General features: G+C 41.8%; 1 long non-coding RNA gene across 1 annotated transcript; it reads left to right on the top strand.

Moving 5' to 3' along the window:
• Positions 1-6,405: 6,405 nt before the first annotated feature.
• LOC134599255 (uncharacterized) lies at positions 6,406-60,693 on the top strand. The gene is made up of 3 exons (XR_010090342.1): positions 6,406-6,524; positions 36,906-36,965; positions 60,599-60,693. It is a non-coding gene; the product is annotated as an uncharacterized LOC134599255 (long non-coding RNA).
• The last annotated feature ends 255 nt before the right edge of the window (positions 60,694-60,948 follow it).

Consider the following 60,948-nt stretch of genomic DNA (forward strand, 5'->3'; position numbering starts at 1 on the left):
TTAGCTTGTGTGGAGAGGACCCCTAGGGGGCAGGATTTTCTGAGTAGAATTGCCCCTCTGTTGTGTTTACCTGAGTTGGAGTTGACCAGTTAGCATCCCTGAAAGTATCAGCTCAGGAGAGGGAACAGGCGTGTGTACGAGAAATTAGTTTCATGGAGAAAGATCAAGTCAGCTTAAGAGGGGTTGTTGAGACCCTTATAGTTAATAGAGATACATGTTATAGTAGTTTGCATGACTGGGAATAATAAAATGCTGAAAAGACTGAGAGATGGAGAGAAAACCAAACAGGGAGGTCATGAATCCAAGTGATCCTGCTAATATGACCAGAGGAGAATACAAAGTGTCTCCTTTACAGGGACTGGTCTAGGTAAACCTAGGTTTTAGTAAAGTATTAGTTAACGGCCTGGACTTTTTATACTCGCCAGGTGTAAGGGGACTAGGGGCTTGAGAAAGTCCCATCAGAGCTACTTTGGCACCCACCGCTCCAAAGAGTAGGAAGATGGGCCAGGGAAACTGCAATGCGCACCCTGCCCCAGGCACCATTTACATTTTATTCAAACATTAAGAACTGATGGTTGGGTAAAATCAGTACCTATGGCGAACACATAATAGTGAAACACAAACTTTAACTGTAGGGGTAGAGGGCTACCGTCGTATATAAAGCCTAAAAAACCCTGGATTCCCAAATGTGGTGTTGATCTCTACTGCGTATTGCTCAGGGCCAGGCTGTCCTCTCTTCCTTTGTAGGGCACCCCCTAGTCTGTAGCATCTCTAAACTGAAAGATGGAAACAATGGTTTGTGGTAAAATTAGCCAATTCTATTTATGTGATTTTTGATGTGGGGCGATTCGGTAAATAAGGTCTAGAGGGACCAAAGGCGTGGGGCTTCAGATGTGAATGGTATATCATTGGGCATGGAGCGCTGATTGTGCATTCCACCCAGGTTACTGGGTGGTTTTTACCATTAGTGTTGTTAGCATGGGAATCGATAATATTTGGTGGAACTATGTCCCGGCCAGTGACACACACCTCCCAGCTTCCTGGTACATTGTAAGCTCGTGAAAACATGCATTTCATACATTATCCAAGTACTCTCTTGCAGCCCCCCACCTCCACTTCAACAGGTGGAACTGCTATATGCTTTATATATCAGAAAGAGAATGCAGGATAGTATTAAAATTCGTCATAAAAACGTTATCGTATTTAAAAATACATTATAAATTTAGATAATATAAAATACTATTAAGTGCTAGTAAGTGACAATAGCAAAGGAAAACCACTAGTCAAAATCTCCCATTATTTAACTCAGTACTCTCATAAAAAATAAGACACCATATTAAAATGGCTCTGTCACCGGCTGGGGTCTCTGCATAATTTTTAAAGACCCCCAACAGTGTCTGCGATGTTAAGTGTCTTTCGGCCGCAGGGTACATGGGAAGGTGAGGTATACTTACCTGAACATGTCACTTGCAGCTGCCACCATGGACTTCCTGACGGACCTCTTCAGCTCCTGGTGCTTAACGTGCCAGGAGCCCACATCACACTCTTGCGCAGTCAATGTGAGTGTTTCATAAAGATTTTATGTTTACGATATACTCACTTTACTCAGAGGACGGGAAATGGCACCTGATGAATGTTTCACTCGTATTTGGGCTCATCAAGAGTCATTACCTCAATTACGAGTGAAGAGCCACGTATACAGAACAAGGATTTACAAAAAAAGGAGCACACAGGAAAATCATTTACATAACCCAAGCTTATAGACGTATGACTGATAGATGGCAAGAGTCCAGAGCCATGCAAACATTTAGAACAGGATTTATATAACAAAGTCATACAGAACAGGATATACAAAACAAGCAGATATAAGTCAACACAATATTAAGAATTTGATTGAACCATTCTCACCAGCTAAGAGTACATGCTCGTAATACTCGAGTACAGAAAGCTAAATGGAAAAGTAATATTTGGTGTCTGTGAGACAGAGTGGTAGACTATAAGGAAGATATTTGCTCAGTAATGTTGCCTTTTCAGATTGTAATTGTGCCTCTTGTGGGCTATGTAGCATGATCAATCGACATCTACCTCTACTTCCCTGTGGAGGTAAAATGTTTAAGCATCTCTTACTTCATAAATTGTATTGACTTCAACTGTTTTTTCCTAAAGGAACCAATTCAACCTCCTTTTATTATGCTTCTTGAATGTTGCCTGATTGATCCAGTGAATATCAATTCAGAGATATGTTTTGCTTCAGCTCTTTTTTTTTTTACATTTTTTTTTTGTGTATGTGTTCTATTGTGTTGATGTACATTATGCATTTCGCTTTTAATATGTTGCTGTCAATTTGTTTCTATAGATACTCCAGCCTTTGACTCCTTGGCTCATGAGCCGTTGCTATGGCTAGCATTGTTTATTTGTTTTAATATTTATTTCAAGGTTGTTAACTAGCCATTCTCTTTAATGTTTTATAAATGTTACTGCATCCTTTATATAAACCAGCTTCATTTGATGTATTTTATTTTCTGGGTTAGTAGCTGCTGGATATTCCAATTGTGAGTTTTTTCTTTATCTTATGTTATTTGCTAGATGTAATAGGATCAAAGTATATAACCAGTATGGGTTCATTTAGCTTTTTGCTTGGGGTCTTGATGTTATTATGCTTATAGCTGTGGCACCTTGTTTCTGTGTTAAAATGTAAAGGTACACTCCAAGTATCGGGACAATATATGCTCATTGTGTAAGTCATGGTAGGATCGTGATTTCTTGTGCCTGGGGGGCAAGTACAAACACTTTATCCCATGCACACTTTGGTGACTTCGCATGTCATCACCCTGTGTTGTCTTCTCGGCAGGACAGGCATTGCATCTCTCTCCCTTTTTTTTATTGTTTTCCCTGACATTTCCTCACCCCAATATACCTTTATTTGCCAACCAAGTAGCTAGATCAGCTTTTCACAACATATTTTTAACAAGCAAGCTGAAGTGCTTTAGGGATTTGGAGTGTTCCGAATAGAATGGTACATACTACGATTGCCGCATTCACGGTCTGCACTTGATATTATTGGAAATCTCACAGTTAGGATGTCTGGTTATATCCTGAAAAGCCTGCCATGTAGCCATTGTGGCAGCCAATCATAGCGGTCTTAGGATATGATTGAAAGCAGTTGGCCAGGTGCACTGTGCATGCTGGGATCAGCTGTCAATGGCTTACCGCTGGCTGCCTTAGCAGTGTGGCACTTATCCTGACAGCCAGGCACAGTAAGCACTGCCAGCTCAGGCAAAGTTATCACTCAGCCTGGGGGCTAATCTACTAAACTTTTAATTGTAAGGCTCAGTGTTTAAAGACAGTCGGACCACCATAATAACTTAATCTAAAGTGACACTATAGGCACCTAAACCACTTCTCCTCATTGGTCTGGGTGCAGTGTCCTTGTCCCTCTTAGTCCTGAAATGTAAAACATTGCAGTTTTAGAGAAACTGCAATGTTTCTATAGTTTTATTAAGACAGCCTCTGACAGTTTACAGGACTCCAGGTCGCGTAAGTGACACTGGAAATCGAGCGCCAGTGAAATCCCCATAGGAAAGCATTGAAGCATTGCTTTCCTATGGGGAGGGTCTAATGCACTCACAGTGCTCGCTACGCATGCCCATTAGGACCTCCCGTCAGATCACTTCGGAGGTAGCGGATAGCCAACTTAGCACTGAGGGACATCGGCACTGGAATCGGGCAAGAAAATAAAGTTTTTGTTTTTTTAACCCTTTATGTACTTTAAGGTGGGGCCGCAAGGGAGGGGTGGCACCAGAGGGCTCTATAGTGTTAGGAATACAACTTTATATTCTTAACACTATAGAATCCCTTTAAGACAAATTGCAAACCCCCATAGGAAAGCATTGATTCTGGGGAATACACATGCGAAACTTGCTATGTGTGCACTTTAGGTTCCCCCTCGTGTTGATGTCGAAGAAGAGGGGAATAGGGTAAGTGTTTACAGGGTTTTTAACCTTTTTTTTGTGGCGGGGGGAGCCATGGGGGCAGATTGACACTATAGTTTTAGGAATATAGCTTTGTTTACCTAGCACTATAGTGTTCCTTTAAGAGGACAGGGACACTGCATCCAGACCACTTAATGAAGTAGTGTGAGAGACTACAGTGTTCCCTTAACGTCAGAGACATTACTAACTGACAGCTTAGCTGACATAGAGAATTTTTTCAGTTTTTGTATTTTGACCTTAAATTTAAAATTCTCTTTGAATCCTCACATTAGTGAACAACCGTGTCAAAATATGATGTAATATAATACATGATGGGATTAAACATCTGACAGCTCATCTCTTTCACCTGGTTTCTATGGGACTGAAAGAGAGTGCGCCGCGATCATGTGTTTAACTGTGCTTGTGGTGCACTTAGAGTTAAATTCGGTGAATTGTAAGCCTATACATGAGCGCTAAAGAGGATCTTGGTTTATGGGCAGCCTTGATTGGGGATGACGTGCCCCCAATGCGTCATGGACACAGTCACTCCCCACCCATAGCCAAACCCACCTGTTATGAGGCCTGCCAAAGTTGACAAGTCTCAAATGGGTGAGTTGAAGGTTACTATTTTGCCCCAAAATGTGACATGGATAAAGTAAATCTGGTGAAAAAAAATGGAAATTTGAAAGTTAGAACTGACATTCTGTTCAGGAATATTGATGTACTCAGAGGCAGTAGCCATATGCAAACGTGGCATTTTTAGAATAGCGGGACTGAGTACTGAAAACACATTCAGCAACATAAAAAAAATGGGGATAAAATGATTAATCGAAATGAATCAAAATATTAATTATTAGTTTAATAGTCTGGGAGTCTAATTTCTATAAAGATATACTATAGAGTAGCAATTTTGGATTCTGTAACTGCCATTACAGTTATAGTCTCAGCAGTACAAGTTTTGCAAGAGCTAAGCTTTAAATGAATACTTTAAACACCATAACCACTACAGCTCACTGTAGTAGTAATAGTGCACAGTGTGCCCTGGCGTACCCCTATTGTTGGGAGTTAAAGCTTCTCTGAACAGTTTGACTTCTTACTTCATGTCTTCCAGACGACACTCCCTTCCTCCATTACTAACTAGAGAGTCGTTACGTCCCAGCTCCTTTGCTGAGACTGTCAGTAGTGTTATAAGTGTCTGGTGGACCTCAAGTAAGAAGTCAAAATGTTCAAAAACAGTTTGGCTCCTTGGAATCGGGATGGGACAATAGCCCCTACCGTGAACTCTAGTAATGTTAGAGCTTCCTTATAGCGGAACTGTCAGCCTCCTCCGCTAAAATTAGTATGTCATAAAGATATAATCTTTATGAAATGCTCGTTATGATTGTGTTGGAATTTCACTGAAATTCCAACCCAGTCAAGAGACATACTGAGACAATGTAGGGACTTTTTATCTCTATATTTTTCCTCTGTCTGACACTTCTAGGCACTGGGCGGAGCGACGGTCTAGAAGTGTTATTCCCCCCCAGCCATTACCAATGAGGGCTGTAGAGAATTTGCTTTGTCAATGGAGGATCTTGCGGTCTCCTCCATAGACCTCAATGCTGTACTCTTGCGCATGAGCAAGGGTACAGCTGTCACGTTGGCTGAAGATGGCCATGCCTGTGAGAGACAGGTTCAGGTAAGTAAAACTCACCATAAACCTGTACCCCCTGGCTACCCGACCCCCCAGTGGTGATGTCACAGTCGGGGATCTCTGGGGATTCTGCAAAGTCCCCAGACGGTGACAGCGCGCTTTAAAATCACGTGGAACATTTCTCCTATGACTTACAAAAATGATTTAAAATCCTCGACATATGAGAGGTTTTAGCAATCAGGATTAGTAAATTAATTTAATTTGAGTTATTTTTAATGCAACATGTTATGCAGAAATAAAAAAAATTTAAACTTTCTTAGTGAGAAGTTTTTTTTTTGTACATGCAAAAGTATCAGAACAAAGCCCTTCAACAGCCAAACAAAAACAAACAAATACAAAAAACAAACAAACCTACAGCTATGTATGGGTGCAGTGGAAAAATAAACAGCAAAATAAAATTATTTAAAAAGCCCTCAGTCACCTTATGGAATCTGGTAAAATGTTCTGTCACTAAGAGGTTAATAACCTGGCTATATAACTTGTATAAAAGTCTAAATAAAGTCCAAAATATGGCTTCATAGAAACTACATGCAAGTGTTAAAAATCAGGCTTTCACATGGCTGAGATCAAAGGGGGATCTCACTGGGCTCTGCTTTGCTGTAAGTAGTTTGCATTGTAACACAATCTTTCTGAGTGGCCTTCTGCCAGCAGTGAGGTGGTTAAAAGCTTGTCTTAGAGCAGGGTGGGACTACACTGCCACTGCAGCCACGTCAGCTTTCACCCTTCTGTGTGCTAATAAAGTTATACCGCATTGAATATCTCCAGCACGGTCGCTCTGGCTCTCGGGAGTTGTAGTCTTCCTTCCCTCTGTATAGTGGTTCTTCTAATGGGCTGCTTGCTGGGACCCAGCTGAGCTGAAGGTAAGATCCAGCATTGGAGTGAGGTTCTGGCTGGCAGTGTGCAGCTGCTGGAGCTGTGTGTGTTTCACCCAGTGTGTTCCTGTGCCTGTGTGTAGATGGCTGTGCTCTGGAGCCCTGTGCTGAGCTCTAAGTTCAGGGGAATTGTGCTTCTGTCGGGCTGTGCATTTAGGATTTCCTGGCTGGCTGGGCATGGAGCTCACACACTTTTTGCTGTGTGTGCAGTCACTGATCCTCTCCTTATATTGAGGGTCAGCACATTCAGACAGACATGCTGCAGATCTACTCTGTGAGCTGGCTGAATGGCTGGCTGCAGCTCGCAGAGTTTAGGGAAACTTATTTGGGAGCCACCCCACTCACTGCTACTACTCCAGCCCCCCCTCGCTCATTGCTACTACTCCAGCCCCCCCTCGCTCATTGCTACTACTCCAGCCCCCCCTCGCTCATTGCTACTACTCCAGCCCCCCCTCGCTCATTGCTACTACTCCAGCCCCCCCCTCGCTCACTGCTACTACTCCAGCCCCCCCCTCGCTCATTGCTACTACTCCAGCCCCCCCCTCGCTCATTGCTACTACTCCAGCCCCCCCCTCGCTCACTGCTACTACTCCAGCCCCCCCCCCCCCCTCGCTCACTGCTACTACTCCAGCCCCCCCTCGCTCATTGCTACTACTCCAGCCCCCCCTCGCTCATTGCTACTACTCCAGCCCCCCTCGCTCATTGCTACTACTCCAGCCCCCCTCGCTCATTGCTACTACTCCAGCCCCCCCTCGCTCACTGCTACTACTCCAGCCCCCCCCCCTCGCTCATTGCTACTACTCCAGCCCCCCCCCCACTCACTGCTTCTACTCCAGCCCCTCACTCACTGCTTCTACTCCAGCCCCTCACTCACTGCTTCTACTCCAGCCCCTTCACTCACTGCTTCTACTCCAGCCCCTTCACTCACTGCTTCTACTCCAGCCCCTTCACTCACTGCTTCTACTCCAGCCCCTTCACTCACTGCTTCTACTCCAGCCCCTTCACTCACTGCTTCTACTCCAGCCCCTTCACTCACTGCTTCTACTCCAGCCCCTTCACTCACTGCTTCTACTCCAGCCCCTCCAGCCCTTCACTCACTGCTTCTACTCCAGCCCTTCACTCACTGCTTCTACTCCAGCCCTTCACTCACTGCTTCTACTCCAGCCCCTCCACCCCTTCACTCACTGCTTCTACTCCAGCCCTTCACTCACTGCTTCTACTCCAGTGCCTCCCCACTTGCCCCCCTACTCACTGCTTCTACTCCAGTGCCCCAACACACAGCATCTGCCCTGCTTTCACTTACTGTTTATGCTGTTTCCCCACTCACTGTTTTTGCCTTGTGCCCCCACTCACTGCTTCTACTCCTGTACCCTTACTGCTTCTCTCATGAATTTCATCACTCACTGCTTCTACTGTGTCCCCACTCATTGATTCTGCTGTACCCCTACTTACTGCTTCTGTCCTGACTTCCTCAACTCACTGGTTCTATTCAGTAACCTCACTCACTGCTTCTATTCATTAACCTCACTCACTGCTTCTATTCAGTAACCTCACTCACTGCTTCTATTCAGTAACCTCACTCACTGCTTCTGTTCAGTACCCCACACTCACTGCTTCTGTTCAGTACCCCACACTCACTGCTTCTGTTCAGTACCCCACACTCACTGCTTCTACTCCTGTGCTCACCCCCCACCCACTCACTGCTTCTACTCCTGTGCTCACCCCCCACCCACTCACTGCTTCTACTCCTGTGCTCACCCCCACCCACTCACTGCTTCTACGCCTGTGCTCACCCCCACCCACTCACTGCTTCTACGCCTGTGCTCACCCCCACCCACTCACTGCTTCTACGCCTGTGCTCACCCCCACCCACTCACTGCTTCTACGCCTGTGCTCACCCCCACCCACTCACTGCTTCTACGCCTGTGCTCACCCCCACCCACTCACTGCTTCTACGCCTGTGCTCACCCCCACCCACTCACTGCTTCTACGCCTGTGCTCACCCCCACCCACTCACTGCTTCTACGCCTGTGCTCACCCCCACCCACTCACTGCTTCTACGCCTGTGCTCACCCCCACCCACTCACTGCTTCTACGCCTGTGCTCACCCCCACCCACTCACTGCTTCTACGCCTGTGCTCACCCCCCCACCCACTCACTGCTTCTACTCCTGTGCTCCCCCCCACCCACTCACTGCTTCTACTCCTGTGCTCCCCCCACCCACTCACTGCTTCTACTCCTGTGCTCCCCCCCACCCACTCACTGCTTCTACTCCTGTGCTCCCCCCCACCCACTCACTGCTTCTACTCCTGTGCTCCCCCCACCCACTCACTGCTTCTACTCCTGTGCTCCCCCACCCACTCACTGCTTCTACTCCTGTGCTCCCCCCACCCACTCACTGCTTCTACTCCTGTGCTCCCCCCACCCACTCACTGCTTCTACTCCTGTGCTCCCCCCACCCACTCACTGCTTCTACTCCTGTGCTCCCCCCACCCACTCACTGCTTCTATTCCTGTGCTCCCCCCACCCACTCACTGCTTCTACTCCTGTGCTCCCCCTCCCACTCACTGCTTCTACTCCTGTGCTCCCCCCTCCCACTCACTGCTTCTACTCCTGTGTTCCCCCCTCCCACTCACTGCTTCTACTCCTGTGTTCCCCACCCACTCACTCACTGCTTCTACTCCTGTGCTCCCCCCACCCACTCACTGCTTCTACTCCTGTGCCCTGCGCCGCTCACTGCGCGTGCCCTGTGCCCCCCTCTGCGCCGCTCACTGCGCGTGCCCTGCGCCGCCCTCTGCACTTACTACTTCTGCCCTGAGTTCCCCCTCTGTCCTGTTCTGTTTCTACTCTGTTCTCACTCACTTCTTATACTTTCTGCGCCCACTCTCGTTAATACACATCCTAGTAGATGCTACATTGTATCCCGAGACGTACCTATTGTGACTGTCTGTTTTTATGTTGGTGCCAAACTCTGCTTTAAATTATTAACCCTACAATCTTTAGAGGATGTGTCTGTGGGCTCCCTAACAGGTGAGAGTCTAGAATTGAACAGATTGAATTGAAAGAAATTATGATTGTCCATTCCTTATATTACAAATCATACCAGCAGCCTCCTTTACATCGATCGCTGAACGGACCGGACACACATGCATTATGCTTTTGGGCTGGGGATTTATAGGGATTTTTAAAAAAATTTATTTGCATACAGTTCTAATTATTTGTCACATGCTTTGGATGCTACAGGAATGACCTTAATCTTTTACATTTTTATAATTCAATAACAATCTAGGTTAGGGTTTAGATTAATTGCTGCTAATGGTATTTAATAAGAATATACTATTTTTTAAGAGTGATTTTTACAGGTACAATTAGCCGTGGTAAACAATTTGAAAAGTGTTGTGAAACCCTAGTCCGGGTGTAGACAACCTTGGACACTCCAGATGTTATGGACTACATCTACCTTGATAATTTGCCAACGTTATGGGTGTAAGTGCAATATGGGAGATGTAGCTCACAACATCTGGATTGCCAAAAATTGCCTATCTCTGACCTTTTCCATAAGATAATGGCTTGTTTTCCATGTGTCAGTTTTAATGCTAATTAATACACGATATAGCCAAAGGTGATGCGCTATATGGCAAAATGTAGACACCTGACCACCACACCATGTTGGAGAAGAACCATTCCAATGCCATCAGCATCGACAGTATTTTGGATTATATCTGTGGACATTTGCGACCATTTAGTCAAGATCATTTGTAAGGTCAGGCACTGTTTGGGTAGAAGGTCTGGCTTGCAATCTGTATTCCAATTCGTCCCAAAGTTGTTTGGTCAAGGGCAAGACACTGTGCAGGCATCTTGAGTTCCTCCTGGCCAAACTTGTCAGACCATGTATTTATGGATGTTGCTTAGTGCACAGGGGCACAGTCATGCTGGAAGAGGAATGCATCTTCCAAAATTGTTGCCATAAAGTTGGAGCCACACAGTTGTCTAAAATGTCTTTGTATCCTGTAGAATTGAAGGAACACATTGCATTGCTTTAGTAGATCTAACTCCAAATAAATCATGCACGTCTTTATTTTCCATATTTATTTTCTTTGGATCTGTATGGAAGGAAAAAATCAGTTTGCAAAAGTTGTAGACCTGCTGTGACACAGCTCTGTGACATGGAGGAAAGGCAGACACACTTTAGTCCAGAGCTCCTACAAGTTCCGCTAATAAAGTGGAACAAAACTTCCCAGTTGAGTCATGTCCAAGGATATGTTTCTGCCACACTGTTATTAAAATATGTGTATTTCTATCAATCATGACTCAATATCCAATATCTGGTAACAGGACTTGGCGACTCAATTACACTTTTCATGGACCATACATTTGTTGCACAGGTCAAGGGTGAGCTGGAGGCATATTTCGCCACGAATGACACAGGAGAAATAGGAGTAGACACGCTATGGCAAGCACACAAAGCGGTCCTCCGGGGCCAACTCATCAAACAGGCCAGCCGCAACAAACGGCAACGTATGAAAGCTTATACAGACACGATCACCGAACTTGCAGAGCTTACTCGCACAAACAAATTATCACCATCACACTCCACCACGAAACAAATTCTCCACATACAAGCAAACCTCAGAGATATGGAATTAGCTAAAACAACTTACCTATTGAAAAGAATGAAACATAAATTCTTTAAAGAAGGTAATAGAGCAGGCAAGATTCTGGCGGCCCAATTGAAGTCGCGAACAATGAAGTCTAAAATAGCATTTGTACACGACAAAGAGGGATGAAAACTCACTAATCCGCAAGACGTAGTGGAGGAATTCGGTAGATATTATAGCGACTTATACAATTTAGCCCACAATAACGACTCACTCTCCCAGACAAGCAGACATAGATGCTTTCCTTCACAATATACGCCTACCCACCCTCATGTTGACACAACCGTTTCAAACCCAAGAAATTCTAGACACGATCAACCAGTTGCCAAAACAAAAATCACCTGGACCTGACGGATTCACTAATCTATATTGCCAAACATTTTAAAGCATTTTAGCACCACACATGGCCAACCTATTTAATCGCTGCTTTAAAACAGGCAATATGCCCGCAGATATGCTGAGGGCACACATATCAACACTGCCGAAACCAGGGAAACCCCCAACCCACTGTGCAAATTTTAGACCTATTTCTCTCTTGAATTGCGATACAAAAATCTATGCCAAACTGATAGCGAACAGGTTAGCACCGATACTACTGAGAATGATAAACAACGATCAATCAGGATTTATAAAAGGTAGACAGGGATCAGACAATACTAGGAAACTTTTGAACATACTCTCCCACATAGAAGAGAGAGGCACAGAAAGCCTTCTGTTGGCCCTAGATGCCGAAAAGGCATTTGATAGGCTCCACTGGGCGTATATGTCTTCAGTGTTAACTAAATACAAATTCCCACCGGGGTTAATCCAGGGGATCATGTCACTATACAATAATCCATCTGCCCAGGTTTCCCAATCAGGCTTTCTCTCAACATCCTTTACCCTCACCACTGGAACTCGTCAGGGGTGCCCCCTATCCCCCTTCCTATACATACTCGCATTGGAACCACTAGCCGAAAAAATTAGACAAGACCCAATCATCACGGGCATCCAAATCAATACCGTATGACCATGTTTGCAGATGACATCCTACTATCCCTGGGCAATCCGGAGTCATCTTTACCACGACTTATGACTCTATTACACGAATTCGGACTCATTTCATATTATAAACTAAACACCACTAAAACACAGGCTTTACCACTACATCTACCCACAGCACGCATACAACAATTAGGCGTCACATTTCAATTTGATTGGAGACAGAAACACATCACATACTTGGGAGTGAAATTGGCTCTACACACGCCGACAATAGTGTCCCTCAACTATGGTCCTCTCAACACACTTGCATCTCCAGCTTTCAGAAATGGAAACAGGTTAAACTATCTTGGTTGGGCAGGCTCCACACGATTAAAATGGTGTTGCTACCTAAAATGTTGTACATATTTCGAATGCTGCCTCTGCAGGTCCCGCCATGCTTCTTTAAATCACTACAAACTACCTTGAACAGGTTTATATGGAACGGTAAAAAACCTCGACTGCCTCTTTCCTTACTCCAGATTACTCAGATGGCAGGGGGTTTAGGCCTCCCGAAAATAAGCACATATTGCGAAGTAGCCATTCTTGAATCTGCAATACGCCTTCATGCTCCTCAGCGTACATTCCAATGGGTCGATATGGAAAGAGAGAGAGTTTCTACATCATCCCTGAAGAATATTATGTGGTCACCGAAGATATTTAGGAAAAAAGGGTTGTCATTGTACCCTACCACGTCACTAACAGTAAAGATTTTGGATAAATTCCTTGCCGCTAAAATTGAAAAAGGGAAATATAGTGCACATGCCCCTTTGGAGGCGATAGAATAAATTTCACCGTGGCTCTCACTAAAACCCTGGACGTCACACGGCATCATTTGCATTAGGGACGTATGTTCCCAGACTAAGATCCTGGCTTTCCCGGAATTGCAGGAGAAATATAAGCTACCAAACTCTCTTATCTTTCCATACCTTCAATTGAAAAGCATCATACAAGACAAAGTAACTCTGCAAAATCAGACACCAAAGCCACAAGAGACCAATGCAACGTCCCTTATCGAGAGATGTCACTCGGCCCCCACTAAACCTAAGTCTTTATCCCTATGTTATAAAACCCTCCTAGGCACTCTACCACCCAGATCCTTCAATTATGCGATCCAATGGGAAAAAGAGGGCCTGTCTGGACTTTCAAACGACGAATGGCTGTGAGCACTCAATGCACTTCAAGGCCTCACATCCTGTTTTTCCCATGTTGAAGCTCACAAAAAGGTAATCTACAGATGGTACCTCACCCCACAACGGCTGCAGCAGATTTACCCCGAAGCAAACCCTGACTGTTGGAGATGCAGATCACATGTAGGAACGATGATGCACTTGTGGTGGGACTGCAAAGGAATCAGACCCTTGTGGGAACGAGTTCAAGCTATTATAAGAGCAATATTACCTAACACACAACCTCTCACACCACGAGAGGGCCTTCTGTTGCTATTCCCAACTATATGGAACATAGAAGCGAGGAAAGCTATTTCAATTATCATTTTAGCAGCAAGAAACCTTCTAGCTAGACACTGGAAAACGATCTATTGCCCCTCATACAAAGAACTGTCTGACAAGATCTTCCAGTTCTATAGATACGAAACGCTCTCCACGACTCCCATGTGTCAACAAAAAAAATAGAACAGCTGTGGGGACCTTGGCTTACACACCGAGGTAAAGCGAAGAAATTGTCAACGACTCGCGTAGATAGGATGGGGTGCGTACACTTAGGCCACATGGAGAGGGCAAGGGTTAATAAGAACAGGTAATATAACGGATGTCCCGGCTATACAAAAAATCATATAGCATACCTATAACACAGCGGCAGACTATTTTCCCTCCTCCAGCTATTTTTTTACAGTAGGCTCTAATTTGCAGTTCAGTAAGTAGCATTCTTCTAGCACAGGGATAGGCAACCTTCGGCACTCCAGATGTTGTGAACAACATCCCCCATAATGCTCTTGCACCCAAAATGCTGGCAAAGCTTAATGATAGGTGTAGTCCAAAACATCTGGAGTGCCAAAGGTTGCCTATGCCTGTTCTAGCATCTACCAAAGATCTACATCGCTTTACACCACCCTGTCCAACACATAGTGGTGCACTTGTTGATGTAAGGCTTGTGTACAGGCGTTCAGCCATGGAAACACTTTTCCTGAAGCTCTTGGAGCACAAGTCCTATCTGATGATGCTGCTTCCAGAGGTAGTTTGGAATTCTGTAGTGAGTGATGAAACATATGGTACGGTATGGTACCAACGTTCTGTATGTATGCGTGATCTACCACTTCCTGGCTGGGATGTTGTTGCTCCCAGATGCTTCCATATCCCGATAATAGCACTTATAGTTAACTGGTAAAGGAATTTTTTTACGAAGTGACTTGTGGCAAAGGTAGCATTGTAGGACAATGCATAAAGTCTCCAAACTCTTTACTCTGACCTATCCTATTGCCAATGTTTGTCCATGAAGATTCCATGTCTCTGTGCTGTGTTTTATGCACTTTTGAGCATGGTTGAGGCTGAAACACTTGAACTCAGTAATTGGTTCAAGTGCCCAGTACTCTTGGACAATGAACGCGTGATGACCTATGAAAACATATATGTCAATATCCAGTAATCTGAAAAGTGTAATCAAAATGTAGTAACCCAACATTGTGGATTAAAGGGTTACACTAGAAAAAAAAAAAACAGTGTTTTAAAAAACAAACAAACACTGGTTTTTGGTTAGAGTAACAGTTATTGGCATCGCCCTTTTACGTAAATGATAAAAATAAATAAATGAAAGAGAGGAAATTTTATAAGCAGTCCCACACCAAGTGCTCCCTGCTACAAGATCCATCTCTGGGGACTTTACTGGAGATCCCAGATGATCGGTGAACCGGTCATGGTTTTTTGGATTAACACTCTAAATCAAAATGTACACCTTTTCTGACAAACGACAATTCATTACTTTTTTTCCTTAACACATATTATTATTTTTTTTTTTTTTTAACAGATTAGTTTTCGCTAAATGTTAGAGGTGAAACTGATCAATACTTTTTATATGCTGTCTCTTCCTATATCTGCGACCTAGTTTTTGTTACGTTGTGGAATTATCTCTTCTAAATACAGTTTTTAAAAAAATAATTTTCTTTTTTTTCTTTCTTTCTATAATAGGAAATATAAATGTGTTTGTTTGTTTTTTATTTCAGGGTTTAGAGTAGAACGATTTATCAGTTTAAATACATGTAAAAACCATATACTTATTCCACTGATTACGTCATTGGAAAACGGAATGTTGGTAGGTAGCATTTGAAAACTGCAATTGGTATCTTCTATCAGATGTAAAATATTTTGTGATTCTTTTGATCTTTTATTTAAAGCAGCATATAATGTCCCTATCTATTAACTAATATTAAGGAGATGTTCTGCATATCGTGTTCCTATCTATTAACCAGCCCTTTGCCAGTGGACGGCATAAGATGTGCCATGATACTGGATAATATATATCATCATTTTATGGACACGGATATTTACACGGTCTCCGTATATTTTGGCAGGATTCTTCGTTTCAACACTCCTGCACATAATCCTTTCAAGTTACCTTTTAGGCTGCCAGTCTCATTGTTTGCAGATATCCTGCTGGGAGTCTTGTACAGTATATTATACCAATTGGTCACATTTTTAGAGTGGTTTAAAAAAAAAAAAAAAAATCAAAAAAAAATCAATGTTCTTTCCTATTTATTGCTATTTTATTATTCAACATTTTTATTTTTTATTAAAGATAATTTTTACTCTCATTTAGATCTCACTTGCCCTTGCAATTATTAACATTTTCCATTCCTGGATTGAAAAGGGAACAGTAGAATGCATTTTCAACTTGCATTTTTATTTTATTTTATTTTATTTTTTTAATCAGTAGGTTTTATTTGCTTGCTGTATGAAGGATTTGTTCTATGTAATGCAATAGGTATAATCATGCTGTACCCTGACCGCTTAGTTATTATTATTTAAAGTAATACAGTTTGGGCAGCTTGCCAACATGCTTAGTACATTTATCTCTATGGTCTGATAAAGGCTATATTTTATCAGATAAATGGTCATTTCTATTTATTTCCTTAGTATTAAATGTACTGTGCATCGGGGTCTTTGTCATTTTTGCATTTGACTGAGAGAGGAAGGCTGATGGAACTAATTGATATTTTGTATCAACCCAGCCATACAGGAATACACATTTATGTGAATTTCAAGCCACAAACTTGCTACCTTTCAAATCAATGGTAACATAGTAAGCTAACTGTAATACTTTGATGTTAGAGATACAAAAACTGTGGAACTGTCTGTAGTGTGTGTGTGTATATTATTTATATATATATTGTCGTGGTTTCTGACCAACATCTTCAATATGTTGCATTGTTGAAAGGGTCTTTGGAGAAGTATTTTTGTATCTAAGAAAAAAATGTTGTTGTTTTTCCCAAAAACATCTGTTTCTTTCTGTAAGTATTTCTGTGTAATATTTTCACTTACCCCTTAGCTTCCCGAAACAGATGAAAAAATTATCTGTGCTGGTTAGTATAGCAGGCAGCCCCTCCTACCATATAGCAATGTGCTATGTTTGGTCACATTGCTTCCAATTTAAAGTCCAGTGCCCTGCTTGAAAGGACACTATAGGCACCCAGACCACTTCACCTCACTGAAGAGGTCTGGGTGCAATGCCCCTTTCCTCCATTAGTCCTGCAATGTAAGGCATTGCAGTTTTAAATAAGCTGCAATGTTTACTTTGCTGTACTAAGACTGTTTACCAGGCAGCTGCTAGAGGTGATTACTAGAGGTTCATAGTCAAGCAGTGCATGAGGACATCCATCGTCCGGGAAAACCCAGTAAGAAAGCATTGAGGCAATGTTTTTCTATAGGCGGTGCCTAAATCTGCACATTAGCTTTACATTGCTGGGAGGACGCTTTACATTGCTGGGAGGGGAAGGGGCCGAGGAAGACGTTCGTGTTGGTGATACATCGTTGTGTCCCTAACACTACAGTGGTTCTTGTAAAGTTAAAGTGTTGCCAAATATGCCGGCAGAGAGTACTGTTTGTGAGAAAGATCTATAATTGTTAGGTAATTTAAGTTTGGTGTCAGAGAGTAAAGCCTGTGTGCAGTGCTGGATTAGGGGTTTCTTGGGCCTGACTACAAACTTTGAATGTAAGATTGTCGCATCTTGTTCATATGAGCCTGACTGCAGTCTTTTCATCTGTATGTAAAACATCCACACTGTATTTATAAATTGGGCATTTTAAAGGATCACTATAGTGTCAGGGAAAACAAACTCGTTTTCCTGACACTATATCATCCTTGGCGCTGAATGGGGTTAAAACCCCTTCAGCCACTTACCTTAATCCAGTCCCAGGCTCCCTCGGCGCTAGTGACCTCTCCTCCCCCGCTGACGTCAGCTCCTGAGGGGAGCCGAATGCGCATGCGCAGCAAGAGGCGCGCGGGCATTCAAACAGTACATAGGAAAGCATTTCTCTATGATTTCCAATGGACGTTCTGTGCGCTGGATGTGATTTTCGCAATATTGGTATCTGCCTATAAAGATACCGATAATACAGACCAGGACCGCTGGACCCATGACAAGCTGGCTGTCCTGGGGGGCCCGCAGCAGGCTCTTACTTACCTTCCCAGCAGCTCACTTCAGCTCCCCTGTGTAAATCTCCGAGACCCGTGGTCATCGGAGCGTTGCCACGGGTTACCATGGCAACATTCCGCGCAGCACACAGGCCGCGAGATTTAGACAGGGGAGCTGAAGGGAGCTGCTGGGAAGGTAAGTAAGAACTTGCTGGGGGCATGCCACAGGACCACCAGGGAATGCCATATCCCCCCTCCCTGGCCAAGTAAGAAGCAGGTAGGGGGGGACTAAAAAAATAAATAAAAACAATATTTAAATTAAAATAAAAAAAAATCTTTATTTTGATGTGCAGTGAGATTTCACAACAAAATGGTTAAAACAAAGGTTAACCTGCACAGAGGTATAAATGGTCAGCATGAGTGAAATACAGAATATATCCTCTACACACAATCAAACACAGATAATATCATATTCGGGATAAACTTTAGAGTTTGTAACTGCACTTTTTTGCGCCCCCCCCCCATTTTACACACATTACATACCTATACAAACACACACAAAATCTGCATTATATAAACACACTACACAACCACACTGTATTCACTATACAAACACTCTAAACAAACATACACACACTACAAAAACACATACATTGCATTCATTATATACACACTACACAAATACACACACACATATATATAATGAATGCAGAGTGTGTGTGTGTGTGTGTGTGTATATATATATATATATATATATATATACACTATGCATTCATTATACACACACTACACAAACACTATGCATTCATTATACACACACTACACAAACACTATGCATTCATTATACACACACTACACAAACACTATGCATTCATTATACACACACTACACAAACACTATGCATTCATTATACACACACTACACAAACACTATGCATTCATTATACACACACTACACAAACACTATGCATTCATTATACACACACTACACAAACACTATGCATTCATTATACACACACTACACAAACACTATGCATTCATTATACACACACTACACAAACACTATGCATTCATTATACACACACTACACAAACACTATGCATTCATTATACACACACTACACAAACACTATGCATTCATTATACACACACTACACAAACACTATGCATTCATTATACACACACTACACAAACACTATGCATTCATTATACACACACTACACAAACACTCTGCATTCACTATATACACACTCTGCATTCACTATATACACACTCTGCATTCACTATATACACACTCTGCATTCACTATATACACACTCTGCATTCACTATATACACACTCTGCATTCACTATATACACACACTGCATTCACTATACACACTACACAAACACACACACTCTGCATTCATTATATAGGCACTACACAAACACACACTACATCATTATATACACACTGCATTCACTTTACACACACCACATTTACTACACACACACTCTCTGCATTCATTATATACACACTACACAACCACTCACTGCATCCACTATACACACTACACACACACACACCGCATCCACTACAAAAAGATTTGCAAAAAAAATAATAATAAACATGTTCAGTTAACAGTAGATTTGTGTAGAAATAGTTTTAATATTTTTTTTTTAAATGGTAAATGTACAGAATATTGCTAAGCTATTGGCCTGAAAGTTCACAGATTATCGGAATCGGCTCTAAAAAAATAAATATCGGTCGATCCCTAATGTCAGATATAGATTTTGTAAATACAACCCAAAGCTAGCTTTGGCATTTCATGTCTTTTAGATGGTGTTTTAAATGTAACACAGCCAGGCCACATGAATTACGTAGGCTGGATCTCTAACACTGTTATCAAATAGAGCCCATTTAGGACCCCTAAATCGCGAGTGTAACCAGTATACATGTGTACGCCTGAAATTGAAAAACATGAGAAGCTTTCTCCTTAATCAATTAAGATATCCAGTTATACACTTCTACAATCAGGGAAGAGATCTCACTCCCTCCCCTACGAATACTTCCCCCAACTGCACTCTCTCTGCTGTTCTATGCTCATTCGCACCCGCTGCAGTGGAAGATGTCAGTACTGCTCCTGTCCTCCTGCCTCATCACATTACCTCGATCCTATTTCCTCATATCTCATCTGCACTCTGTCCCCTTCTTTTGCTCTCCCACTTACTCAAATGTTCAATCCCTCTCTTCCCTCTGGCACGTTTCCCTCACCCTTCAAACATGCAACCGTAAACCCAATGCTGAAAAAGCCCAACCTTGACCCCAACTCCCCATCCAACTACCTCCCTATCTCGCTACTACCATTTGCCTCCAGGATCCTTGAGAGAGATGTGTATGCAAGATTGACAGACTTCCTCAAATCCAACTCTCTGCTTGACCCACTTCAGTCTGGATCCGCACTCTTCACTCTGTCGAAACGGCTGTGACCAAAGTATTCAACAATTTAATCGCTGCTAAATCTCGCGGTCATTATTCTATCCTAATTCTCCTGGCTGCTTTTGAAATTGTTGGTCATCAACAGCTTCTTCTTATCATCCGTAATCTCAATGTACGGGATTATGCTCTCTCCTGGTGCTTTCTATCTCTGCCAGTGCGCTGTTTTTCTCTGGCTCTGCTTCTTCTACCAACCCCTCTATGTTGGTGTTCCCCAAGGTTCTGTCCTTGGTCCCATACTGTTCTTGACCATACTGCCTGCATTAGTAAACTCATCATCTCCTTTGGCTTCCATTATCATTTCTATGCAGATGACACGCAAATCCACCTGTCTTCTCCTGATCACTCTTCGTCCCTCTTGACTCGTGTCTCTGACTGCCTTTCTGAGATTTTTGGCTGCTCACTTCCTTAAACTCAACCTATCCAAAACAGAATTTCTGGTCTTTCCTCCACTTCCTCACTTCTTCAGGAAAGCGTATCAATGAAACTGTTAACAGCTTTACATCCCCGCACCCTGATTCCTCTCCTGCAACTGTCAAACATAACCTACTTAGCCCTCAGTAAATACTTTTCTAGAAATCTACTTATCTACCCTACATTTATCCTTTTGTATCTTACAATATTTGGGGGTCTTTTTTGCACTGCTCAAAAAAAAAAACGAATGGAAATTTAGGGTGCTCAAGTCTGGCTTAACCACACAGATATCGTAGAATTTTAGATTGGCACCATAACCACTACAGCCAGTTGCAGTTTTTATAATTACTTCCCTATCTCCGTCCCATTGCTAAAAAATAAAAGTGGATGGGATACATTGGCCCTCCTGTCTGCAGACACTCTTTGGCAAAAATAGCTTTTTCTAAAGTTGGGGAAGGTAACCGTTTTTATACATCTAGAGCGGATGGGGGAACTTACCAGTAAGTGATATCTCTAAAGGAGGTCTGGACTGCATTCTGCATTCTAAACTGTGATGGCAGGCCTGTACAGTCACCACTTTGAGCTGTAGATTAAATTGTGCTTGACAGTGACATTTGGCATCCCAAACAATCATGACACAATAATTCCATCATCAGGCATGCGTTACAAACTATTAGGTATTTTGGGTCTAGTTAATATCCCATCCCTTCATTGTAAGATACTTGTCCTTATTTACCAACTATAATACACACCCACAAATACACAATTTACAACAGATCAAACGTTTCATGCGTTCCCTTTTACTGTGTGTTATCCTTGATTTTGGGATGTTTTGTTTTAACCTTTGCTTTTTCTGTAAAGCGCTGCCGAATTTGCTGGTGCTATCATAATAATAATAGAAATTTAGCGCATCATCTAGGAAGCCGCTCGAATATATAAATTTAAATGTCTTTATGAACACAATTCTCTGAGTTGTTTGAAGCCTGCAGTTGCGTAAGTGAAATAATTTTAGCGTTTGGTCATTTTAATGGGAGTTTAACCGTCTTAATAAACTGTTTTGCAGAGCCCTGACTTCGCAGCTCCCTTTAGCACTTAAAGCTAAATGGAATTCTCGTTGTGCTGGAAGCCTGCAGTATCTCCTCCTAACAGCTGTCCGTAGCTTGCTGGAGCAGTAAATTACTTTGCACTAGCATTTCAATTTAACCTTGATTTTTCTGTCTTGCTTTTGTTTATTGTTTTTGGTCTTTCAATCTGGAGTTTATAAACTGATATCCACAGTCTATTACTGAAATAAATGCCTTTGAAACCCAAATCTTTATATTTTGTGTAAGTTGGGTTTTGTAGTCGTTGCATGTCTAGTCCCCATAAGGCAGGGGTTCCCGATTACATTTTTCCTTTCAGATTAGAGGCAGTGCTTATACCACAGGGATATCCAATCTGGAGGGAAAAAACAGGCAGGCAAATCTCCAAACATTTTAATCCCTCCCCTAATTACCTCCTTTCCCATAAGTAGCAGCTCCTCCTGATCATCCCCAGTTCTTTGCCTGCCTTCGGCAGGGGAGGTTAGACAGGAGGTTCTCCAGGAAGTAGGTGAGAAGGGCTGAGGCTCTGGAGGCTCTGCTTCCTTGATGTCCGGTAAGTAGCGTTCAACACGCCGGCCGGCGTGGTCACTCAAAATTTATGTTGCCGTCTTTTGCCGTGCCAGGTGCCGGTATGACGAAGGACGCAGGCGTGCGTCGGCTGGGAGGTCCTGTCGGTGGAACGCACACACAGGTTGCGTTGCGTTCCACCAGGGAGTCGCAGAGCGCTATGCACATGCGCAATGCGAACCTGGATTCAGGCGCCAAATTCGAACTGGACGTTTTCGTTTGGTTACAGGACTTATATGAGCATGTACCAGCAGCAACCTCTGTTTGCCAGGAGCTCTCAGAACGGTTGTGAAGTGTGTTTCTCACCTGCCCTCCAACACACTCTCAGGCCATTTAAGGTAAGACTGTTAAGTTTTCATTTTAAATGGTTCTTAGCCTGAATCCGTAAGGAGAACATTTTGATTATTTTCCCCTTTCTTGTTTTCTTGTTTTCCCAGTATGTCTAATCCGGAAAGTATGGATAAAGTTGCTGAGAAGGGGAAATGTGCATCTAAAACCAAGCATTTAATGTGCTCTGTGTGTAGCCAACCTATGCCTGATGGTTGTAAAAAGAAACTTTGCTCAGTGTGTTCAAAAGAAGCTTCAGAGGAAGCAAAGAGAACAGAAATGTCCACTTTTCTCAGCTGGTTGCAGCAAAGTATGCAGCAAACATTTGTGGATATGCAGTCAGCTGCATTACATTCAGTCCAGGCTTCTGTTGCCCAGGATTCTCAGATGGTAAAGCATGCTAAGAAAAGACTGAGATCTTGGGAAACTTCTGATACTAGTTCGGGAACTAGTGGTTCTGAGTATGAAGATAATTCAGGCAGTGATTCCTCAGATGAGGAATTTGCCTTCCCAGATGAAGCCATTGGGAAATTGATTAAAGAAGTGCAGTGCATCTTTGATTTTGGGGAAACAGGGAAAAAGTCCAAAGTGTTTCCTTTTCACCCACAGACTAAGGAATTGATTTTGAAAGAATGGAAGTTCCCTAGTCACAAGCCGTTTATGTCTAAGCATTTTAAAACTCTTTTTTCCATAGAATCAGAGCAAGACTGTAAGCTGGATACGGTCCCTTTAGTGGACGTCCCTATAGCTCAAATAGGTAAAAAGACTACTTTACCAATTGGAGATTCAAGCGGGCTCAAGGATGTCATGGATAAACGCATGGACTCCTCTTTAAAGAAGTTGTTCATCTCTTCTGCAGCCCAAGCTAAAGCCTTGATTACGGGGTCATCCGTTGCCAAGGCCCAAAAACTTTGGTTGGAAGAACTAGAAAAGGTATATACGGGAGAAGCTAAGGAAGACCCGTTAAAGCTATTAAAAAATATCAAGATGGCGTCTGATTTTTTTTAGTGGATGCCTCTACAGAAAGCCTGAAATTGTCGGCCAAGAATATAGGTATCTCAACAGTCGCCAGGAGAGCGCTTTGGCTTAGAAATTGGTCTGCAGATGCGGCATCTAAAAATTCTCTGTGTGAACTATCTTTTGAACCAGGAAGACTTTTCGGTTCTAAGCTGGATGAGCTGTTGAAACAGATGAAGGAAGGAAGGAAAGCTTTACCAGTATCATATAGGAAGCAGTCTAGAAACCGTCACGCAGAGACACGTCCTTCATTCAGAAGTTCCTTTCGTAGAAACTATTTCAGGGGTCAACAGCAAAGAGCCTTTGATTATAGGAAGAAGGAAAGGTTTACTGCCAAGAGAAATAAAAAATTATGACGCCAGGCCGGTGGGTGGAAGGTTGAGTCACTTCCTAGAGCATTGGAAAGAGACGACATCAGATCGCTGGGTCCTTACAGTGATAGAGCACGGATACGCTCTAGAATTATCACAAGCCCCTATAAACATGTTTCTATGTTCCAGGGTTCAGTCTCTAGATATGGAACTCTCTCTGATGCGAGAAGTGTCGACTCTGTTACTAAAAAGAGTGGTGGAAGAAGTTCCTATAAAGGAAAGACATCAAGGCACCTATTCAAGACTTTTCTTGGTGCCAAAACCGGATGGTTCGTTCAGACCTATTCTAGATCTAAAAGCCGTAAACAAGCGGATTATCAAAAAGAAATTCCTCATGGAATCAGTAAAATCAGCGGCTCTGCTTATTCACCCAAAGAGTTGGTTTGCGTCCCTGGATTTGAAAGATGCCTATCTTCATGTACCCATAGCGGAATCCAGCAAAAGTTTTCTACGGTTTGCGGTGTGCTGCCAATCGGTAACCAAACATTACCAATTCAGAGCACTGCCTTTCGGCCTCTCATCAGCGCCCAGAGTATTCACAAAGCTTCTAGTAGTCGTTTCAGCTTTTCTAAGAGGTATGGGCATCGCTGTCATTCCATATTTGGACGACTGGCTGTTGATTGCAGAGTCCCAGGTTCAACTACAGTTAGATCTGGGGACAGCCATCAAATCGCTGGAAAAGCATGGCTGGCTAATAAATTTCAACAAATCGGAACTAGTGCCAGTTCAAAGGATCCAGTTCTTGGGTCTAATTTTGGATTCTATCGCAATGAAGTTATTTCTGCCAGAAGAAAAGAAACTAAAGATCAAGCGGTTAATCCGGAATCTCAGAGTAAAAAGTGTGTTTTCAATCAGAGAAGCCATGTGCTTGCTGGGTCTATTTACAGCCTCAATTCCGGCAGTCGGTTGGGCAAAAGCCAGAATGAGACCTCTACAAAGAAACATTCTGCTAGTCTGGAATCGACAGGAACTCGGCCTAGATGGGCTGATGAGGTTCAACAATCTAACTTTGAAAAGTCTGCAGTGGTGGACATCTTCTCGATTCCTCCACGAGGGTCTGTCATTCCGGATGAAGTCCTTCACTATCATAACAACAGACGCCTCTGCGCTGGGCTGGGGGGCCCATCTGGGAGACATAAAGAAGCAGGGGTCCTGGCAAGAGAAGGATATGAGAAGTTCCTCGAACTTCAGGGAATTAAAGGCCGTATGGATGGCACTCTTGGCGTTTCAGTTTCTCATCAAAAATCGACATATTCAAATTCGGTCAGACAATCGTACGACAGTGGCATATTTGAACAAACAGGGAGGTACGAGATCAACAAGATTAGAAAGCCTGTGTTCAAGGATCATGCTGTGGGCAGAAGTGCACCTTATGTCCATCTCTGCAGTTCACATTTTAGGAAAATTCAATGTGGTGGCAGATGCCCTGAGCAGGCATCATTTGAAACAAGCAGATTGGTCCCTGTCATGCAGAACTTTCAATTTCATCACAGACCGCTTCGGTGTTCCAGAGATAGACCTGATGGCATCCAGAATGAACAGGAAGACAAGACGATTTGCGTCCCTAAATCCAGCAGACAGGCCGGATTTCATAGATGCCCTGTCAGTTCCATGGAAGTTCAACCTGGCTTATATCTTTCCGCCAGTAGTGCTTATTCCCAGAATACTTCAAAAAGTAAGGCTGGAAAATGTAAGAATTATCCTAATCCTTCCATGGTGGCCGAGAAGAAGTTGGTTCTCGGTTCTCCTGAACTTTCCGGGGGCCACCTTTTGGAAGTTGCCGCTTTCAGGAGAAATTCTAGAGGACGCCATGGTGCCTCTTCCGACCCTTCGGAAGTTCCAGTTGACGGCTTGGTTTCTGAATTCCAGATTTTAGAGAGCAAAGGTCTGGATCCTGAAGTGATAAAGATCCTGTTGGCAACTAACAAGGAATCGACGTCTAAGATCTACACTAGAATTTGGAAGATATTTTGTCAGTGGTGTTGTAGGTTTAAAGTCAACCCGGTTTCCGCGTCCATTCAGAAGATCCTAAGTTTCCTTCAGATGGGATTTGCAAAAGGCCTTAAACCTGCATCGTTGAAATTACAAGTTTCTGCTATCAGTTTCTTCTCCCTCAGATGCCTGGCCTCAAATGTTCTGATTTCTAGGTTCTTCAGAGCTCTGACTCGTTTGGTGCCCTATGTTAGGGAAACCTGTCCTCCCTGGGATCTAAACTTAGTCCTTTCCGCGCTTTGTGAGCCGCCCTTTGAACCATTGGAGGAAGCTTCCCTAAAGCTCATTTCATTGAAAACTGTTTTTTTGGTGGCTATTACATCTGCTAAAAGAGTATGTGAGATCCAAGCTCTTCGGGCAAATTTTCCTTTTTTAGTTTTTCATCAGGACAAGGTGGTTCTAAAGCTCGATCCTTCATTCAGCCCGAAAGTTTTTTCTGTTTCAAATGTTAACCAGGAAGTGGTCTTACCAACTTTTTGTCAGAATCCATCTAATGCCTTGGAAAGCAAATTTCACTGCCTAGACGTAAAGAGATGTCTTTTGCAATATCTAAAAGCGACAGAATCCTTCAGGAAGGATAACAGTCTTTTTGTATTATTCAAGGGCACAAGGAAAGGCATGAAAGTTTCGAAGAGTTCTCTGGCTAGATGGCTGAAGGATTGTATTCAGTTGGCGTATTCCAAGAATGGCATGGATCATGCAGGCCCTTTAAAGGCCCATTCTACTAGAGCTGTTTCAACGTCCTGGGCTCTGCGAGCAGCTGCTTCTCCTTCGCAGATTTGTTCAGCGGCTACGTGGTCCTCTCTCCATACTTTCTCAAGACACTACAAGTTGGACATACTGGCCTCGGAGGATGCAGCTTTTGGGCGCAAGGTGCTTCAAGCAGTAGTGAAATGAACCCGCCCTCTGGATCTGCTTTATTATATCCCTGTGGTATAAGCACTGCCTCTAATCTGAAAGGAAAAACATAAATTTTACTTACTGAAAATTTCTTTTTCCTGAAGATTAGAGGCAGTGCTACAATTCCCGCCCCTTTTTTTCTAATAAACTAAGTAATTTTGCAGCTATTTGGCTTATGTATTGTCTGGGGATGATCAGGAGGAGCTGCTACTTATGGGAAAGGAGGTAATTAGGGGAGGGATTAAAATGTTTGGAGATTTGCCTGCCTGTTTTTTCCCTCCAGATTGGATATCCCTGTGGTATAAGCACTGCCTCTAATCTTCAGGAAAAAGAAATTTTCGGTAAGTAAAATTTATGTTTTCCCGTGAAACTCTTTGGCATAGTGTACCAACATTGTTGAACCCTAAATAATGTCTTTGCGTCGTAGCACACACCTTTTTAAAGAGCAGAGTGTAATGTTTTAGTGTTTTGGCAAATTATTTTTTACATCTGCTTTAATTAGAAGCAGAATAATTTTATTTTGAATAGCATGATTTCTAATGAAGTTTCAAAAACAAACAAAACCCAACCCACGTAAATTGGGGCAAAAGTGTGATATACAAATATTTTCAGCAGCACACTTTTTTTTTTTTTTTTTTTTTTTTAACCAGCACAATCTGACTCTAAGAATAATAAAAACTATCCTCCGATACCACATTGGGTGCTAATATAAAGAAGAGCACAAAAAAACAAATAATTTTCCTAACATGTGAAGCCAGATTGGGCACAATACTGACTGAAGAATAGCTGAGCCTCAAAGAATAAAGATGTTTCCTGCGAGCGACCGTGCTCTATCAATGCTCGCAACTGAGTGAGTCTGAAATGGCCGATGGTGGGAATAAGGTCTCTGCTGTGTCCGACTTCCAGCGCGATGCGGCGGCCATGTTGGATGTGGCAAAATTATGGCAAAAACAAAGTGTTTTTTTTTTTTTTTTTTTTTTTTTTCGTGGAACCCCTGGGTTTGGCAGAACACAAACTGGGAAACTCTGCCACAGGGTATTGCCTGTAAATTTATTTACCACTCCTCTGTAATTGGCATGTAGGTGTGCAATACTGAACTGTGTATGTAATCTTCTTACAGATAGATTGTAACACGTTTTAGTCTTATCTTGTTAACTTAAAGGAACACTTTGGGCAACATAAATATTTAATCTCAAAGAAAATAAAAGTAATCATGGTGCCCGGAGGTCCTGGATGCCTTCTTAAGGTGCCAAGCCGTCTGAAGTTTCTAAGTTGTAGAAACCATGTAGAGTAAAGTTTAAAGCTGTTACAATGCATAAGGAATGAGTCATGATAGGAGTATTAGATTGGGGTCCCATGCATTATTTAATGAAAAATTGTTTAGAATATTTTGAGCAGACTATTGGGCTTCACCGATAACAAAGCAATGTCCAAAGTCCTGACTAAGTTTGCGCAATATGCGAGCCATTCAACTTCATTGTCACTAAGTCTCAGGCAGGTAAGGCATCTGAGTGAGACTCTGAGGGACCCAGGAGTGTTGAGAGCTAGTTAATAGAGCAGATAGGCCAGGGTGTCAGGGACTAATGAAAGTATTTACAAAAATTGGGCAGGCCTAGATGGGCCAAATGGTTCTTATCTGCCGTTACATTCTATGTCTCTATGGTATAGTAATCCCTGACACAAGGTTTGTTGTCTTAAACTTGTATATATTTACTAACCTGCACATTGTACTTGCCTGTCCTCTCAAGAATAATGCATTCTGCATCATACAAAGGACTGGCTTCATCACAGCGAAGATCAAATGTGTGGCAGCAAATAAAATATCACTGTTCACCCCCTAACAGTTTTGTCTAATGTATAAGCAGGGGTAGGCAACTTTTGGCACTCCAGATGTTGTGGACTACATATCCCCCATAATGCTGCTTTTGCACCCATAATGCTGGCAAAGCATCATTGGGACTGTAGTCCAAAACATCTGCAGTGCCGAAGGTTGCCTATGCATGGTACAGAGGAAATTGATAAGATATTACAGAGGAACTGTTATTTCTGATATTTTTTGCACTGACCAATAAAGTTGGTTGTAGACTGGCTTCATATACATGTTAATCAGTTGGTATTCTATGATATGTGCAAGTACATGCATAAAGACCATGAATGGGATCATGGGAAGCATGTAAAGCAAGCATGACATTATTGGAAGATGTTGCTCTACACAGGTTTCTCCAAACTCTGGAGCTCCAGATGTTTTTGAACTACAACTCCCATGACTATCTCTTTCATTCAAAGAAGAATCATGGAAGTTTTAGTTCAGCAACATCTGGAGGCCAGAGTTTTTGGAGAACCCTGCGTTCAACACATAGTCTGGCACTACAGGAATATCTTTCCATTACGCAGATGTCCTGCAGGGGAAAGTGTGTTTTTATACTTATGTCTGCGCAAACCTCTCCCCATTTAACACTTTAATAACGTTTACTGAGGTTAGTGAAAACTGAATTGTCAACTCAAAGAAAACTTTTGTTTTATAGAACAGGAGTTGCTTTATACAACAATATCTTTTAGAGCAAAGTCACTTTGTTTTCTTTCCTTCTGAGATTTTTGCAGTTTGCGGTCCCCTCCAACACCCCTCTGTTTATGTAGTTTTGGCATTGCTAATTTCTGATCATGTATTCTACGAAAGAAGTCTAGTAAGGATAACGTGTATTTCTATTTTTCGCAATGCTTCCAAAGCACGCTACGAATACAGTCTTTATTTATTAACAAGTCCATTGCTTGTAGCTTTTCTATTAGAGCCTGCCTGGGGATTTGCATGCTCTAGTGATGTTGTAAGCTCTAGATGTGCGAACGTCCTTGATCTGCGAAGCCATTAACAATTTTATTCATGAGTCTATAGGGATTAATTTAGTTTTGTGCTAAAGTAGGGATTACAGAAATCTGTCAGATGGCACACAATCTAAGCAGAACTAGATTCTCCTTGTGTACATCATTTATTTTATACTATGTCTTGGTACAGTAATTCCAGAGCATTTGATATTAATTGTATGTACGGCTGAATACTGGAGAATGCTAAATATGAGATAATGTTTGTTCATGCCCATATTCAGATACATAAGCTATCCCCTTAAAGCGGCACTGTCATGCCGAACTTACCTTTCCTCAATCTCTTCCTCTTCTCCCCCTCTCTCAGGATCTGTTATTCTTTTCTTCCTGTCTTCTTTAGTTTTCTTTAAAATCATAAGACAAAGTAGGGACTCTTTGTCTTATGGAGGATTTCTCCGCTTGACCAGCTCAGACCAGCGGAGGAGCAAAGTGTGCTTCATTTCCGCTGCTCAGAGAAATGTTCCCAGAATTCTCACCTTTCCTCAGTATTCCCGCGATGTTTCCTGTCATTTTAGACGAAACTGCCGAATTGCGTTCTAACTGAATGAGAACAGTATGTTCGTTTGTTTTAGAACGCAATTCGGCACTTTGTTCGGATTGCAATTTCATTCTAATGAATGAAACTCCGATCCTATTCATTGCTGTGGCTGCATCTTGCAGCCGCTTAGTAGATAACTCCCTAATTCCCACGGTATCAGGGCACTATCTACTAAAAGGCTGAAAGACCTAAACTGGTCTTTCAGCCAAATTGACTAACACCAAGTAAAAATGACTTGGTATTAGTAATTAATATGCCCCTACTCACTATATCGCGAGTAGGGGCATGTATAGTAAGCAGTGAGCAGCCTGTAAAAAAAAACAAAAAAACAAACCTATTGGCCCCCACCCCTAAACAACGGGTGGGGGCCCTAAAGTAAAATAAGGGAGGGAGACCTATTGTCCCCCCCGGCCCCCACCCCTGAGTGGTGGGTGGGGGCCATAAAGATGAGGGTGGGGGGACCTACTGTCCTCCCCCCCCCGGCCCCCACCCCTGCGCGGTGGGTGGGGGCCATAAATTACAATGGGGGGGGGGACCTACTGTCCTCCCCCCGCCCCCACCCCTGAGTGGCGGGTGGGGGCACTAAGTCAATTCCCCCCCCACACCCCCCATCTATGTGACTAGGGGTCCCCAAGCCCCTAGTCACCCACCCCCACCCAAATAAAAATGCCTCTACCTACCCCCCTCACCCTAAAAAATAGTGAGGGGGGGGAATAAAATTCCTAACCTGTAAAGTAAAATTAAACTTACCATTCAACGTCTTCTTTTTTTCTAAAATCTTCCTTTTTCAGCCCCAAAAAAGGCCAAATAAAAAAAACATCATACCCGTCGAACTAAAAATAAAATAAAAAAACCCGATGGGAAAGAGAAAACCAGAGCGCAAAAAAAATAATCCATCTTCACCCATGGAGGGCTCCGCGCAGACTGAGCTCCGCAGGGCGGGGCAAGGCTTATAAAGCCTTGCCCCGCCCTGCAATTAGCCTAAGAACACTCTGATTGGTGGGTTTAAGCCAATCAGAGTGTTCTTTGTCATTTTACAAGCGTGGGAAAGTTCTTTGGAATTTTCCCACGCTTGTAAAATGACACAGAGCACTGTGATTGGATGGATTTCAAGCCATCCAATCACAGTGCTCTGTGTCATTTTACAAGCGTGGGAAAATTTCAAAGAACTTTCCCACGCTTGTAAAATGACACAGAGCACCCTTTATTTGGGTGGGGGGTGGGTGACTAGGGGCTTGGGGACCCCTAGTCACCTTGATGGGGGGGTGGGGGGGGAATTGACTTAGTGCCCCCACCCACCGCTACAGTAGGTCCCCCCCCCTTATTACCATTATGGCCCCCACCCACCGCCCAGGGGTGGGGGCCGGGGAGGGGGAGGACAGTAGGTGTCCCCCCCCTTATTACCATTATGGCCCCCACCCGCCGCCCAGGGGTGGGGGCCGGGGGGGGAGGACAGTAGGTCCCCCCCTTATTACCATTATGGCCCCCACCCGCCGCCCAGGGGTGGGGGCCGGGGGGGGAGGACAGTAGGTCCCCCCCCTTATTACCATTATGGCCCCCACCCGCCGCCCAGGGGTGGGGGCCGAGGACAGTAGGTCTTCCCCCCCCCCCTCATTACCATTATGGCCCCCCCCCGCCCCCCCCATAGAGTGAGGGGGGGACCTGGGGGGCTTATGAAGTGGTGGGGAGCACAGCTCCCTGCCGCTTCTGTCTTTACATATTACAAGGAGGGAGCTGCACGCCGGTAGCTCCCTCCTTGTAATAAACCGAACAAACAAACGAACACTGATATTCGGTGTTTGTTTGTTCGTCTGATTTTTTTCTATTCATTCATTCGTCTGTCTGATGAATGAATGAATAGGTGAAATTCCCGTTCGCATGTCCAGGTGTTTCACTGGGCATGTGCGGGAATCTCACAGTCTGTGTAGTGTGGGCAGATGACGTGTCCCACAGGGACTTCACCGACCCACACAAAGATGGCGGCGCAGAAAATAAAGAATAAAAAATAGGTAATGTGGGGGGCTTAGGGGTATTGGGGGTGACTAGGCGGTCGATTGGATGTAGTGGAGGTGGGAGGGGGGTTAAAAAAAAAACTGGATTCGGCATGACAGTGCCGCTTTAACTAGAAACACAATTTCCATGCACAGAAATAAACATTTGTGCCTAGCAGAAGTGCATAAAGTTGATAGATTACTTTTGGGCAGATTGACTGATTCCTTGGGGATTTATTTACTTAAATGACAATTGTCATCAAATTTTTACTTCTTGTTTTTCCAAACGTTTATTAGTTTCCATAAAATGCTATGTTATTTAAATGGGGTGTGTGTGTGTATATATATAATTTTTTTTTTTTTTTATTTGGCTGAGCAGCCATGTTTAGTCAGACTCTCTATTGTAATCTGACCAACTGCTCATCAACCAAACATTACTGCTGCTGCGGTCTCACTCAGAGCACAAAGAGCAATCACAGCAGTAGGAAAGTTAGGTTGATGAACAGTTGGTCAGATAACCATAGAGTCTGACCCAACTTGGCTGCTCAATTAGTTTTTAAAAAAGTGTAATTTTTTTTTGTTTTCTCAATAAAACTTAATTTAAAAACAAACAACCTGAACATTTGATGATAGTTGTCCTTTAACTCCTAATTGCAAAAAATTGACTAAAATAGCCAAGCTGTGATTAAAGTAACAGATTAGTCACTATAAATATCTCTTTGAATTGGTTATAGTGCCTGGAGTCCACCGGCATTAAACCTCCATTCAGGGCTAATCCCTTTTTAGAACAGTTTGACACTAAATAAGGGTTGCTGGCCACACACAGTGCGGCCCCTTCTGGAGGTGTGGCTAAGGCAAAGATTACACACTTCCTGGTAATCATACCTACTCATAATGTCAATGAGAGTTCTGATGGGCTAAAAGCAGTCAGCTGACACTTTCGGCCAATCACAGCTGCCAGCTGCTGCTCAGGTTAATACTTCCTCATTTGCCAAAGCAACTGAATTAAATTATGGCAACAGGGTACTCGAGACACTATAACCAAAGCAGTTGGATGAAGCAGATACAGTGCCTACAGCAGGGCCGCCATCAGGGGGTGACAACCATGACGGTTGTCACGGGCCCGGCGGCCCTGGGGGGCCCGGACTGCTCTGGCAGTCCCGGGCCCCACTTTCCGTCTCTGCACACATAGATAGCGAATATCGCGATCTATGTGTGCAGCCGCGGGCCCCCGCTCCCTGTTACCGCAGAGGGGGCCCAGCACACAGCTTCTCCTCCTCTTCTCCTCTCTGCTAATAACTCTCGCGAGACCCGGTTGCCATGGCAACGCTCCGCGGGTCTCGCAAGAGTTATTGGAGGAGAGAAGAGGAGAAGCTGTGTGCTGCCTGGGCCCCCTCTTCGGTAACAGGGAACCCAGGGGGCCCCACCATGCCACCGGACCACCAGGGATGGAATCTCCCCCCTCCCTAGACACAGGTAAGCAGGGAGGGGGGAGAAACAATTAAATTTAATTTAATTTAAAAAAATATATGTTAAAATGCTCCCCCTCACCCCAGATGGCACATTTACACACACACACACACTACTTACACTGACACAACACACACACACACACACACACACTTCATACACTAACACACACACTGCATACACTAACACAACATACATACTGCATACACTAACACAACACACACAGTGCATACACTAATACAACACACACTGCATTCACTAATACAATACACACACTGCATTCACTAATACAACATGCACTCTGCATACACTAACACACACTGCATTCACTAATACAACATGCACTCTGCATACACTACACACTAACACACTCACTGCATCCACTATACTGACACACACTCTGCATTCGCTACACATTAACATACTCTGCATTCGCTACACATTAACACACTCTGCATCCGCTACACACTAACACACTCTCTGCATTCACTACACGAACACACTCTCTGCATTCACTACACGAACACACTTTCTGCATTCACTACACTAACACACTTTCTGCATTCACTACACTAACACACTCTGCATTCACTACACATTAACACACTCTGCATTCACTACACATTAACACACTCTGCATTTATTACACACTAACACACACTTTGCATTCACTAAACTATGCACACACTCTACATTCACTACACATTAACACACTCTCTGCATTCACTACACATTAACACACTCTCTGCATTCACTACACATTAACACACTCTCTGCATTCACTACACATTAACACACTCTGCATTTATTACACACTAACACACACTTTGCATTCACTAAACTATGCACACACTCTACATTCACTACACATTAACACACTCTCTGCATTCACTACACATTAACACACTCTCTGCATTCACTACACATTAACACACTCTCTGCATTCACTACACATTAACACACTCTCTGCATTCACTACACATTAACACACTCTCTGCATTCACTACACTAACACACTCTCTGCATTCACTACACTAACACACTCTCTGCATTCACTACACTAACACACTCTCTGCATTCACTACACATTAACACACACTCTGCATTTATTACACACTAACACACACTTTGCATCAACTGTACACACAGCATCCACTACACAAACATCCTGTATTCACAGTACACACACTACTTCCACCACAAATTGAAACACTCTGCATTCACTACACAGACACTGCATCCACTAAACACATTTCATCTAGTACATACAAACACTACATCCACTACACAAACACACACTACATCCACTACTCAAACACACTCTGCGTTCACTATACACACTGCATCCGCTACACAAACACACACTCTGCATTCACTACACAAACAGTATCTAATACACACAAACACTAAATCCATTACACACATTCTAATTCACTTCCACTATACACACCACATTCAGTCCCGCATCATTGTCAGCGGACTAGGTAGTGCGTGGGCGGGCCCGGGCGGGGGGGGCTAGACCTTGTGCTTTGTCAGGGGCCCCAAAATTTCTGATGGCAGCCCTGGCCTACAGTGTCCCTTTTAGCTGAGAATTTTTCCATATCCGCTAAATTTGCCTACATTTTGCCATCTGGACTTCTGTTCATTAAAGTATGCCACTGGCGAATGAATGTTTTGCCCTGTCCGATAGAAAGCCACCTGTAGTGAGTGTTCCATGTAACCTCCATATTTGCTGTGGCAAATAACTTTTAAAGCCTGGCTAGTCCCATAGGACTTGAAATTAGAAGCCCTCCCATGTGTGTCGGCTTCTAAGCAGTAGAGTATGTAAGTCTAGATAAAGGACTAAGCATCAAAGTATTAAAGGGAATCTATCACCACTTACCTGAGCCTCCGCTTCCCCATCCCAATCTCATTACAGAGGTGGGTATTACACTTCTGTAACACCCGCCTCCAGTCCTCTGGCGCTCCTCCCAGTCTCTTCACTGATTTGCCCTGCTTACAGACACTTCTCCAAGCAGGGCAAACCTCCTCCTTCACGACACACACGCTGGTTTTATTTTAAACAAGTACCAAAATGCAAAAAGTTGACGGTGCACACAATGGTTTATAGCTATCTCTTGTGTAGTGCTGAATTTAGTTTTAATCTACGCCATATCCCTTAATTTCTATTTATTCGCTGGCTTCATTGACTCTGTTACCATAGCAACCACAGCATCTGCACTGTAGTTGCTATGGGCGGAGAGCAGAAGAACCGCCTGTGGGAGTTTTTTTTTTCTCCTTTGCCATTCAATTCCTCAACATAGTCTATGCTGAAGACAGGTAGGAGATTTTTAATTTTTTTTATTTTTTTTATAATGTTTGCTCCCAATCTATATATTTGTTATCAAAACTTCTAGTACAATGTATACATGACATGTTGATGCTCTTTAAAAAATGCGAAAGTAGTTTTGAGCATAACGGGTGGCCTTTAAAGGGATACTGTAAGCACCAAAAACAATTCATCTTAAGCTTTTGATCTCATTTTCTTCTTTCAAAGTAAAATTTTGCTGTTTCTGCGAAACAGCAGGTTTATACATTTATTTTCTCCTTACGCACGCGTCTAGTGATTTGTTTTACTGGTCGCCACTAAAGGCGGCTTCCCTATTGTAGATCGCACTTTTTTTTTTTCCCAATCTTTATATTTGATATCCTCGCACTCAGTATGATGACACCAACGGTGTGCAGGCAACTAATTGCGAGTATTCCTGCATTTCCATAAACTAGCCCCTGGGAGCTGCATGCATGTTGTAGATGTGTGGGGCGAAATTTTTTGGAGGTGGGCACCATTGAATGGCAAAATGTCACTTTGCTCGTTGCTTGTGAATGCACATTGTCAGCAGTGCTACTTTATGGGAAACATTGGATTCAATACTTCTCATTGCCAGCCAAAAAACTGTGTGTATTTATTGTTCTTTGTTACTAGTAAATGCCTATTCTTGATTATTGGTACATAAAAGTACGTTCTTTGGAATGTGATGTCACATTATTTTTTATTCCATTCACTGGAGACAGTGACGTGAGTTGTCCTGCTCTCTTTTGTTCCTAGTGCCATTGATTGCTGTGTAATTTGTGGAAGCAGAAGAGGAAACTAGTCCACGTTTTCAAGGTAAGTGATCTTGGCAGGTTACTTCGATACATTTGTGAATTTATATAATTGACACATTTTCCACCCTAAACCTCTCAGAATGTGTTTACCTCTTTCCCCATTTGCCAACTAACTACTTTAGAGGAATGAACAGACATTATTGGTCCACCTTACATAGGACCTGTCATCTATGCACAAGATAAAGGCCAATTCTCTGAAAGAAAAATGTATTGGTAATGTACAAAAATACATTGAATGCACACCCTGATCTGGTGGATTTTGGATGCACCTTCCTGCCTCTGATTAGGGCACTTCGTCCTGTACAAAGGGAATTGCCGGAAAAAAGATGGATCTGAGATGTTAATATAGAAAATACTCAACGTTCTGTAGTCATTCCGTTTTCTTCCGGATTTCCTGTTCATGCTGTGATTAGTAAGCCAGCCTCAGAAACAAATGATGTGCAGTATAAATGTCAACCCCCCATAACCCCGAAAAAAAATTAAATTGTGCAAAAGTTGTTTAGATTTCAGGGACATACTCTGAATAAATGGTTAAAGGAACGCAATATCGTTAGGAATACAAATATGTATTCCAAAAGCTTTAGTACTCTAGTAACGTTTAGTTAACTTACCCTTTTCCCCTTGCAGTGCCTGTCTTCTTGGGGAAGCTCTGCCTCTTTATAAAAGGGTGACGGTGAAGCGCTAATATATACAGTTTGTGATGTACAGTGCGGAATATATAGCAATACCTCTACCTTGGAATATTTTATACAGGTGTCCTAATTGAGGTATGCTGTACCTTAAAAACAAAAGCAAAATAACCACACATAGTGTATACCATAAATATAAGTACGTGGTGTATAAAAGAAGGAGAAATATGCCCACTCACACTTTCAGGAGCTAACGATTATAGCTCACTGTGATCGCCTGTAGGGTCTGTAAAGGCGACCCTATCCCTTCTTGGCAGTCGTTCCTTTGTTGCTGGTTTCTCTAAATTAAAACACAGACATCTATGGTGCAGTATTGTAGGTTCCAGTGGTGATGTAAAACAAATAAAATTTGTACTTACAAACCCAGAGCCTTCCACATCGGCTCTGGTCTTAGGGCGTATGTAGTTAAGGACTACAAACCTTCTTTGTAAAAATAGCAGGAGATGCCACAAGTGGTATGAAAAATATTAAGAAATTTATTGTATCACATGAATAAAAAAGAATAATAATATAAAATATATCTATACATAAAATACCACTCGTGGGTTAAAAAGTCCAATGTATGAGTCTCTTTTCTCACAAGGTCCCCAGGACGCGTTTCGCCGATCTGGCTTCTTCAACTGGTGTTTTGGAGAAAGAAAATCTTTGTTCCTTCCTTGGACCGGCTCCTGCTATAAATACCTCTTCTTGAGTGCTGTAATTGATTTCCGGCTTGTTGACTCGCGGGCGTTCACCATGGAAACGGTGACGCCCTGCGTTCCAAGCCTCACTTTCAGTTCGTTTCCTAAACCACTTGTTACTTCCGGTTTCCGTCTGCGTGCCGATACGTCATCATTCTGCGCTCGGCACTCGCGGTCTCTGTGTATATCGGTTGGCATAGCAACGGGAAAATGGGTACACATAATAATATATGATTACTTCCTCGTATTGAAACTACTTGTTAGAAGAGAAACTCCTTTGAATACAAGGTCGATCTTTCTCTTCTAACTCACATATATTCACTTAAACTTTTATGTTATTTTTATATATTGCACATTCGTGTTGGGAAGGGATTAAAGTTTCTTATAGAGGGTGAGATCTATTACAACATTTTTATGTATAGTTAAAACATGTATTACGACCCTTACTTCAATTATATTGCAACATTACTAAAAAAAACAAAAAATTTTTATATGTATTACAGGTCCTACTTAAAATCGACCAAACAATAATAAAACCATCTTCTACACATTTCGTGGTATTGGTATATTATGTTAAAAGAAGGCGTGAAGTGATTGGTATATTATGTTAAAACAAGGCGGGAGGTGATTAAACAAATTTTCCATAAAGGCTATAAGTATAATAACATTATCCATTAAAACCTATCATCCTAAAATCTTTATTTTAAAAAATGACACATTTCAAAGAAATGTTAAAAATTTTTTGTTTTTTTTAGTAATGTTGCAATATAATTGAAGTAAGGGTCGTAATACATGTTTTAACTATACATAAAAATGTTGTAATAGATCTCACCCTCTATAAGAAACTTTAATCCCTTCCCAACACGAATGTGCAATATATAAAAATAACATAAAAGTTTAAGTGAATATATGTGAGTTAGAAGAGAAAGATCGACCTTGTATTCAAAGGAGTTTCTCTTCTAACAAGTAGTTTCAATACGAGGAAGTAATCATATATTATTATGTGTACCCATTTTCCCGTTGCTATGCCAACCGATATACACAGAGACCGCGAGTGCCGAGCGCAGAATGATGACGTATCGGCACGCAGACGGAAACCGGAAGTAACAAGTGGTTTAGGAAACGAACTGAAAGTGAGGCTTGGAACGCAGGGCGTCACCGTTTCCATGGTGAACGCCCGCGAGTCAACAAGCCGGAAATCAATTACAGCACTCAAGAAGAGGTATTTATAGCAGGAGCCGGTCCAAGGAAGGAACAAAGATTTTCTTTCTCCAAAACACCAGTTGAAGAAGCCAGATCGGCGAAACGCGTCCTGGGGACCTTGTGAGAAAAGAGACTCATACATTGGACTTTTTAACCCACGAGTGGTATTTTATGTATAGATATATTTTATATTATTATTCTTTTTTATTCATGTGATACAATAAATTTCTTAATATTTTTCATACCACTTGTGGCATCTCCTGCTATTTTTACAAAGAAGGTTTGTAGTCCTTAACTACATACGCCCTAAGACCAGAGCCGATGTGGAAGGCTCTGGGTTTGTAAGTACAAATTTTATTTGTTTTACATCACCACTGGAACCTACAATACTGCACCATAGATGTCTGTGTTTTAATTTAGAGAAACCAGCAACAAAGGAACGACTGCCAAGAAGGGATAGGGTCGCCTTTACAGACCCTACAGGCGATCACAGTGAGCTATAATCGTTAGCTCCTGAAAGTGTGAGTGGGCATATTTCTCCTTCTTTTATACACCACGTACTTATATTTATGGTATACACTATGTGTGGTTATTTTGCTTTTGTTTTTAAGGTACAGCATACCTCAATTAGGACACCTGTATAAAATATTCCAAGGTAGAGGTATTGCTATATATTCCGCACTGTACATCACAAACTGTATATATTAGCGCTTCACCGTCACCCTTTTATACTTTGCCTTAAGATAAGTTTTTGGTGTTATAGCAGCTATATTTTGCGGTGTTATACAACAATTATCCACCCTTCCTAAAATAGCGCCAGTACACTCCTACTTCTTCAAGCTCTGCCTCTTTGGTTGAGATCATTGAGTTTGACAATTTCAGCCAATTCAATGCTTTCCCGTAGGAAAGCATTAGGTGGTTAGTGCACATACAGGGCAATAGTGTTTCTTTAACCCCTTAAGGACACGACACGTGTGACACGTCATGATTCCTTTTTATTCCAGAAATTTGGTCCTTAATGGGTTCATGGGTCTACATAAATAAGGAAGGAATTAAGGACTTACGACTGATCAGTGTGTTCGTATTGACATCTTCTACCACTATTGATGCAGAAAGTGTCATCCGTAGCCAGTCATGACATTAAAGGATCTTATAATACGAAGGATATACATCTATGGTTCAGTTGGTTTCAACTACAAACTGTAGTACTGGAGAAATCAATACATTTAATCAGCACCACCTACTACATAGCCAGTGTTATTTTTTGGGCTATGGTGTGTGCACAAGCTGAAACAGAACCTTTTTCTTTTTAAAGAATTGTTTTGATGGGAACAGGAATTAAAATTACCGCTGCCACAAAGATCATCGACTGCCATTAAGAATCTTTGGTTTGTGGAGCGTTTTTGTTTTCTTTAGGAGATTGTGATTTAAAGGGTTCCTATAGTGCCAGGAAAACAAAGCAATATAGATTTTTAAGGTGCCCCCTCCCTTGCACCCCTTTCCCGCAGTATTGAAGGGGGTTAAAACCCCTTCAGTGACTTTCCTGAATTTAGCGCCGTTGTCCCTCGGTGCTGGATCAGGCTCCACTTATGCCCCTGCCGACTTCAGCCGGCGGGGGAGACCTATTGCGCATGAGCTCACTTTAGGATTTCCCCATAGGAAAGCATTAATCAATTTGTATCTAATTTTAAACAATGGGAACACCTAGGCTCCTTTAATTTTCTGACGATTGGTACATTTTGATAACATTTATCCAAAATGGCTACCACCGGGTTCCATTTAATATTGAAACTTGCCATAGTAAAGTATTGTGCAATGCTCCATCAATTAGTTAATGGAAAAGATTGCTGAAACACTGCTTGTCCACAGGACATGTCTGTATTATGTACTATTGTAGAAGGCAGTTTGCTTTATTTTTCCCACAGGAGACTGTTTGTTTTTAATGTAATCCTTTCCTAATTTCAACCTCACTAGTTAGAAACCATTTCAATATTTTTTTTTATAATTCTGATTTGTCTGCATATTGGTTTAACTATCTGTCAGAGACAATTTTGAAGTCACGTTAGATTCTACATGGATATATAAATTCAAGTCAATATTTGTATCTGACTGACTATCCTATTGTGCATCTGACTGTGCAAAATAATGCCCAATTGAAGTAATGGAAGATAGACCTTTCACAGTTTGTATCAGGTTTTTGAAAATCGCCCACCTCGATCAGCCATATTCCGTACCTTACATACAATCGTAACTGCAGTTCTGGAAATAACTTTAGCTACGTTATGCATATACCTCCTGTGCAAATGAAGACCGATGATGAGTACTTCTTACAAAGGCACCTTACGCTTTCTAAGACACACTTTGTTAAATGGACTCTTTATTCACAAAACTCCAGCTTAATGTAGTGTTTTTAGTGCGTAGTTGCTGTCTCAAATGTCAGCAAGAAGTGTTCAGTGTATTGCGACCATGTGAGAAGCATCTCCACATCCCTGGGCAGATTGTGGGACACAGAACAATTTTTTCCTAGATTGTTGCAAAATTAGAAGTGTTTCAGACTGCCTTATTTTGAATCAACAGCAGAAACATATGTGAGGAAGGCTGAACTTGATGAACGCAAGTCTCTTTTCAGCTATGTAACTGCATGACCTGGAGGCATTTTGCCAAGACGAATGTGCAGTTATACCACCTGCAAGAATTAGGGGCCTCAAAGACCACTATTGCAAAAGACTGCACGCGGTCATTGATGCTAAAGGGGTCAATACACAGTATTAAGAACTAAGGGTATGCAGACTTTTGAACATGGGTAATTTCACTTACTTACTGACAGACTCACACACACACACTTACACATTCTTGCACACACTCACATTATTGTAATTATTCCTGGGGTCTAGGGGGGATCTTCTGTCTGGAGATCACCTTCCTGCTCCTCACTGCTCCCTCACGTGCAGTTTAGTGATGCCGGCCATGAAATATGAAGTCATATCCCGGCGCCCGGCATCACTACAGATGGCGCGTGCGAGGGAGTAGTTAGGAGCAGGAACACTGAGCTCCCTCGTTGCATCCACCGTTACCTCCTCTCCGGCCGGGTAATTTATAGCCGAGTTGGCAATGTGGGGAAAGCGGGTGCCTACTCTGCTTGGAACACTAGGCAACTAGGCATGTACTCGTGGCTTCCCAGGCCGCAAAGCTGTCCATTGTGGGCCGCAAGTTTGACATGCTTGGTCTAGCCTTTTTTTTTTTTTTTAATTGGGTACAGAGTTTTCCTTGTGTATATAATTAATAAACAAAGTATAATATAAATATTAGATTTAAAAAAAGAAATTATGAGAACTCCTGAGGACAGACAAAAGCAGAGAGAACATATCTGAAGCATATCAGACTGGTCCCGCCAGTACGGGCAGTCCAGATCCGAAATGCCAGCAACTTCCCTCTGCACGAGAGATACAATAATCGATTTGATTCACGTAAGAGGTCCCCAATAATTGGGCTGTGCGGATAAATGTTTTTTCTTTTTTTTTTTTTTTTAAACATTATTAATAGTGTACAAGTAAATGGTAGTTTGCCCCCTGCTAACTCTCTGAATAATGTGTATTTGTAGTAATCTCTAAGCAGGTGGTCCCTTTTTTTTTCCTATTAGAAAATATATACTGAAATCTTTTGCCTTCTTTTTTTTTTTGTCCCTTTTTAATTTAAAGTACGATCAAAGATTTGGAGAAATTGTCCTTGGGGTCATGTTTCACGTTAATGTGAAGGATTCTGCCAGTTCTGGGTTTTAAATCTCTCAACTCCATTTAAAAACTGCTCTGTTGATATGTGCTGTTGAACTGAAGCCAGACAGCAACCTTAATCAAACTGCATAATTAACATCTCCCTCGGTCACTCGTCAGAAGCTGCCGAACCTTGAAAATTCTGTTTGCAATAATTTCATTTGTTTTTAAAGGGACACTTTTCTATAAGGTTATGTGAACATACCGGGTCGAAAATCTTAAATTCTTAAAATCTTAGTTAAAGTACGAAAGTATTATTATAAACCCGTTTAAATCAACAGCTTGCTCTCCAACTATTCTCGATCTATACCTAGCATGGTCCCAAAGCAGCCAGTCTGGGTATACTCCTACTCCACTAAAGCCATGCACTTACTCAACCATTATTTGGAGTGGAGAAAGGTGGAATGCAAAATACCAGAAAAATAAAACATGAGTTTAGACATTGAGTGCATAATTTAAAGCAACACTCTAAGGTGAAACATTAATATTTATTTTTAAACTTAGTGTGTTTTGCTATGCATTTTTTAGTTTCTAGGGAACACCTTTGTTTAAATAGAAAAAAAAAGAGCGTGAGAAAGAGAGGCTGATTTTTTTTTTCTTTCTCTCTAGTAAACCAGTGCATGGGTGGACTCTGTTGGCCAACGATTCCTCCTCTGGTGCTCATACATAAGTGTTGGGGACCTATGGTGCATGTGCGCAATCCCTGTGCTATGTCAATCAGATGCTTTCATCATGATGGCTGCATCATGTGATGCATGAGCATGCCAAATGTGAAGACCTTCAAAAACTGAGAGAATCAATGAAGAAGCCCCTCTAGTGGTCTTCTCAATTCCAACCGATAGAGTTTAGGCAAAATGTACCAAAACCACTACACTAAGATGACGTTTTAGAGTTTAAATTTTTTTATTACTTTTATTGGCAAACTGCAAGCTGTACAGGTGATACTCACAAAAAATGTAAATATCGTGCAAAAGTTCATTTATTTCAGTAATGCAACGTAAGGGGAAACTAATATATGAGATAGACGCACTACATGCAAAACAAGATAGTTCTGTCACGATTACTAGTGTGGTCCAGCACGCAGAAACTATGTAAACATATACATGGACAATAAAAGGACAGAGCGTAAACCGGACCTTAGAATGGCTGGACTAATACGCTTAGAGACAGAGAATGGTCAAAGGGAAAGTCGAGGTCAAGGAAGCCAGAAAATACACAATACCGTTTACACAAGCCAAGTCAGGGAATCCAGAATTCAGAATAACCAGGGAAAAGCCAAGATCAGGATACCAGGAAATCAGATTCACAAATATAAAGCACTCTCAGGAAACCAGGAACAGGAAACCGCGACAGGGCAAGGTACTGGAGTGAGCTAGGGATTTAAATATCCCTCTTAAAGGTCTGATTGGTCAGAGGGCGACCTCTGACTCCAGAACGTGCGTGCGCGTCGACGTCGTGACGTCACGTGCACGTCCGTATAAACTTCGGGGGCGGAGCTGAGTTTAGGCGCGGTCAGCGCCATTTTGGATCCGGGCGCGATGGTCGGAGGATGCGGAGAAGCGGCTGTCGGCTCGCCGGTGAGCAGGTAAGCTTGTGCCGTCGGCTAGACTGTGCCGGTCGGGCACAGCTTTGCCACGCGGCGAGCTGGCAACCGCAACAAGTTCAAGCCGTGATTTGTCATAAGTGCGCTGATTATGGCTTACAGCTCATGAAAACCCCAAATCCACAATCTCAGTAAATTAGAATATTGTGAAAAGGTGCAATATTCTAGGCTCACAGTGTCCCACTCTAATCAGCTAAGTAAGCCATAACACCTGCAAAGGGTTTCTGCGCCTTTAAATGGTCTCTGTCTGGTTCAGTAGGGATCACAATCACGGGGAAGACTGCTGACCTTACAGTTGTGCAGAAAACCATCATTGAACACCCTCCATAAGGAGGGAAAGCCTCAAAAAGTAATTGTGAAGGAAGTTGGATGTTCCCAAAGTGCTGTATCAAAGCACATTAATAGAAAGTTATGTGGAAGAAAAAGGTGCACAAGCAACAGGGATGACCGCAGCCTGGAGAAGATTGTCAGGAAAAGGCCATTCAAAAGTGTTGGGGACCTTCAGAAGGAGTGGACTGAGGCTGGAGTCAGTGCATCAAGAGCCACCACACACAGACGGATCCTGGACATGGGCTTCAGATGTCGTATTCCTCTTGTCAAGCTGCTCCTGAACAACAAACAACGTCAGAAGCATTGGGCTAAATAAAAACAGACCTGGTTTGTTGCTCAGTGGTCCAAAGTCCTCTTTTCTGATGAGAGCAACTTTTGCATCTCATTTGGAAACCAAGGACCCAGAGTCTGTAGGAAGAATGGATAGGCACACACTGCAAGATGCTTGAAGTCCAGTGTGAAGTTTCCACAGTCTGTGTTGATTTGGGGAGCCATGTCATCTGTTGGTGTTGGTCCACTGTGCTTCATTATGTCCAGGGTCAACGCAGCCGTCTACCAGGAGATTTTGGAGCACTTCATGCTTCCTTCTGCAGACAAGCTTTATGGGGATGCTGACTTCATTTTCCAGCAGCACCTGCCCACACTGCCAAAAGCACCAAAGCCTGGTTCAATGACCGTGGGATTACTGTGCTTGATTGGCCAGCAAACTCGCCTGACCTGAACCCCATAGAGAATCTATGGGGCATTGCCAAGAGAAAGATGAGACTGAACAATGCAGAAGAGCTGAAGGCTGCTATTGAAGCATCCTGGTCTTCCATAACACCTCAGCAGTGCCACAGGCTGATAGCTTCCATGCCACGCCGCATTGAGGCAGTAATTGCTGCAAAAGAGGCCCAAACCAAGTACTGAGTCCATATGCCTGCTTATACTTTTCAGAGTTCCGATATTGTTCTATGTACACTCCTTGTTTTATTGATTGCCTGTAATATTCTAATTTACTGAGATTGTGAATTTGAGGTTTTCATGAGCTGTAAGCCATAATCATTGCATAATCATTGCACTTATGACAAATCACGGCTTGAACTATCTTGCTTTGCATGTAATGTAATCTCATATATTGGTTTCCCCTTTTACGTTGCATTACTGAAATAAATTAACTTTTGCACGATATTCCAATTTTTTTGAATATCACCTGTACTTCATGGTTATACTGTTCAGCAACCAAACTAAATGTAGATTTCTGTTGAAAACATATTTTGTAGTGTGCGTAAACATTGGATGTATTTATTGAGGTAATATGTTTAATAGGTTGGGTAGCCTAGAATGTGATTTGCATGTTTCTTCATTTCATTCATAAGGGTACTATGGTATTAATCTATTAACCATTCCACCATTATCAATGTCTTGGTAATTTTACTGTTCTCTTTAAAGGAACACTATAGGGTCAGGAACACAACCATGTATTCCTGTCCCTGTGGTGTTAAAACCACCATTTAGGTGGCTTGCAGCCCCTTTAGCCCTCTTGAGAAGTAATAAAACTCACCTTATTTCCAGGGCCAATCACTGGAATGTTTTACCTGTAAAACATTAAGCTGTAGTTGTTCTGGTGAGTATAGTGTCCCTTTAAATCTTTCCTAATGCAATTGAAGTCCCTCTTTTAGATCATTTTCTTTGCATTTTTCCTTTCATCGACTGTTACTCAATTAGGATTAGTCACTAAAAGCGTGAATTACAAAAAGCAAAATGTTTAGGTTGAATTTTTTTTTTTTAAAGTCCGTTTTACTTGGTGTTTGTGGTTTTTTTTTTTTTTTGGTTTTTTTTTTTATCATGAACCATTTTATTTTGTGTTTAATGTACTACAGTTATGCAGAATTTTGTTTCAGAACCTTTCCAGACCATAATGATATCAATATTTCATGCATAATAACATTTCTAAAATAAAGGGTTTATTTACGTCCCCCATCTGGAGACACTCAAAAAAGTACACATTTTATTTAATCTTTTTTAGTTTCCATATTACATTAATAAAGGGAGCTGAACTATAATATGCAAGTTATATTCTAAACACTTTTGGGCTATTGTTTTTTGTTTTTGGAGATGCCATTCCACAGAACATAATGAACCCATTCTCTAATGATTTGAGGCTTACCTGGACCCATGGGTTTCCTTTTCTGTTCTCACAATGCAGAAGATATACTTCTGAATGAATGAAATTAATTCTGCCTGTGTTTGGATGGTATTCATTAGCAAAGAGTTATAGTTGAGGATACCAGCCAATTAACTTTCTCCAAAATGGGGATAAAATTTATATAATATTGGGGAACTGAACTTTTAGTGACTGGTAGGTTATGAGGATCTACATATTGGGCTTGACTGACTGAGGAGCTGCGGGAGAGGTGCGTGGTGTCACAGTTTCCCGCTCTTCTGCCGGCATGGCCGCACATAAACTAAGCATCCAAGCCGACAGAGATATTGTATACTTACCTTGGTCACGGCAAACCGCTGCCCGACCTCCTTCCATTCCGATCCCCAGCAAGTACAACAAGTTCCTAAAGATGCCAGCCGCTGTGGTTCCGGTTTTAATAGGAAACTCGCCTTCACCCACATCAAAGATGGTGTCAACGTGCATGCGACGTCATGTCCTAGACGCGTGCACACTTTTTGGGGTCAGAGGCCAGAGGTTGCTAAATACAGCCTCAAGAGGGTTATATAAAACCAAATTACCTTTTGGTCCGTGCCCTGTCGTGGTTTCCACTAGCTGGTTATCCGAGAGTGTGTTCTTGATTGTGTTTTTTTGGGATTTGACCTTGGCTTTGTTTTGACTTCCCTGACTTCTGGCTTTCCCCACTGTTGTGTCTCATTCTATGTCCCTGACCTCGGCAAGTATTCTGACTATTCTCTGGTACGTTATGTCCGGCGATTCTAAGGTCTAGCTTGACGTTATCCTTAGTCTTTAGGTGTGATACAATTCTGGATGCACTATAATCCTGACACATGGTGGGTGTAAGTGTTTGAATACTGGGGGTAGGGGTGCAGAGTGGGTGTAGGTGAAGAATAGGGAGGTTAGGGGGATGGGCAGAGTGTGTGTAGGTTATTGGGAGGTGAGGGGAATGGACAAGGTAGGTGTAGGTGACTGGGAGCTGGGGAATGTGCAGGTAGGTGTGAGTAGGGGGTGCCAACTTTGAGATGTCTTGCAGCTAGAGTTATTTTGTTCCTGTGATGCAGTTTGACCAGGCTCCTAGCAATGGCTGAAATCACAGGGAGAAAGTGACATGCATTTGCTAGGGGCAGCATTCATTGCAAAGTGGGGCAGGAACCTAGTGAGGCTGATTTTTGCAGTAGATTATCACTCGGCCAGCTTTCCTTTCATGTTCTCCGGAACAAACCTGGTTTCATGGCTGATAAGGAAAATCACAACATTTTACAGGTAAAACATTTTTTGGGGATCCTTCAGAATTATGGAATTGTACCCACAAGATTTCATTGCAGTCCAGCTTGTGTGTGTGTGTGTGTGTGTGTGTGTTAAAAGGATTGATAACAAAATAACTTTAAAATAGTATAAGGTAAAGGAAAATAAAATATGAATATATTTCTCCAACTCTTTCAATTCTCCACAGTGTGTGATTTAGTGAATTTACCCCATGCCTATTGCCAAATAATAAATAAATCTTTTGCATGATAGTTATCTGTATTACTGAACCCATACAGCATCCATTGAAATGGAATTGAAAGTAACCATGGCAATGCATTCTCTGAAACCATGTGTTCTGAAATGAAATCAACCATTGTTAATATAAACTTGCAATCCCTTAAAAACTAAAATCCGTTCAGGTCTGTAAGTAGACTTTCAAAACTATAAAGATAAACGTTCCATCAAAAATCCGAGCTTTGCAAAACCCTGGCTTATAGCATATACGTTGGAAATGATCTTTCAAAAGTAGAGAATGGACACCAAAAGTTATCGGTCTGTTAAATAGAAGTCCCTATGCCTCTAGAGGAGGGAGGATGGTGGTAAATAACAAACATACACACCGCTTCGCCTGAGTTCCAGTACTTTACTCAAGCTAAAACGTGTTGTATCACTGAGCATTCATGGATCCTCTTGGATTGTAAGCCTGCTTGAACAAGGCTTCTTCGACTATTGTGCCTGTCAACATTACCTGTGTAAGTCCGTTCCCTATTGTTAAAGAGATTCAACAAGTACCATAACTACTACAGAGTGCTGTAGTGATTATGATACTAGGAGTGCCATGACACCGTCCCAGGGTAAAATTTACCTGGGTTCTGCTGGGTCTAGCCTCCTCCTCTAGGAGATCAGGACGCTCTCTGTTCTGAAGGAAGCACACCTGATGCTGTAAGTCCGTGAGCTGGCCCTGCACTACTGGCAGCTGTGACTAGTACCCATCACATCGCAGGTAAGTTGTCAAACCATTTGCAATGTTTGGACTGCATACATAGGAAGAGCGCCAGGTCGCTACTATCACCATACCCACTACAGCGTATTGCAGTGGTTATGGTGTTTGTAGTGTTCCTTTAAATATCCTCACTTTATAATTATAAAGCTCTGTAGAAAATGTTGGTAACTTATTATTATTATAATAATAATAATGGATGCAGAAACTTTGCTTCTAAAGCAGTCTGTGGAAATAAGATACGTTGTTCTTGTTAGAAGTTCTATTTTATTTGGATTAATTATTAAAAAGTCTATTTTTTATTTTATTTTTTTTAAATTAAATTGTTTTTATTTATTTTTTTTTAACTGCCCCCACTCACACCTCTAAAGTGACCGTGTCCCTCTTTGTCAATTTGAAATTTTTGGCAGTGTTCTCATATATTTCCTATAAAAGTGATGACAACTATTGACACTCCTTATGTCTGTGAATTGCATTTCCCATAATGCTTAGCTAGTATTCAGGCTAGATGGGCAGCATGGTAAGACCTGGAGTGCCATGATTCTCCAAATTACAAAAATCCGAGTACATTTCTTTACATGTTAATGCCACTGCCACATGGATGCTTCAACCTTGAGGCTCCGGTATCCTGAGAGAAGGTTAGCAGTTACTGTGCGAATACTTTTTTTGGTTTTAACCCCTTCAGCAACCTGGGATGGGGGTGGGAGGGAGAGGGACACTGCAGGGTCCTGCAGTGCCAGGAAAACGAATATGTTTTCCTGTCACTGTAGAGTCCCTTTAACCCTGCAATGCAAAACATTGCATGTTCTCTAAAACTATGTTTTACATTGCAGTGCTGGCTGCCTCTAGTGGCTGTCCACCAGACAGCCACTAGAGGCGCTTCCTGCAGTTTTACAAAGTTTGACACCATGAAACAAGACTCTATCGTCACACTTTGCATGAGGACATCTAGAGCCAATCAAATCCCGTAGGAAAGCGCTAAATCAAATCGCTGTGCATGCGCACTAGGTCCATAATATTGGCTGCGGGGGCAGAGGGACACTATAGTGTTGGGAATGCATCTTTGTATTCCTAACACTAAAGTGTTTATCTATTTTGGTCACTGCTTCCGAAGGTTTTTTTAATGAGCTAAAATGTGCTATTTTTCTTGTCTGAATTCTACTTAACTATACCCTTGGGTATATTATTGGAATTAAAATAACGAGCCTGTTTTAAACTTTTAATTTTTTTTTTTTCATGAGCTGGACATATTATTCCAATTCTAAGACAATAATAAAGTGCCATTTCACCCATATAGATGATATGGCTTTTGAATATAATTTAAGCCGCATATCGCTGCACGGGCATCAAATTAGAGCTTTCTACGGATCTAAATAATTGCAGCTGTTTTTCATAGGTTACTGGCAGAGCGTTTTAATGCCCTTAATTAAACAAACCGTATAAATTCATGTTTATTTTTTTTATTTTTTTTAATTGGCAAGTAAATTACTAATTGGTATTTTGGTATTTCAGTTCCTCGGTATGTGATATGCATATTTGTAATTTAATTTTTTTTTGTGTGTGCAAAATGTATCTTTACTGCTTCTACATCTGCCAGAGAGCATGGGCTGAATCTGAATGTTCCCATCTATGAGTACCTTTTAAATGTTTTTGAATCCTTCGGACAGTCCGAATTTGGGTCGTCTTGCCTTGCCAATCTTGTACTTTTGTTGTCCCACTTCTAAGGATATCAGAGAAAATTCCTCAGAAAAGTTTTTGGGGCATTGACTTTTTTTTTTTTGGCTAACAAGGATGGTCTGTCAACCTGGCGCATGTGAATTCCTTTTTGTCCCTCCCTCGCTGCTTTGTGTCATCTGACGCTGAACACATACCTTCCAACTGAAACATTGCGTGTAGAGTAATGTCGGTGGGTGGGGTAGGAAGGGATGGACCAGTGAGGTATATCGCGTCTCTGGCATTGCCCACAGGTGGTTAGCCCACCTGAACAAGTGACTCACTGCAGGGTCATAGTGCTGTTAGCGTAGCCCAAGCAAGTCTAATGATACGCTAGACATGCATGGGGGGGGGGGGGGGAGGGTCGGGGGGAGGGAACCGTTCCCTGGTGTCCCTTAAAGCCTAGAAAAATAGTGAGACAAGACCCTAAAATTGGTACTGTCTTGTCAAAAATTGCAATGGTTGGGAGGCATGTAATCTTCATTATCTGCCATGCACAATAGTGAGAGATTTATCAACTTTATAAAAAGTGGGACAATCATCTTGGAAACAAATTGGATCAGCATTGGTGATTACTCCACCCTTACAATGTTTCGCCACTCTTATGAACAAGGCGCGATTCTTTTAAAACTGTATTTTAATAGTTTAGATGCGTAATATGGATTTTATTTTATTTTATGGGGGCTGAATAGATTGTAGAATTCTGACTGGATTTGGCTTTAGTAATTATGAGATTTGTCAAACTGGCTGGAATTCAACAATTTTGTGAGAATTTTACCCATCCAAGTAAAATTTGGTGTTTAGTAAATAGGCCTGATTGTGTCACTTACATGAACCTTCTGGGGAAACATTGTGATTGGATCAGGCTACCACTTCTGATGATGTCAGAGGAAGTTCAGAGGCAGCAGCTTCAGACTTGAATAAAAGTATGATTTTACTATCTTTAGGGAGGCAAAGGGGGCTAAGTAGTGGTTTTAACACTATAGGGTCAGGAATACATGTTTGTGTTCCTGACCCTATACTGCTCCTTTAAAGTGGCACTGTCATGCCTAACTTGCCTTTCCCCAATCACTTCCTCTCTTAGAATCTGTTCTTTTCTTCCCATCTGATCTAGTTTTCTTTAAAACATAAGATAAAGTAGGGACTATTTTGTCTTCTGTATTTTTCCTACGCTTGACCAGCTTTGACCCAGAGGAGGAGCTAAGTCCACTCCATTTCCTGTGGTCAAAGCAATTTTCCCACAATAATCACCTCTCCTCTATGTTCTCCTGTTGCTTCATTCGCCATTCAAACGAAAGCGAAACTACCGAATTTCCTCCTGACAGAATGAGAACAGTTTGTCCATTCATGTTCGGAAAAGAACAGATCCTGAGAGGAAGCAATTGGCGAAAGGTAAGTTCGGCATGACCGTGCACTTTAACATTTCACCTTTCTAATAACTTCAAACTTGACCAGAAAAATGTGTAACTGGAATGATTATTCTTTTTAAAGTAACACCAGTTTAAAAATAGCCCAGTTGGCATTTTTTCAAGTTAAAATTATTTTGTTTAAAATGTTATATTCCTTTTGTCAGTTTTCCCCAATCCTGCGTTCGCATCATCAGGACAAAGTAATAGATTTGAAACCATCACAAATAAACCGTTTTCACTGAATAGACATTTTTATCCTCAAAGTCTGTGAATGCCAAACTCTGATCAGTGCTACAGAGTTTAAAAGCTATTCTTCTAAAATGAGTTCGGTCCAAGGCCAGTAAATCTTTGCAATTAATTTGCTGGGCCCTGTTCATGCAATGATTCCATTTTAAATTAAAAGTATTTGGAGTCCGAGTCATGTAGAGAAACGTGTTTTTTTTTTTTGTTTTTTTTTAGAGCCGTGATTTTCCACTTCTTCATAGCTAGACTTTATTGCTGCTATGCAATAGGTTTATAAAAGGAAAAAGAAAAGGCAATAATTAACATCAAAGGTCTTCATTTTAACTACATACATTAGTTCTTACACACACTTTTGGCACAAGTGCTTTTTACATTTCCATTGTTGCAGATCTTTCTACGATATATTCGTTCTTGTGCATTCGCTCTTTTGGCACAAGTGCCTTTTACATTTTGCATTGTTGCAGATCTTTCTACGATATATTCGTTCTTGTGCATTCGCTCTTTTGGCACAAGTGCCTTTTACATTTCCATTGTCAGTCTTTGTGTGCATTTTCTCCAATGATTCTGCAATATGCTGGGGCTTAATACATAATTGATAAGAGCACTAGCCGGGAAAGCTGTTTTGAGTTCTTAAAACAAAGCCCTGCACTTTTAATACCGCTATGAAAATGACTCTAGATGAAATGTTTAGATTATCTGAAATGTCTGAAACATACAGACTGTCTTCCAGACGACTACTCGGGGTGCTTCCGGGTCACTGACAGAGTTCTACTCCATTAAACAATGTTGGACGTCCTCACGCTTTGCATGTCTCACATCCATGCGCATCTGGTCCAACATTCACCTGGACATTGCAGGAGGAGGAGACCTAGCCAGTATAATCTAGAAAAGGGTTTCTAACCTTTTTATTGACAGCATGGGTAGGTGTGTATCAATACATCTTGTGACAGGGACACTATAATGTTGGGTATAGAAGTTTGTATTCCTAACGCTATAGTGTTGTTATTTTAACTTAGTAACTTTAGATGCAGTTGAACATTTTAAAATGTTCCTAGAGACGTGTGTATTTGACGTCTGCTGCTTGTGGAAATAGACATCCTTTGAAATACAGCAAAGTAAGTTATGAATGACCAGGCCATATTTACTCGCTTTCTTTTACATTCCTCTTCATGCGTTCTGGGAACCCGCACTTAAACATTTTCTCATTGCATTTTATGATTTCATTTGCTGTAAGTGTAGCTGTAACAAGTTGCCGTCTGCAGCTATAAATGGGTTAATTGTTTTTGCAGGTAAGAAAATCACAGAAAAATAGAAAATTACAGAGTGTAATCAAAAGTTTGCAGAATGTGAATTGACTAGATAATCTGTATTTAAGTATAAATTGAAGGCTTTCTAGTGATCTAAATGGTGCCATTTCTGTAACTGCGTGTGCTGATTGTTCACATCGAGTCTTTGTTTACACAGTGTGTGTGTACATGGAGATGTTAAAAGTAGCTGTATTTATTCAGAAAGATGTCGAGATGTAGCAAATTCCATCATTTGCAAGGATGCTGGATTTTGATTTTGAATTTGATGGATGCTGGATGCCCTCATGTAGAGCGCAAGGACGTCCAGCATTAGATAGGCGACCAGAAGTCACTTAGCAAGCAGGAACTACCTCTAGTGGCTGGCTGATTGACTGCCACTAGAGGCAGTCTTAACCCTGCAATATGATTATTGCAGTTTCCCAAAAACTGCAACAATGAACATTGTAGGGTTAAGGGGTCAGGAACATTGCACCCAGACCATTTTAATGAGATTAAGTGGTTTGGGTCCCTAGTTTCCCTTAAATCAGGATTGTCCTGCTGAAATAGAGACTGGTGGGAGGGCTGCTCCTTAACTGTTTTTATTAAAACAACCCTTCTTGTCATTGCTCTTTCTTAGACTTGATATGTTGAATAATGAATAGAATCCATCAAAATGTGTTATTGTCTTTGATTGAATAGTACTGCTTTGAAAGAATAAGCAGTAAAAAGAATAATAAAGAGGAAAAAAAATGACAAAAGTGTGATTTCTAGCACACCCATTCATGGCAGGCTTCGTGACCTATTAACGGACCGGCATGCAGTTTTACCCGTACATGAACTGTCAGACCCTTTTAACAAGGCATTTTAAATGTCTACGGAACACATGAAAAGGTTGGAAAGTCAATTTAATATACAGATGCACCTTATTGGTTTATAAGTAACATTTCTGGGTGATATTCTTGGAATGTTCCTCTTCATTAATGCTAAGAAAACAAATAATATATTCTAGTGAGAAAAAGGATGTGACGTTCAGTAAACTATTCTCCAATCTATTTGTACCTTTTTTTTTTTTTTATATTTAGAAGTGCATAGTCGCATATGGATAAAATACATTAACAAATCAACAGAAATAAATGAAAACATTTCAATTAACACGATCTCAAATAAAGCTAGACAATTTGGAGATTAAGGAATAACATGTCTAGAGAATGCAGTTCCAAGTGTTGTGTCAATAATCCGTGTTAAGGGCTGTTTACCTAGCATCCAACATTATACAAACATGCATTATAAGACAGGCTATATTCAATACGAGTGCATTCGGCAATCACCATGGTAGATCAATCTGAGACCTGGGATGGTGGGGTTAACAAAACAAAAAAAACAGAAACAAACTAAGAAGTTGTGCCTTACGCACCAACAGTAATCCATTTAACCTTTACAGTTAATTTTGCGTGACCAAATACTGGTCTGGTCCAACCATAATCTGTTCCATGGAAGCCATACTGCCAACTGTGAGAGTAGGACATTTGACCCAAAATAACAATGTTAGGGTCTGACCTGTGATGGCAACATAGAGACATAAACCCATTGTAAACTCTATGGAGCAGGAACTTCTATCCAAATGCATCTGTGTAATAACTCGTACGTGAGAGTACACCAGTGACATACCTCCTGGCCAATGACTTGTCTGGAGCTGAAAAACCTCCTCGGGAATAGTATGGAGACGGCTGTGTGAGACAGCTTCAGGTAAGTATAACTACCTTCCACTACTCCCTAAGCTTAGTTGTCCACCATGAAAGTGACAAAACTGCTTTAAGAGCAGTAGAAAAATTGACCCCTTGTTTTATCATGTTCAAACAGCTACTAGATGCATACTTGCAAAAACAGAATATTCAAGGATATAATCTTTCAATGTAGGGTAATAACTGCTTGATCCAAGGATTGATCTGACTGCCATTCTGGGGTCAAGAAGGAATTTTTTCCCTAGCTTGTTGCAAAATTGGAAGCGCTTCAAACTGTTTTTTTTTTTTTTTTTTTGCCTTCTTTTGGATCAACAGCAAAAAACATATGTGAGGAAGGCTGAACTTGATGGACGCAAGTCTCTTTTCAGTATGTAACCATGTTGTCAGTTTGTGTCTTGACTCATTTTAGTTAAAATGTTGAGTTATTTTTGTAATAGGACTTGAAGTCCTTTTTAAAGAAAATGTAAAATATAAATTCCTCAATAAAATGTTGTCAAATGTGTTTACGATGGAGAACTCTGTATTGAAGCCTTCAGAAAGCCTGTTCTTATTTGACTGGCAGACTTTGTGTTCTGAAACTTGAACTAAACAACAAAAGACATCAATAGCAAGGAGTACTAATAGTAAATCAACCATAATTAACAGCAAGATCTTCCTCTGACCCTTCATACATTATGTATTGTATTCCCAGTAACGTCAATCATTATTCATGAATCCCTCAATTAAGAATAGCCGCACTTTGTAAGCTCTGGGTTTGTCTTCTCCTAATATGCCCTCCAGAGTAAGATTGTTTTTGTGGTACACATCTTATTAAATAGCTAGGTCTAGAGAGACCTAATTAATCCAAATTTAAATCCTGCTTTGCTGTAGGAGTCTCAGGTCTACAGATGGTTTTTAGTAAGTTCGGGTATAACGAAAACATGAATAGAAATGCCATCATTCAGGAACTTAAAGCATTGTAAAGTGTTCTATCAAGCAAACCTTTTTATAAGGTTTCATTAATAATAGATTAAAGGGACCCCTAGTTGAATGCATTCTATACATTTTAAACTAAAATAGAAAAGAATACTTTAACGTTCCTGCAACGGCTGCATTTTTTTAGCTGCTATGCGTTTGACGGGCTGCATTCACAGTGTGAGAATAAAGACGTGCGCATCGTTTGTGGCTGCTGAATGCATCATGTACATATAAGCAAATCAGTCTCTGCAGGTAATAGAGAAGGAGTCTCGAACAGTATGCACATGCTTCAGGAATAGTGATGTGGTCTGATGGTAAACAACTCTGGGTTTTTCACTAAAATGAGAATTTAAAATTAATTTCAAATGTAAGATCAAAATAACCAAACTAGAAAAATTATCTAAGTAACCTCTGTTCAGCTACTCCGGCCTTAAATTTGAAATTCACTTTGAATTCTCACTTTAGTAAGTAACCCTGAGCTGCAACTCTGTTCAAGAAAATTGCAGGAACACTCTGTGCACTGTAACACTTGCAAGCTATAGCCAAACTCCACTTCTGTTTAGACTAAGCAACATTAAAGGGATGTTATAGGCAGGCCCATCGCTACCAGGCAGACAAACCAAGCAACGTTTTGGGGCCCTACGCTTCCTATAAGGCTGCAGCCGCCTGAGCGCTCTATAGATAGCCTCAGGTGGCTGCAGCACTCCTCTCGTCACCTACCCTTCCCTGTAGCGTGGCCGAGCTCCTCTACCTCCTGGCTGTCAGTCCGGCCGGGTACCGCGCGGTACAGGAGATTCAGTTTCCTGTTCCCGGCCGGACTGACAGGAAGTGCACACTGGGGGATGGGGAGGTGAGAACTGAGAAGAACATGGGGTGGAGGGGGAGTAAAAAGAACATAGGAAGGGGGGGGCTCCATGTTCTGGTTATAGGCATCAAATCAACTTTAGCTTAATTAAGTGATTTGGCTCCTAAGTGTCAGAGAATTGAGCAGTGAGACTGCAGGGGCATGATCTATACACCAAAACTGCTTCATTAAGCTAAAGTTGCTTTGGTGACACTAGTGTAATTTTTTAAGTTTATTAATGTGACATTTACTTGCTAAATATACATCCTATGAACTGATTTAATGTGATCATTTTTATAAATAGATGAGAATCCCAACTCTAATGCTGACACTTATTAAACACACATTTTAAGGACTCCATTCATCTATTACATAATTCACTTCTTGACTAAAAAGTGGTCTCCTACGTGCCCAAGTCTGACCCTTAAAGGGACATTCTCAGCACTAAAACAACTTTAGCTTAATGAAGTGGTTTAGGTATATAGAGCATGCCCCTTCAGTCTCACTGCTCAATTCTCTCCCATTTAGGAGTTAAATTACTTTGTTTATGCACCTCCCCTGGATTTAGGCACATCGATTAGTTCTTGTATAAAAGTTGAATAAAAAATGTACTAACTGACCTTTACTTTTGTATACATGGTGGCCATTCATCATCATAACCGTTCAAATGATGTTTAATTTCTTCACTCATTAATGCTGGGAGCTAACAAGCTAAAGTGCTTAAATTCCAGGTTCTGATTGTAGGCATCCCATGATCTCAGCAACTTGGTCCTAACCCGAGTCCCTTTCATAAGAGAGAATGCAGTAGAAGTTATTTCTTAACCCAAAAATCTGAAAACATTCAAGGAGATATATAACCATGTGTGCAGGCATTGACGGGATATGCATCACTTTAATTCAACAATCACGGTGCCGTGGGATTCTGTTAGCGTGGCCGCACAGAAACACAGCGGTCACGCCGACAGAAATAATAAATACTTACCTTACCCGCGGCAAACCACTACCCGACCTCCTTCCGTCCTGGTTCCCAGCGTGTGCGTTCCTAGAGACGCCGTCCACTGAGGTTCCTGTTTTAATGGGGATATTGCCTTTGCCCACGTTAAAGATGGCGCGTGCGTGTGATGTCACATCATAGACGTGCATGCACCTTTTGGGGTCAGAGGCCACATACAGCAAACTGCAGCTTTAGGAGGGTTATTTAAACCCATATTGCCTTTTGATCAGTGCCCTGTTGTGGTTTCCCTTTGCTGGTTATCAGAGAGTGTGTTCCTGATTGTATTATTCTGTTTTTTGACTTTGGCTTCGTTTTCACTTCCCTAATTTCTGGTAACCAATAGGTGTCCTATCCCTAGGAATTCAGGAGAAGTCCTTTAGGCTTGGCTGTCAGATTTACATGTGCAGTTGGAAGATCTCTTCAAAATCCTGACAGGGGGAGAAGAGAGAGAGAGAGAGTCTGATCTTCTCCCTCTTGCTGCTGCACAATAATGCCCTGTTTCTGCCAGTAGTGAACTGGTCTGAAACTGAAACGGGTGGGTTAGAGAGAAGAGGAAGACAGCACAAACTCCTCTAGCTGAGAGGCATGTCCCACAATGCAAGCTGACCAAGTTTATAGTACGTTTTATAAACATTTATTATATACTTTTCAAAGTTTTTTTTTTTTTTTTGTATATTTGTTTAAAAGTATTTGCTTGCTGGTATGAAAAAAGTAATTGTGAATTGAGTCGACATAATCAATTTAAAAGGACTTGTCTTATAAACTGTGTATGTAATTGATTTATAGAGGCAAAAAGAATCACTTTGTGATTATCTTAAAACCATGCAAGGCCATTAAAAAGTTGGCTACAAGCAAGAATAACTTTAATCATCCTTTTGGTGCAAAATATGCAAACTCTTTGAAGCCCATGATTCCATCATTCTCTATCATTTTGTTGCACATCCTACATGTCATTGTAAAACATATTTTATGTGTGTTTTGGAGTTCGAGTCTTTTTTATATAGAATGTCTGTCAATTAAAGCAGCCCTACGTGTGTGCCATAACAAGGACTGTTCAGTATGTAATGACATAACCAGTGGTGTATTTTGGATTTGTGCTGCCCTAGGCACAACTAAATGTGGGCACCCCCAAAATCAAAATTTGCCCCCCCCACCTCCGACAGACACATGCCCTCATTGCTACATGCACTGATATACACTCACTGACAGTTACACAGTCATTGGCACACACATACAGTCATTGGCACACACTATTTAACCAACACACACTGACTCGCCCACTCACCGACAGGCACACACTCTCAGATACACATAAAATGCCATACACACACTGACACACACTCACAAGCACACACATTCTCACTCACAGACACACACTGACCGCTACACTCACTAACTCACAGTACGGTGGACAGCCCCAGAACACGAGGCAAACAAGGCATTTGTCTGGGAGCTTGGGGTGGCGTTTTTTGGCACCCCCCTGAAAGTGCTGCCCTAGGCAAATGCCTTGTTTGCCTTGTGGTAAATATATCTCTGGACATAACGACACTCTTACATCTCATAAATTCATACAAGAATATAATTAAATGGTCATTTGTGATTGAGGGGTTCAAGATTAGAATTTAGAATGTTAGATTCTCGAAGCTGTAGCTACTAACTTTCCATTTTATACGTTTATTTTCCAGTGATATCAACTGTACATGTTTTAGGATCCACTTTTACCCTTAACATAACTATGAATTCCTGCATTTATTCACAGATCACCAGTCCTCCACTGTACAGAAGACCAAACGTTGGGCCTCCTGAAATTTTGTATTTTAGAAAGTGGAACTCTTCTTGGTTGCTTGTACTTGAAGACGATATCATGCGGCAGCTGAAAGGGAAGCCCAAGAAAGAGACATCTAGAGATAAAAAGGAGAGAAAACAGGCTATGCAGGAGGCTCGGCAGCAGATAACTACAGTAGTGCTTCCAACGTTGGCCGTTGTGGTGGTGTTAATTGTTGTGTTTGTATATGTAGCAACACGTCCGAATACGATCGAATAATGTGTCCTCACCTTTTACGGGTGCACAAGCCTTGTGCAAATGGTGCCAAAAACAACTTTTTTTCC

This window comes from Pelobates fuscus, chromosome 1, assembly GCF_036172605.1.
Source record: "Pelobates fuscus isolate aPelFus1 chromosome 1, aPelFus1.pri, whole genome shotgun sequence".
Taxonomy (NCBI): Eukaryota; Metazoa; Chordata; class Amphibia; order Anura; family Pelobatidae; genus Pelobates; species Pelobates fuscus.